Consider the following 72089-nt stretch of genomic DNA (forward strand, 5'->3'; position numbering starts at 1 on the left):
TGAGGATTGACAGGTGACCAATAATGACAATTATGTCTATTGAGTTTACCGTCACTTTTGAAGGTAGCTTCATCGCTAAAACAAACATTCCAAAAGAAATTGGGATCCTCGTCCAGTTGATTAAGAGCCCACCTACAGTAATTCATTCTGAGTAAATAATCATTTTCATTGAGTTCTTGGTGCAGGATGATGTGGTATGGATGGTAACCCACGGATCTTAACATCCGATGAGCAGTAGTACGAGGTACGCCCAACCGACGTTCGATTTCTCTTGTACTGATGTGAGGATTCACATGAACCATTGCTAACACAGCAAGAAGTCTTGGATCATTGTTGTTCACATTTCTGTTTCCATCTCTCTGTCGATGAAGATCATTCATACGGCTTTCGATATTTCTGATTTGCCTGTCATTAGGATGGCGCTGGTTCGGAAAACGTTCAGCATAGAGCCGAGCAGCAGCTCGGTAGTTCCGGCGACATTCACCAAGTACTAACAATACTTCAACGACTTCATTTCCTGAATAATTGGTCATTCTGTGAAGAAATATCAAAGACGTAATGTATATTTGAAAGATAACACTAACCACAAGAGTGGTAATAATTTGTTAATACTTACATGAAAAACGCTCAACGACTTTTTCAACAGTTGTTAAAAAAATGCTTACTATTAATAATCACTCATCTCAACACTAAATTCGTCACTCCGTTCAAAACAAAAATCGACGTTTTTATTCAAAAACTTACTTTTACCTCTAAATGAGCATAAAGAATTGAATACACGTTACATCTCGACGTTGACAGAACGGACAACCTTCCATACTTCCCGAATCCGGGGTCGAGAATAGCGATTCCTATGAAAAATAGTTAACCTTCACATGTTCTTGAGTGATCAACCACAAGTTACACCTTGCCTGAACGTAGAATTTTTTGTTGTTTCCGAATCCGTGATAAAAAAAGTAGGGTACTCCAGGAAAAAACAAAGTTGACCTTCAAATAACCTTGGCGGGTCTCCCGGACCTCACGCATGATAGGTTATCTAAACGTAGAATTTTCCGCTCTTTCCGAATCCGGGGTCGAAAATAGGGGTTCCTATTTGTAAAAACAAAGTTGACCTTCAAATGACCTTGGCGGATCTCCCGGACCCCACGCATGATAGGTCATCTAAACGTAGAATTTTCCGCTCTTTCCGAATCCGGGGTCGAAAATAGGGGTTCCTATTTGAAAAAACAAAGTTGACCTTCAAATGACCTTGGCGGATCTCCCGGACCCCACGTATGGTAGGTCATCTAAACGTAGGATTTTCCGCTCTTTCCGAATCCGGGGTCGAAAATAGGGGTTCCTATTTGAAAAAACAAAGTTGACCTTCAAATGACCTTGAAAACGACCCTCGAGGTCAAAGTCAAGGTCACCATAATATGTCCCCCTCGGAGACGAGTAACTTTTATTCGAAACATTTTTCGCTAGCTCTCATAGTTTTTGGGTTATCTTGGTGCGTAAGTTAAAATGGGACACCCTGTATAAGGCGCGTTTTCGCACATTTGCTACCTTCGATGGATAACCACGGACTAATCAAAAATCCAACTACATTTGTAAACACTCTGCTCGGTCGTGTTTATAGACTCATGCCAGTACATGTGATGTTATAATAGTACTATTGTAGTATAAGGTATTTATTACAGAATATATATATACATATATATAAATGAACATATACTCTCTAATAAGTATATTACATATTTTATATATATACATTTTATAGATGTATAAGAACTTACTATGAATTATTAACATAAATAAACTATTTTTTAAATAATTTTGAATGTTATTTCAAAGTATCAATTTTTTCAAGAATAAAAAAATGAAAAAAAAAAACGGCTAAGCGGATTTTTTAATTTCTTTCGGAAATAGGGTCTATACATGCTCTAGAATCAATTACAAGAAGAAAATTCAATGTGGTTTTCACCTCGTGTTTAACGACCGTTCAAGCGTACTGTGTACTGGTTCTTTCGGTAGCCTCTTTTTTAAAATTTTCAAACATATCCGTGTAAGGTACTTTGAGAAAGTTTATATAAGGTTTATTGGTGGCGAGTCTCGCTGTTTCGTCTGCACTTTCATTCCCTTAGATTCCTATATGAGCTGGGATCCAAAAGAATTTGACATTGAAGTCATTATTTCTACGTTTAAATAATTCATATTTTTGTTTTATATAAAAAATATGAGGATTTATAGAGGGACTGTCATCTTTCGATTGGAGGCTTTGGAGAGCACTCAGAGAATCGGTGAAAATGAAAATGTCTTGATTATCATATTGCAGAGCTATATCCATTGCTAGGTTCAAAGCTATGCATTCTCCTGTGTAGACGGAAGCGTTTTTATTTATACTTTTGTAAATTTTTATATCAAGGGTAGGTACCACGCAACTTGCCCCTACATGATTATTGTTTGCTATTTTACTACCATCTGCATATATGTTTAATGAGTTTACATCTTTTAAAAATCGGTGAAGCGCACTATTAGGATCTCTTTCATTCTTTAGCTGTTGCCCTAAATCTTTGTTAAATGGGATCGATATTGTGTTAGTGCTATACTCATGACAGTAGTTTACGCATGATTCTAGCTCTGCAATATGATCAGAGAAGGAAGATGCATTTTCTATATATTCTGTCAGTAATTTCTTTCTTTTTTTCTTAGATTCTTTTGAGTAAATTACTTGGCCATACATTATGTTGTTTTTTAGTGATAGAATCTTAGTTAAGTATTTAGAGCCTAAAAGTTTGGCACGATCTTGCATGTACGGTAGTTTTGATTCTGCAATTAAGACATTTGTTGGAGTACTCTTTCTATATCCCAGTGCGTGTCTTATAGCTGCATACTGTATTTGTTCTAGTTTTGTTTTGAGCTTTTTAAGAGTAGGGAAGTAGATGAAGCATCCGTATTCCATGATCGATCGTACAAAGCTTTTGTATAGCGTGATGAGGGTCGATGGGTCAGCCCCCCACCACGTGCTACATAAATACTTTATGATGTTTAAGGCTGAGTTGCATTTGGTAAGAACCATGTTGGTGTATGAAGTAAATGTCATTTTATAGTTAAATATAAGACTTAAGAACCGCACGGTTTCACTGGATGTAATTTCAGTGCCATTGGGTATCACTTTTGCTAATCCTGGTAATATTTTTTTATTATTAACGTGAACTAGAGTAGTTTTACTGGGAGCCAATTCTAGGCCGAGAGATAGAAGATTTGCATGCATTATATTTACCGATTCTTGTAAGATTCTGGTGCATTCTTTAGCCGAGTGACCTTTAGAGAACATGACTATGTCGTCTGCGAATTGTAGAACTGTTACTTCTTGTTTGATATTTTCGGTGATATTAGATACATAGATTAAGTATAGAAGGGGACTAAAAACCCCTCCCTGTGGGACGCCTTTGTTTGTGCGCATACATTCAAAACCCTCGATGTTAGTGTGTACATATCTTTCATACGTTAAAAATTTTACAAATTGTATTACTTGTTTTGAACATTTGAGCTTGGCGAGTTTGTCGAGTAAGCGATCGGATAGTACATTATTAAATGCGTCTGATACGTCAAGAAAAGCAGCGAGAACTTCCTTTTTTGCGAAAAGACTTCATCAATTTGCGATGTCAAGTAAGATAAGTTATCATAGGAAGATCTGCCCTTGCGGAACCCCGATTGACCTACAGGTAAATAGTTATTATATTCCAGCCACGACTCTAGCCTGTTTTTAACTTGTTTTTCAAAAATTTTGCATAAGCAAGATGTAAGTGCTATTGGTCTGACAGATTTGACATCGGGTTTGTTTATCATGTGGACATATGAATGTTGCCAATCGTCAGGAAATTCGCTTAATTGGTACATTTCATTAAAGATGTCAAGGATGTTTTAAGTTTATGTTTTAGCGGAATTTTTCGAATTATTTCATTATCAATGGCATCTAGTCCTGGTGAAGCTTTCATTTTGCACGAGTCTGCGACTTTATTAAATTCGGCGAAAGAAAAGTGATTGTCAAGAATGTCATTTCCATTACAAGACGGTATCCATTTTGAATCGGTGCTAACCCAGGGGGGGCACAATTTGTTTATGCACTGGACCGATTGTTCTTTGATTTTGTTAGGGTCTAGAGGGTTAGTTACTTTTATCCAACTCTTATTTAGAATTTTGCATTTATTCCAGACATATGTTCGGTTCGTTTGAAAGTTAATGATCTCCGCGAATAGTCGAAAGTAGTCTTTTTTTTCCTTTGAAGAACTTTTTAGCTATCGCACAATTTTTTTTGTATTCATTATAATCTGATAAATTCCGGGTAAACTCCCACTTTTTGTATGCAGCGTGCCTAAGGCGTTTGATTTTATTACACTCAGCGTCCCACCAAGGAGCTGGGTTCTTAATTTTCTTTTTATTATAGATTTTTTTTCGTGGAGTAGCTCTTTGGACTGCTTCTGTAACAGTTTTTACAAATAGTTCGTATTTCTGTGTCGGCGATAAGAGGTCATATTCCCAGGTCAAAAAGTTCTCAAGGTCACTGTTTAAATAATCCTCGAAAAGAGACCATTCAGTTTTTAGTGAAATGATTTTAAAAGTTTTCCGTTGATATTGTTGTTTCTTTGCATCTACATTAAGAAAAATATGAAAATGATCAGAACCGAATGGTTCATCATATACTTCGCAATTAATTTTATCTGATAAAGACATAGTACTCAGTACAAGGTCTATGTTAGTTTCGGTTTTATATTTCGAATTTATATGTGTGACTGTATTCGTATTATGTAGAAAATGGAGGCCTGCAATGGCTCGGTCGGTAGGGCGACGGACTCGCACCAGGTAGGCCCGGGTTCGATTTCCAGTTCCTGCTGATTGATACAAGCACCACTGAAAAAAGTTTCATGTGCTTTGTTCTCAAACACATTGCAAGCCTCCGTCGCTGATTAGCACTGATGGAGCATAAATAGAGCGACGTTAAATAAAAAAAAAAAAATGTAGAAACATGTCTTTAATTTCTATACTATGATCCATACGATCTCCATTGCCATCCGTATTTTTACAGTTCCATTTGATATTGTGAGCGTTAAAATCGCCAAGTAGAATTGTATTTTGATTTTGAGTGCCGAGGTCGATTATGTTATTCCAGTCCGTTTGTGTTAGTGTGTTTCCCGGGGGGATTCTATAACAGGCTATAACATTTATTGGAGGGTTCGCATTTTCAATTCGTATACCCACTATTTCTATTTCTGCTGTTGATTTACTAATGTGTTTTAATTCCGTAAATTGTAGGTTTTTTATTACCATAAAAAGAATGCCGCCACCCCTAGTGTGGTTTCTGTCTTGTCTAATCGTTACAAATCCTGTCATTTTAATTTGATCTTTCGGTTTTAGCCATGTTTCCACACACACAAATACATCTACATTTGCTAGCATATCGTGTAAGTCACTCTTGCGCTGCGTGATGCTACTTGCATTCCAATACAAGATCTTAATATTCGAGTTATCGTTACAGTTGTTTGAGTTGGGAATATTATTATTTATTTTTGTTTGCATATTTTTTTTTTTTGTAACAAAATATTAGATCGATACATATTATTTCTCGTTAACGTCAGAAGAACTGGAGTCTTCACTAGTGTCAATAAACTTTTTCGTGTTGGGTGCGTCTTCCGGACCATTTAAAATATTGCGAGTGCGGGTAAGGCGTGTCTTTGCGTTTCTTCCTTTCGCAAATTTATACACATCACCAAGCAAAGTCGAGAGCGTAGACAAATCAGCCGTATAGACTCTCGCTGCTTCAAAAACATTTGGGTTTTCATCTAAGCTTTTTAGAAATGCGATCAGCTGATCGTGATTGACCGGGTATTTGTTTTTCGGATCATCAACAGTTTTCTTTGCGCTTTCTAACTCGTTTTCAAAATCAATTTGTACCTTTGGTGCATATTTTTTCCTTTTCGTTTTTTTTTTAGTTGTTATTTTACCTGAATTTTCTTCTATGCTGGATGCAGTCGAGCCCACGCTGGGTGAGTGAGGTCTTTTGAAAGAGGGTGGTTTTCCCAGAGGCGGGAAGTCTTGTGGCTCTGCAGTTGTATCGATGATTGCGTTGTTATCCTCTTCTATCCCGTTATTCTCTTGAATCATTTCTATCTGCTCAGCATTTTCTTGACTGCTTGTGGTGTCGGTATTTGCAGGTACTGCGTATATGTTGTTGTCGTTGTCCGAGTTTCTACAGTGTTTAGCCATGTGTCCCTCTTGTTTACACTCAAAGCATATAAGCTTCCCAGTCGAGAAGTATATCCAAAAGTTGATGCCTTCGTGCGTGACGCGTAGATTGCTAGGAATTTTGGGAATGTCATCCGGATCTACATACATTTGTTTCCTGAAGCTTAACAAATGAGTTAGCGACTGGTGTTGTGTGCCTACTTTGACCGTGGTGATCTGTGAGACTGGAGTTACTCCAATTTTTTTCAGCTCTTCGATTATCAATGACTTGGGTACACAAGGTTGCACATTAGAGATTAAAACTCTTTTCGCTTTTGAGACAAGTGGCCTAATATTTAGTTTTTGCTGATCTATTACGAGAGGCGTACAAGATGTCTTTTGCATTTACGATTTTTGTTAATTCGAGAGCGTATGTTTCAACGGTGTTTCCTTCTATAGAGTCAACAATAATTGCTTGTTCTCTAGATAGAACTTTTTCATGTTTCGACGTTAACGACGCAGAGTACGATGTGTTTGGCTTATTCATATTTACGGTTTCATTCATTTTCTTGAGGTTGCACCCGCGCAGAGACTGAACGCGAGCACAAAAAGTATTTGGATGTTGTTTATTTGTAAGTTAATTTTTTTTTCTTCACTGCCCAAAGTTCCATCGTCACAAATTTACACGCGTTATTCAACACTAACTCACTTCACTTGGTAGGTCTGGAGCGCGTTTACAAACACGTCTACTCGGTACGACGGTCGGCGAGCCAATGTAATATTTAATTGGAAAACAAAGTTTTGTTCAGATTGGAAGTTGTCAAATACATTACACATTTTTAACGATTGATTGAAATGGCTCTTAAAAGATTTATGTTTCAATTCGAACTGACAGCGTTCGCTTTTGTTTCTCGATGGCGTGATACATGACGCATTGTCCAAAAGTGCACACAAGGTTCAAATAATAGATAATTAAAGGATAATGCATCATGAAATCGAACTTTGGCTTTAAAAACTTATAAAAATTTAAATACAGCTTATTCAACTGTTCGATCGAGCTGTTTAGGGTTATCAAATGAGCATTAGTGATCCTTGGTGACATAACAATATCAACTATTTTTCATAACTAAATGTACGTTTTCCAGTGCTCGTTGTCTCTAGGAACTTCATCAGCAATAATAACTCCCATATATCTCACCAAAAACATCATTTCATCGGCGGAATATTTAATATTCAATTTTTCCTTAAATCGACTTAACGTTATTGGAAGGGATGTATTTGTATCATCCGAGTATGTTCCAAATTCTTTAATTCTCAAATTAAGATATTCTAAAGTAAACAATTTTAATACAAATATCAAATGATATAATACAGCCCGAATCACATATACCGAAACCCCCTCTAAAATATCGTGCATCAGATCCACTCTTATTAATAGTAATATTGAAATAAAGCTTACTATCAAATATATAGGTCTCTTTCAATCCAGTTTCACTAGAATTTGCTTTTATTAAGTCTGAATGATAATTTTGTCGATTGCGTAATAAATTTGGATCCTCTGTGACTCATTCTGAACATTTAAATGAGTTAGTCCTACATATCCGGCAATATTTATTGGCTTTGAAAGAATATACCATGCCATATATCGTTAAGCCCAAATTGTCTTCCAGAATCAAAAATATTTGAAATTTGAAAATGATAGGAACGTTATTGACCACTATTCCGATACCATTTTTTAGCAAACCATTCAATTCGTCTATAAGTAATCTAAAAATGAGCTCTTTGAGCATTGTTTCATTTCTTCGCTTCTAACTATAGTAGAAAAAATAATACTTTCTAGTAAGAATGCCAAATGCGGTGGTAAGCACGCAATCAAAGCAAATACAGGATGTCCCATTTTAAAGGAACCACCCCGAAATTTTCTACGGTTGGTGTTCTACAAAAAAATTGTTCAGACAAAAGTTGTTTGGGACAATGAGGGATGCCTTTCCCAGAAATCGGATTTGACCTTGAGATATATTTTCAAGGTCATTTCAAGGTCAACTTTGTTTTTTTGAATAGGAACCCCTATTTTTGATACTGGATTCGGATAGAGCGGGAAATTCTACCATAAGATGACCTATTATACAAGGGGTCCGGGAGACCCCTCAAGGTCATTTCAAGGTCAACTTTGTTTTTTGAATAGGAATCCCTATTTTTGACACTAGATTCAGAACCTACGATTAATTCTACTTTCAAATGATGTATCATATGTGGGGTCCGGGAGACCCCCAAGGTCACTGAAAGGTCAACTTTGTTTTTTTTAAAGAACACCCACTTTTAATTGCGGATTCGGATAGTGTTGGCATTCTAAAATTAGATGAGGTTATTAGATGAGATTCTGAAGAATCGCTTCAACTTCTCAACGTAATGTACAAGTCAAAGTAGTTTCCCTCGTGAAAATCGTTCGATTCTCTAATCGGATAAAAATCTGCTGACTGCTCCGATTTCTTAAACGGAAAAAATTCTAGCTCGGTGACATTCTGAGAAAGCGATTTTTAAGGAGCCTGTGTAGGCATTAACAACTTATTCTACGTAGATTATCTATGACAACATCGCTTCTTTTTTTACCATATCATCGGAATCGAAATGATCCTATCTTTAAATTATGTTTGAATGACAATTTCATGGTGAATGAAATGATATGGACGTGAAAATAATAACAATAATAATAATAATAATGAAGGTGAGAGTGTGATAGTAGTATTTCGCGAACAAGGTGTAAATTAGTATCTTTGAACATTTTTGTTTCCTGTAAGTATAAAAAATTATTTATCTATTACATGTGGAGTTGAACCTTTTTTTCCCATAAGTATGAAAAATTATGTATAAATTAATGTAAACTTCTTATACTACCATTAAAATGCTGCGATTCGCATATTTTTTCTACAGAATAGCAAATTATTCAGCGGATGAAGTTGTTGAAATACTGTTAACACTTGGGGAATGTAATCGGAACTACAGAGCTGCTGCTCGGCTTTATGCTGAACGCTTTCCTAACCAGCGCCACCCAAGCCATAGACAAATATTGTAAGACGCTGTCGTCGGAATAATTTACATCGGCAGAGACGTCAAAACAGATATTTGAATAACAATGATGCAAGACTCATTGCGGTATTGGCAATGGTTCATTTAGACCCTCATGTCAGTACAAGAACAGTTCAACGCCAACTGGGAATTTCCAAATCTACTGCTCATCGCATGTTAAGATCGGTGCGTTATCACCCATATCACGTAACACTGCATCAAGAGTTAAATGAAAATGATTGACTACTCAGAATGAACTTCTGTTGGTGGGATCTGAATCAATTGGATCAGGATCCAGATTTTTTCTGGAACGTTTGTAATAGTGACGAAGCCACTTTCAAAAGTGATGGCAGGCTTAACAGACACAATAGTCATTATTGGTCCCCTGTTAATCCTCACTGGCATCGTCAAATTATCAATCAACATCGTTGGAGTGTTAATGTTTGGGCCGGAATTTTCAATGGGCACATAATTGGTCCACATTTTTTTGATGGTACAGTCAATGGTCCACGATATCTTGACTTTCTGGAAAATCATTTGACCGAATATTTAGAGAACATTCCATTGAATATTAGACAGCTTATGTGGTTCCAACAAGATGGTGCTCCAGCTCATTTTGCGGCCAATGTTAGGGCATTTTTGAATGATCGGTTTGGGAATCATTGGATAGGCCGTGGTGGACCAATCCAATGGCCACCAAGATCGCCTGATCTCAATCCATTAGATAGTTATTTTTAGGGATTTTGTAAAGATGCTGTTTATGGAGATGCACCCACTACTAGATTAGACATGATAGAAAGAATCAGGAGGACTTTTGCAGCAGTCACGCCAGAAGTACTCAGAGCTGTCATGAACAATTATCGCCGTAGATTGGAATTGTGTTTAGAAAATAATGGAGGACCAGTTGAACAATTGTTATAATCAATTTAAAATTATTTTTATTTGAAAATAAATAATGTTACTTGCTATGACGAGCTGTATCCCAAATAAGTTGCTAGCTGAAATCTGTTCATTCGTACATTAATAAATTGAATCTGAGCTGAAAACTACCTTTGCTTTTTTACTTACCTGAATTACAAATTTGAAATTCCATTTTTGACTTTCACATAACCTTCAGAGGTTGAAAGAATTATTGAGTGATAATTCAGTTACTCTCAAAATTCTCGCTCTATCCAAATAGGGGTTCCTATTCAAAAAAACAAAGTTGACCTTGAAATGACCTTGAGCGGTCTCCCGGACCCCATGTATAATAGGTTATCTTATGGTAGAATTTCCCGCTCTATCCGAATCCAGTGTCAAAAATAGGGGTTCCTATTCAAAAAAACAAAGTTGACCTTGAAATGACCTTGAAAATCACGTTCAAGGTCAAGTTTGAGGTTATCATAAGTTGACCCCCTCCAAACCATACAACTTTGGTTTGAAACATTTTTCGATTACCTTGCCCAGTTTTGAGATATCCTACTGGGCAAGTTAAAATGGAACACCCTGTATATCATTTTAAAAATTTTTTTATATTAAAAAATCTATGATTTAAATCATTATCTAAAGTATTTTGATAACGAGAGACCTACTTACATCATAATCTGTTATATAAAAATTATTTAGTAGTAAAAAATATTTTAATTTATAGATATTGTAACAGGCTGTCGCTTAGTCGATAATCTCTTGAAAGTGCCTTTATTACGACTAGACGAAGCCTTGTTATCTCTGTGCTCAAAGCACAGTAACCTACCTTGTCTCGGAGTGCGCCTGTGCAGAGTCTCCTTACTATTCCGAGTTGGGTTCCCCCAACTCACCGCTTGGCGGCGCTGTCGCCCCTTGCTAGTAGCGCTCGTGCGGCCGCCGCTGGAACCTAAGTTGTCGACTCGCGTCTATCGGTATTCGCACGATTCGTGCTACGCAACCGGCGAATTCGAATCCACTGTAAATAAACACTGACGCGACCTCCGGACAAAGGAAAGACACAATAACCGAAACTCGTTTAAATAAAAATAATGATTGATTTATTCAATTAAATCAATGACACGGGGAATCTGCCGAGAGTCTTGCGCACGCTCGCGTGAATGACAATACACGCTGAAAATGAGAGAGAGAGAAAACCACGGATGCCGCGAACTAACCGCTCGCGCGCAACAAACAAATTCTTCGCGCTCGCTGCGCGGGATCGCACGCAAATTATAATGACAAAAGGGGGAAAAGGTGCACCTACCGCAAGAACGATGAGGATACGGTGGCCAACCGTATCCGATTAACACGCTGTTAACAATCCGCTCCGCCACTTGCTGCAGCGCCTCGATTGCTGTTTCTGCTGTTGTTGTTGCTGCTGTCGCTAAATTGCTGTTGCTGCTAGGGCTGCCGCCGATATAGCTGCTGCTACCGCTGCTGCTGCTGCTAGTGCTGCTGCTCACCCACCCACACACTCAAGTTCGCAATGTCACTGGCAAAAACGAAAAACTCGGGAAAATGGAGGTTAGCGCGACGCTGACAGACTGAGTGGCACAGTCATACTGCCGGTCGGAGCCTCCCCTCCCGGTCATTGCCCCTACGCGCTCTCTCTCTCTCGCGAACCGAACGCGGCTCCTCTCGCTTAGCCGCTCGTTCACCTCGCGCGAGTCTAACGATTTTCGGTAATCGTTGCAATATATAAAGTGGCTGAAGGAATAGAATTCACAACAAATGATGAATTGGCAGAGATTGTTAATAAAGATCAAAATGTGTACCTTTTGTTTTAACAAATTTTCATCCTCAATTCATTTAATATTTTAAACGTATATATATATTTATATTTGAGTGAAATCATAGATTTTGTAGAAAACCTAATAGTTCCTGTGCAAGTAGGAGTGAAAAAAATGGTGGCTTTTTAAAGTTATTTTGAGCAACGGCAGCAAGAAAATTATGGTTTTGATATGGGGCAAGGAATTAATTGATTTGTACCAACCACAGTTAACAATCAATAGGGTGAGCATTCAAATTAATATATATATATATATATACATTGTGACGGTAATCGTCGTATTAGCGCTAATAGCCTAACTTAGTGGCTGCCTGCGGGGGCAGCACCTACCGGTAGACGAAAAATGTAATGAGGGAATTCGGCACGCGACGAGACGGAACGCGCGCGTTTGAATACGACCCATTGCAGGACTAACTACCGATACGAAGAGCCGCGAGTGGAGAATCAGCTACCGATACGTTAGGCGGAGAATCGAGGATCAGCATCCGATCGCTAAGCTGTGTGAAAGAGGTTGTCGTTATTCCCGAGCCATCCTGAGTGTCGAGATGAGCTGACCCGGACCTGCAGGAGCCGTGCTATAGCCTGAAGGAGCTGAGTGCGTGCGAGCATGCGAGTGTTCGAGTGAGGAGTTTCGCCATCGAGGGTGAAACCAAAACACGCGAGTTACCTCGACGCGATAAAGACAGACTTTGCCGCAACCGGAGTGCGAATTGGTTCTCCTGGTCTTCGTGCGACTGCTAAAAAGGTAAGCTGGCCAGCTTAATTTCACGATCGCGATATAATTGCTAAACAACTAATCCCTCGACTCGACAAAAAGCGTGCATGTAACATTTCGGCAAACAAAGAGCGGCGAGCGATCCGACACTGCGTGTTGTTGTCGTGCGCGCGGCATGTAAACGCGGACCGAATTCAATGTAACATTAAGAGGTAATAAAAGTTCTCGTAAGAGATATTAACAGTACTTTCGAAGTGTTTATTTCGTATTAATAGATAGTTGGTTGACTGACATCCGTTCCCTCCTGCTCTCCGATTTTCGTATTTAACATAGGTAATTACGTGCGCTCTTCGATAGGATTACGCGGATAAATTAATTAAACGAAATACCCACCCCGTTACAACATATGTATCCATATTTATTATTAACATAATATAATTCTCTTTATAGATTGTGCACTTAGAAAAAGCAACCTTTAAATTGTCCAATACGAATTATCACAAAGATGAATCATTGATTGAGTATGAATTAATCATTGGAAAAGCAACAATAGTCAAGTTTTTAGTCACTCACGGTTAAGTTGATAGAGTTAGTGTTACTCCAAAGATCACTGATTTTCCAGGCAATGTTGGTTTGATTGGGCCAATTAGTAAGTAAAAAAAATTCATTTTTTTTTCATGAAAAAACATTGTTCTTTTTTTTCATAAAAGAAAATAACTATATATTTATTTTTCAGTTATTATTGGCTGGTTAAAAACTGAATTATCTCTTATCACTAATCAAAATAATACACCCAGTTGGGGCAGTGGCGCAATCACCGACAAGATTTATAAAATAAATGTGCAGATTGCTCAATTTGTTAACTCAAATATTAAAAAAGGAGTAAAAATTCAACTCGAAGGGGAGATCAAGACAACTGGTTTTTTTTTAAATTTTAATAATAACTTAAAATGTAAATAATAACATTACTAATTTTTATTTCTCCACGAAGACCTTTGGAGGACAAAACCAATGCTTCTGAAAAGTCTCCGAAAAAGAAAAACCCAATAAAAATGGATTTAGAAGATAAGAATGATCTTTGAGTGATTCTTTTCAAATGTTGTTTTCTCATATTTTTAAAAGTTAACCTAACTCAAAATCATCATTTTAAATACTCTTTGAATTCAAATTAACGTAAAGTCTTTTACTTCATTTAATATCATTATTATGATTCCTTTGTTTAATTTGAAAATATCTTTGATAATTTATTAAAAAAGAATATAAATAAATATTGTGTTATGCTGACTGCAATTTTTATATTATGCTACTTAAAATTAAGTATATATTTATTATATGAGTTCTATTCTAATAATAATTATTTAATATTTAGTAATAATATTAATCTATTAATAATAATTTAATATTTAGTTCATAATTCATTATTTATGTGTACTTTCATAATGCAATGACTCTTAGTTTTTACATTGTAAAGATTATTAAGATGAAAATTTTTTCAATATGTAACAATTTGACTGATTTAATCGGGATAGTCACTAATGATAAAATAAAAATAGTATTAATACTTATACGTGTAGATGTATGAATAACCATTGAAAACATTTTCATCTACATAATCTTTTAAAATGTAATATATGTTGTAATGAGTGTCACTCGTTAAAGGTGTAACCTAAGCGCCCCTATCGCGTGGAGTTGCGTAAAAGCCGGTCCGCAGAAACAAACCCGAGGAGGAGAAGCGCCCACGAGACGAACGAGCGAAGAAGCGAGAGAGAGAAGAGGGATTAGGGCACCGACCAGCGCGAGTCAGGCGCGCGTACCGCGGGACATTAGGAATGATGGGAAGGGGGAAGAGAGCGATCAGGCCGCCGGCCGGCGCGCGCGCGTTGGCGGAAGGAGGAATGGGGAGAGTCAGTCAAGTCCGGACCTGCGGGTAAGAAGAACGCAAGTGACAAGTAATAGAGTCAGAGAAATTCGAGGGGCAACCAGGACGGTAGCACACGAAGACCCGGTAGCCCAGAAGTCGCTAGGAAGTCGCCACTCGAAGAAAGGTCGTTCGCTGCCCATTATTATCGGTTGCCCAGAGCGATCTGAGGCAACAGCCAAGGATCGCGGGCAACTGCAGACTCGGGCAGCGAAAACCCAGACCGAGAGGTTTGTCGCCAAGAAGGGTCAGAGACCAACGCGACCTGTGCACAACACCGGAGCTGCTTGATCAACAGTGACTCGTCCCCGTAGCGTAAGTCCCTGACTTTGAATGTAATTGCGTGCGACCGTAAAGCGTAGTTAGATAGTGCGTTTTCTTTCTCTCTCTCATCGCGAGCGCGGGACACTCGACAAAGTCTCTCGGCCACAACAGTACTGTTGTATGATTGAAGCGATAGACGTGAATAAAGATATCAATTCTCTCGACAACCGGCTGAGAGTTCTTCTTCCGAATCCCATCTGGTTTTCCTCTCCTGACGCCCACGACAGAACCTGCCCGACCTTGAGTCACTGGGCACCCCGGATCGCCACACGTGTTCTCCACGTGTGAGTTTTCACGGGCTCTAGGGCGGAAAGTCTGAAGATCGACGCTGTTCGAACGAGCTGATCGAGGCGGCGGTTAGCCTCGCGACGCTGGGAACATCCTTTCTTGAACGGGTAAGATTCCCATTCGCGCCCCAAATGATATTTCCCGTTACAATGTAATACCTCATGAATGTATTTGTGAAACAATAAAAATAAAACAATCTTTCCCAATAATTACATAATAAAAAAAATTTACAAACGAATTTCTTTTTTTTCTTCTCTTCTTTTTGATATAATTACAAAAAATATGAATTTACTGAATATAGATTTCAATTTAGTAAAATGAATAATATTATGATTATTTAAAAACATGTTTTATTATCACAAATACTGCGTTTGCAATTTTTAAATTCATAATTTTCTTTCGCTATTAACATGTTCGAAGAAAACCGTACATGGTAAATAATTTTTAATTTACAAAACTTATTATAATTATAACGAATTTGGATTTCAGTAACGACCTATATATATACACTATGTTCTGTAATTTGTGTATATTGTAAAAGCTATATTTTATTAATCAATCGATTAATTTGCGCATGAGCATTTTCACCATTTCTATAGTAATGACCACGTTTCTTTTATCATACCAAAACAATTAAACACTATTCAGTTGAATTTGTGCTATAAATTAATAAATAATTATTGTCGAGAATCGCCAGGGATCAAGAATCTTATTCAGCCGTGATCATTGCCGCTCAATTTACAGCATTATTTATTGATGTAAGTATAATATATTTAATTACTGAATAGATTTTCAATAAATTATTTTATAACCTTAAAGTTAATATTACTACCATTCTAATTAATTTATTTTCAATTCAATTTATTCTCATGAATTTCTATTTCAATTCAATTCAATTTATTTTCATCAATTGTGACATAGTCGTAATTAAATATACTAAAACTAAAATTTAATTTATAATATGTGATATTTATACTTTCATTATATTTAAATCATCAACTGTTTTTGGCTAAGATAAATGAATTATATATAATTTGAGTCTATGCACTGTAACGGGGTGGATATTCTGTTTAATTAATTTATTCGCGCGATCGTACTGAAAGGCGCGCGTAATTACCTATGTCAGACACGAAAATCGGAGAGCAGGAGGGAACGGGTGTCAGTCAACCAACTATCTACAATCACGGAAAGAACACTTCGAAAATACTGTTAATATCACATACGAGAACTTTTATTATCTCATAATATTACATCGCATTTGGCCCGCGTGTTTATGTTTATATGCCGCGCGCACGACAACAACATGCAGTGTCGGATCGCTCGCCGCTCTTTGTTTGCCGAGATGTTACAAGCACGCTTTTTCTCGAGTCGAGGGATTATTGTTTAGCAGTTATATTGCGGTCGCGAAATTAAGCTGGCCAGCTTACCTTTTTATTTCAGCTCTCGCACGGATTGCAAGGGAGAAGAGGGGACCTCGTACATCACGCTACATTGAGAGAAATTGCTAGTAAAAATTGTCAGAATTCTAGCAAAATTTACAAAAAAATATTATAAAGTAGTGACATCCTTGCTATACAGGTAAAATTACTATATGTTTAGCAAAATTTAAAAATACAAATTTTACTAAAAAGTATAGTAAAATTTTGTATCCACGTAGAAAATTTTACTAAAAAGTATAGTAAAATTTAGTATCCACGTAGAAAATTTTACTAAAAAGTATAGTAAAATTTAGTATCCACATAAGAAATATTACTATAAATTTTATGAAAATTTCTTCTCACATATACTATTTTTTATTGGTATGGATTTTAAATAAAAAAAGGACTGGTGAATTCTTCCTATGTAGATTTCCGGAGATACTTCTGAAACATTTGAACTACGATGTTAATTTTGTAACTTACATGAATATCGAAGAACGCTTTATTTAACCTACAATTCTCGCTTTCAGACTAAGAACGCTTTATTATCTAACCTGCAATTCCCTTTTGGACCTTATTAATATAAATGTATCGAATCGCACGCACGCATTTTACACATATATGCATGTTAGAAAACCAGGTTCTTATATAGTAAGCGTCCACGTTTTCAGCCGCTTACGAGTTTCCTAACGCCATCTACCTATATGATTTTGTACAAAGTTGCATTTAAATCGGATTCCAATACAATATTGGAGATAAATATTGTTATTGATCGGGAAGTTAATGAAAATAATAATTTACAAATGAGTTTCTATTTTATTATATCCAATTTTTATTTACATAATAAAATCCATCATTTAATAAGTTTATGTATGTTATAAAACAATCGTGAAGTTCGTCCTCTCTAACTTTTTCCCAAGAAAAACATTCTAAATCAAATACTTTAAATGCGTTTAAATGTTCATCGAAATAAACATCTTTCAAGTTTTTAGTAATAAAAATATGTGCTTGTTTGAATATTATTTCGTGAACAATTCTAAAAATAGGACCTGACGAGAAAGGCGACACAAGAACTGTATTTTTCTTTATCGTTTTATCATAAAACGAAACAGATTTGACACGAATTATTTTGCAACTATTAATTAGTGACGCATATTTATTATAATCCGTTAAAATTTTTGACGATATCAACTTACGACTTTTTGATTCAACGATTGGTTCACAAGATTTTTTTGACATAAACCGATAATTTAAATCTAACTGGTGTTTGATAGCTATGGTTCTATTAATATTTATTCGACTCGTAGTGCTTTTAGCTACGCTCTTACCTTCTTGATTTTTGGATTCGAACCTTAGGCAACATATTTTACCTAAAGGACCGAACTATCTCATAATGCGAGGATAATGTACTAAAAAGTGATGTTTTGGCCTAAATTTATTCGGAAAATGAGTCGCAAGAAGCGACAAGTATTCAAAAACGATTGTTTCTAAATACTGGTATGTCAATGGATGGAGCTTACTCTCGAATACAACAACTATCAATTCTCGAAGAGTCAAGTACATCTGCCATTTCTCGCAATCGGCAGGTACTAATGGCCCTATGATTAAATTTATAATTAAAACTAAGTTTAACATCTCAGCCGACGATAAAATGATGCATCCATTTTTAATAGATTTTTCTGATATCTCTGTGGTTTTATTAACATTGTAACCTGGGCCATAATCAAAGCCACGCACTTTAGAATTAAAATCATCCAGAGACAGGTATTCTTTTTCGAAAATGAAGTAGTTGAGTAATAGCGCAATGTCATATCGGCAAATTCCATCGAGAAGGTCGTGCATGGCATCAACCGCAATATTTTTTGACGAGTGAAAGTGACGGATGTTGTGTAAAACACACTCTTCAACGATACCAGATTTTTTCGAATCTTTCAAATGTAATAGATAATTATAATTGGCAACCGTTCGGAGAGTACATTGTTTTTCCAAAAAAATTTTATCGATTTCTTCTTTTTTTATAAAACAGTGATGACAAAAAACAGTAGAATTGAAAGATTCGGTTAATCCCAGAAGAGTATGCAGCCCAAGATTATCTCCAATAAATAACGAAAGCTCAAAATAAATTGTTTTACGCCCCTCTGGCAATTCAATTTCGATTCCGCACTCGTTTAAAAAATTCAGTTCGTCTATTGCTTTACTTAAAATTATCGGATTTTTAAAAACTTTCCTGTCAAGCGTGTTGAACAATAAAAATAAAAAAATGTTGCGTATTTTAGCTTGGTATTTTAAAGGTAAACCTGGTATGCTTATGTCTACAGCACCGGATTTTGATAATCCTTTATGCGTTCCTAGTGGATTATTGTTTTCGTAATCATCATAATACATTATCAAAGGAAAAACAATTTTATCTCCAAACGTTCGCATACGCTCTCTCCAGAAGTCTCCTTGAACGAAATTCGTTATTATTTTATCATTTAATTGCATATACTGTAAATACTCCATAGTTTCTTTGAATACTAGTGGTAATTCAAAAAACTGTTTTAACACAAATCTCAAAGGAATGAATTGTGCGTTTACAGGTACATGAACCAGCATTTGTACATTTCTGATTTTTTTGTATTCGACCCTTTCACCTACTGGAACGTTAATTGGCGCAATGTATGTACGTAATTTTTTGTATTGAACAAGTCGCTTATGTTCCGTGTCTACAGTATTTAAACACTTAGAAAAGTCATCTATTATTTTACTAATATTTTCTAAACATTGTCTACTAACATTTAAATTTGCGCTAACCAATTCATTTGTAATTTCTGTTTTCAAAAGGTCTGTAACATTGCATACAAATTTATTTGTCATGAGTATCATCTCATTGACATGTTTTCTTGGTAGCTTTTTGAAAGATGAGAGATTAGCGCTGAATTCTAAAGCAATGTTATTGAGAGGTTTCGCGTATAGAGGCGGCGATTTGTCCTCGTGATCAATGTTTGGCTCTTCACAGGAATCGTACAAAACTGATTCGCCTGAATCACTCTCTTCTAAATCAATGAGAGGATTTTTTACATGTGTATTTTCAATCTGAGGTCTATCAATTTCTTCAAGAGCTACAAGAGGTATAATATTAGTAGTAATTTCTTTGTGCTTATTATAAAAATGCTTTTTAAAGCAATCAATAGATGAGTATGACCTTTTACAATCTTGTACGAAACAATGCAAGTTACTTGAATTAGCATGGTCTTGAGTGATATGTTTAAATAAAGCCTTATAACTATCAACAGAAAGCTCGCAATGTGAACAAACTGCAGTATCCATTGCAACAGCAAACGCAAGATCACTATCAATTAATAATACTCAATATTCACACAAAGAAATCACACTTTGTGCTTATTTTTACAGAACTGTGCTAATCTTCATGAGAATAAATTATGAAAACTCATAATAGCAACGTCAAATATAAAGCTACTCCGCTTCCGCATCCGCTTCAATTTGCTTAATATGCCTAATATGCCCTATCAGCGCATTGCCATCCACGGTGACTTCGTCTCCAGGAAGATCTATGTCTAGCAGAATTCTATGTCTGCAAAAAAGTCTAAATAGTTTTTGTGTATTTGGGATAGTTGCATCGAGAGAAAAAAAAATTTTCAACGCCAGCTCAACAGCTTTAAGTGCTGTCTCGACATCATACAGCTGCTCATTGATGATCACGTGGTATCTCTCGATTCGATTTGCTAAGCCTACTGCTATAATAATTGGTTAAAAGGTCTCTTTATCTTCTTGATATTTTTCTTTCAACTCTCGAATTCTTGGTTCAATATTTTCCGCAGACTGTGTTAAAAAAAAATGATTTTAGTAAGATATTTTAGACACAAGTTTTTGATACCTTTTGATATTTACTTCAACGCGGAGTGTAAATGATTCTTGTCGTTCTTGAATGGACAGCTTTGTGGCATTTCCAGGATTATTCTCATTACGCTTTCTTTTCCCACTTCTTTTTGGTTTGATGAAATAGCACAGTAAATAAAAAAGTAAAAAGTCTTCTTTTTTCTGAAAAAATAAATAAAAAGTAAAAGGTTACCCTGAATATACAAATGAATCACACATTTAATATAATAAAATGAACTCACCACTCGACAGATCACCAGTCGACAAAAGGCCAAGCAATACAGAATCTTGAGGATTTGTGATTTTGCATTCTGGTTGCTGTAACGATGAAATCAGTGCTGCTTTTATTTTTTTCCACTGATTTTCATCTACAAAATAGCGATCATGATATTTTTGCTCATAATCGAGGTGAAACTGAAATAATAAATTAAGTAAGAAATAATTAAATTATGTGTGTAACTGAAAATAATAACGAAATAATCATACCAATTCTTTAGCTTCTTGATTTTTCAGGCAAGGAAAAATGTTCATATACTCAAAAATAGATAGACCAGATTCGGTCAGCATACGTCTTCTTGTTGGATAACTATAGATCCATTTCCTAATCAGCTCATCTCTCGGAACTAGAAGAAGTTTCAGCCACTGAATATATTCATTTTCTAAAAAAAAAAGTTATAATATTTAAATACGTCATTTTTGTGACAGTTTGAGTAATATTCATACCATCAATTTCCATAGCTAATTCATCGAGATTCATCTCATTTCTAGGTCTCTCAGTGGGCTGTCCACGAAGCAGTAAATCTTCTCGTAGTTTTTTCTTGGTGTAGTTGTAATGGTTCCATAATTTCCCTGATGCAAAGACGCTGATTCTATCTGGACCATTTTTGGTACACTCATATGCTTTGAAATAGGTCACTGCTATTTCACCTTCAAATATTTGTGATATCTCAGTTGCTAACAACTCGAATCTAGCCCTCGAGATACTGGAATAAATTAAATTTATTTAGAACCTTAGAAGGAAGAGATAAGAATATATATTTTACGAAAAAAAAACTCGACTCACACAAAGCTATCCAGTTGTTTGTTTTCATCAATATCCTTCAATAGGTGGTCTTTCTCTCGACCAATAACTAATCGACTCAGTCTATTTCAGATAGTTCTCTTTAATGGAACTTTTTTCTTTTTAGCCACCTGGTACTGTTTCAGAATAGATTTTCCTTCCGATTTTTTTTGCATGTACGCTAACAGGCCCTAAAAATAATAAAATTTGAATTGTAAAATGTAATTTCGTTCAATGTTATATACAGTGATTTTAAATATCTTACTGTGTTAACTTCATTCACACCACCTTGCTGAACCACAGGGAGTTGGTTGTTTATATCTCGTAGAGCTCTCTCATTACCACCTGCTTGCTGTACTGCACCCTGAACATTATCCTCCCCATCAACTAGCTAATCTACTCCATCCTCGTCAGAAAGTGCTTCATTCACTTCCTGTTGTAAAAATATACATGTTTTGAAAATAAATCAAAGCACTCAACATTAGCTTTCAAATAAAAAGTATCAACAGAAACTACATGGTACCTTAATTTCTTCATCAGTCATAATTAATAGAAATTCAAAGCCCAGCCCAAAACCAATTTAAAAAATAGCACGCAAAAAATTACAGATGTGATGAAAGTCCTAGTATATACATGAAAAGGGTGAATGTGAGGTTAGAAAAATATACATGCAAAGTACTGTGAAAATAAATGATAATATGTATCAAGGTTGAATGCATGCTGAAATTTTTGAAACCGACTACTATTTTACTGTATAAGAAACTGAAATCACGTTGTACTTACGACTATCACAAATTTTCTGCAACGAAACCGGCAATCACATTAGCACATACTCGAAGCACGTGGCACATTGCATGTTGCACGCTTTGTACTTTACTATATGACCATAGTAAAATGAGCTACAATATAGTAAAATGAACTACAATATGTTGCTTTGTTTTACTACAATTTTGAGTAAATTTTGCAATCGTGAATTTTATGTGATCTTTACTATAAAGTTTAGTAATTTTGATTCGACAATATAGTAATTTTTATAAACTTTTAGCAATTTCACCTCAACAATATAGTAATTTTTATAAAGTAACATAGCGAAAGATTTAACTTGATATGTAAAATTACTTATGCTTTATTACGTTGAAATTTTATTATGAACTATAGTAATATTCACTATGGATTATAATAATTTTTATAAGCAACTTATAATAAATCTTATTATACTAATTGAAATATTTGATATAATTATATCAAAATTCGCCAAACTGCAAGAATGTCACTCTTTTATAATATTTTTTAGTAATATTTGATAGAATTCTAATAAATTTTGTAAGGTTATTTCTCTCAGTGTATGTCTTTGTGCACTCTCGTTTGTCGTTTGCGATGCCTCTCGCACGCAGTTTCGCCCTCGATGGCGAAACTCACCCCTCACGCACCCACTTGCACACACTTAATTCCGTCAAACTATCTCTCCTTGGTTCTGCGTGGTTGATCCGCCTTCACGCTCCCAGGAAACCTCGGAACAACGTCAGAAGGTTATGCGGCACGGCTCTGCGATCGGTAGCTAATCCTTATCCTTTTGACTAAGCGTGATGATGGCTAATCCTTCACTTGCCGCTCCTCGTATCGGTCGTTAGGCCTGCACTCGATCAGCTCGTCTCGGCACTCGGGAAAGCTCGGGAACTATCAACTATCCCACCTTGCTCAGCTCAGCGACCGGATGCTAATCTTCGACTCCTCTCGGCGATATCGATAGCTGATCCTCGACTGCCTCATTTTCATACGCGCGCGTTCCGTCCCGTCGCGTGCCGAATTACCTCGTCACATTTTCCCCAACCGGTAGGTGCTGCCCTCGCGGGCAGCCGCACGGTTGAGCCGTTAGCGCTAATAAAACGTTTACCGTTACAGTACATTTTCCAGTGAAAAAAAAAATTTCAGTATTTCATAGTTCTTCCAATTGCCAATCCATTGAGCGAAATTTATTGTTTTTTTTAATGGAAAAATTGATGTGTATACCTATAATTAGCATAGTAATTAATCATTTAACAATTTTCTTTATTAGAATAGAAATATTTTTATAAGGGATTTTTTATTTTTTATTGTTATCTCAATATATAATACTTGATCATGAAACTAAGCAAATTGTTAAATTGTTATGGGCATACTCATGATAAATAAACTTATTTTTCATAAAACATATTTTTATTACACGAATATCTCATGTAATATACACTGGGATATATTATTATTCTTTTGTATTTTTCTCTACATACTAAAGAATATTTTTTATTTTTACAGATTAAAAATTCAATAAGACAATCCATTTGTGATGAACTTAGGATCCCAATTGGATAACATTGTGAGAATAAACTCAATCATTAATTTCCACAGGTACTTTTTATACACTTGATACAAAAACTTTAGTAATATACTTTCAAATATTATCAAAGTTATTTTTTTACAATTTTGTGACCTATACATTAAAACATTTTAGTATATACGAAATAAATAAATGTTAAATATTGTAATACTAATTTTATGGAAACATTTTTTTACGTAATAATAAATACAGTTACAATATAAATAAACATTGTATTCAGAAGTGAAATTAATTGCTTCAATTACAAAAGCATTTTAATTACGTATTTATTAACTACATCTCTTTCTTTTTCAGGATTACCTGGAACGCTGCTTACATTTACTTTACTTTTACAACATTACTTTACTTTTACAAAAACTTACTTTTACAAAATTACTTTATTTTTACAAAAACTTACTAAAAATAACTAAAGCAACAGCAAAATCAATAACAAAAAAAATAAATTTACAAACATATGCCAACAAAAAAAGTATTTTTTAATCAAACGATATATAAAAATTATCACAACTTGAAAAATAAAAAATTTTTTTAACTGCAATAACCATTATAATCATTGACTTTTAACATTTTCTCTACACATTAAACATTGATATTATATGTAATATATTATAACGGGGTTTTAGCTCGTGCTTTTTTCGGGCTAAATCAGTTATATAATAAATAGTTCTCGCGGATTAATATTTTAACAAAGCGAAGTGCGCTATCCAAGACAACCCTGTGCGCCAGTGCGAACAGTGCTTGGGTCCAGCCGCATCAGCTTGCCTCCTTCCTTACGTAGAAATTCGGCCCGCGGAGAGTGTCGTGAGCCACAGGTTACTTGGTGAGGGACAACCTAAAGAGTCTCGCGGCAAAGTAGTTATACAATAGAGCAAGTGTATCGGAATAAGATGCTGCGGATTTTGGTAGAAACGAATCGTGTATTTCAGGCACTTACGAATACATACAAGCGCGCGTGGTGGCGAGATGTGAGCGGCAGCGAACAAGGCGACGACGCAACGCAGCACGCCGATCTTGTCGGCGACCGAACAAGATCGGACAACGAATTCGCTTAAAGCGGCTCGAGGCAAGACGCAATGCCGAGCAAAATGACAGATTGCGTAAGTCGAGCGAAAAACTGAAGTGACGAATGCAGTTAGCAAGCAATATGAGAGAGAGAGAGCCTAAGAGAGAGAGAGAGAGAATCGAGTAGGTACTTACAGTAGTTGTCGTCGGTTATTAGAACGGCAGCAACGCACGAACAGTAGATTGCGACCACGCTTACTCCTGTCCTACACTCACGCGGGCGTTCTCGTTTCCTAGCCTTATAACTGACGGAATTCCCGTCAACATCAGCTATGCGCCTTCGCTTATCGCTGGCGATCTTTGGACTCGTATAATCGCCACTGCGTACTCGCTTACTCCTTCGAGATCTCTAGTAACGCAAAAGAAAAGATGTTACTGCCAAACTATGCTAGCGTCCGTACTTGTCTCTGCTCGCATGCCAACTGGCTCATTGCGCGCTCTCCTTCTCTCTCCCCTTCGCGATCGCGGTCTCTCCGCGACATCCGCTCTACGGACTATCGATAGTATAGATCGTAGGACTCGACTCTTACCTTGTTCGCTGACATTTCAACTGCGCTACAAATTACAAATTATTATAATGCATGGTAAAGTATAAATATGATTAATAAACAAACTGGCTGCAGGGAGAGAGAGACATAACGAGAATGCGACTCGTTATATGCCCCTCCCCCAGACGCTGGTTGCCAGGGGGGTACCAGCTCGAAACCTGGTCTCTCTCTTTAGGCGCATCCTTTTTCCAGGGAAAACTCATGCATCCACAAAAGAAAAGTAAGGCAATCTGTCGTTATAATAAGGAAGCATAATGGGAAGATATGTGGAACGACAAAGAACTCTCTTTCTCCCCTTACAATTTTATTCCTTATACAGTAACAAAAAAATTACAATATTTTTTTTTTCTTTGATTTGAGGCGTTGCCTCTTTACTAGGGATTACGCACGCTTGCGTAGCAATCTCGGTAACGGTAACTAGATAGGTGAATGGGAACAGGAAGAGCGAAATCACACAAACGCGTTGTCGCTTAAGCGTGTTCACTTATCGTGATCCTCTACGGGCGCGGAGCTCGGCATCCGTGTAGGCATAAGCCTCAAGCTGTCCCGATAGCCATCTTGGATGGATCTGAAAATTGGGGCAGTCGGTAGACCTTGAGACGCCGGTGAGGTGGCACAGGTTGCAGAAACGCGTGCCCACCAGGTCTCGTCGTGGCCCGTTCCACTTTCCACACGGCTCCGTGCGGTTGGTGTGTGCTGCAGAGCAAGGTATCCGGGTGGCCGTCTCGGCCCCTCAGCGAAATCGCTTGGCCTAGACCTTGGTCTGGATGGGTGCGGGGCGAATCACCATCGGAGAAGGCGAGCGCGGTCGAGGCGGTGACGTGGAAGCAGTGGACTCCTTATCCCACTGGTAACCGGTTCCTTGGAGTCGGGGTACCCAGTGGTAGGGGTCATCGGCCGAGCGTTCCAGCATCCTCATCTGAGCCCTCAGGTTCTCTACCTCTCGCAGTCTAGTGTCAACCGCCTCCGCCAGCACGCGTTTCTCCTCCTCGATGAGGCGGCGCCTGAGCCAATCGGTTCGTTGGCGAGCGAGGTACGCCTTTAGGTCTAGCTTACGCTGAATTTTATCGGCGTAGTCTCCTGCCAAGCGTTTCCCTTCGGCGCCTGCGGCCTGGATGAATTTCATAGCCTCGCCGAAGGTCGCTGTCTCTTCGGCGTTTGCCACCATCCGGGTCGTGCGAGCGGTCTTGACACGCTGCAGGATCTCCTTCCAGGCGTCTCCTAGCGCTAATGGCCCATAAACCTCGCCTGAGGGTAGCTCGTCGTGATCTCTGGAGTCGCCGGGTGATGTCGCTGAAGCGCTGTCGCTGATGGTCGGCTCCGTCCCTTCCTGAGGAGTAACGGAGGGCTCCTCCGCTTCCTGCTCTGGTTCCTCGGTATTGGGAGTCTCCACGTCCAGTGGGGCTGCCGCTTGAAGTGGTTCTTCAACGCTGGCCGCTTCCGGTTCCTCGGGTTGAGTATCTGCTGGGACCGCCTCGTCTGCCATCGTAGCGACGGTGTGCGCGTGGAGCTCCTGGAACTCCTCTTGGCTTTTCACCGCTGAAGCGTCCGACGTAGCGTCCATCTGTAGGAGTCAATATAAGTAAGAAGATGGTTTTTTTTTTTCTTATTTGCTGGCATTCAGTCCGGGAATAATACATAAGCGTAGGAAGGTTAGCAGTAGATTAGTTAGGAGGCAGCTAAAAGCGTAGAAGCAGAGAGCGGGGTAGCAACGCAAAGGTTAGTGTTGTCTTGAGCGAAGCCGCCTTGGCGACGGTGGGACCGTCGGTAGAGAAAGTTTCTTTTTCCCCTTTGGTCGGCCACGCCTTCTTTTTGTTAAGGGTTCTGAACCGGAGGTTAGTTCGCTATCGGCCAACTCCTTTTCATTTTGCTCGTTGCTCTCGTCGCTTTTAGGGATTCGTGCGAACAAATTATCGAGGTCCAAGCCTTCCACGTTAGACTCGCATTCCTCCGTCTCGTCAGTTTTTGGACATTGCTCTTCGTCGTGACAAGGGCGTAAATCGCAAACGGCTACCTTGCCTATGTCAGTACCTTCTTCGGTGCTAAGCTGGTAAGAGTTCATTCCTACGCGAGCCGTAATGACAAAAGGTCCTGCGAATTTCGGGCTTAGTTTTGCAGCGATTTTCATTGCGGCCGAGGAAAGCAGGCGGTTTTTGGCCCATACTTTGTCTCCGACGCGATATTCCACATCCCTTCGCTTGACGTTGTAATATTTTTCTTGGCGGTCTTGCGCCATTCGCGTATTTTCAAGTGCTACCGCGCGAAAGTCTCCTAGTTTTTCCATCCTCGCGTGCCAATTCTCTATGGCGGTGGCTTCGAGGTTTCGGATCATGTCTCTAGCTTCCGCTCTCTTCTTAGAGTGAGGAGGGTCGGGATGCCGTCCGTAATTGAGAAAAGCCGGGCTAGCGCGCGTCGCTTCGTGAATAGCTGTGTTATACGCAAAGGCGAATTCCGTGATGTGAGCATCCCAAGTAGCATGATTTTCTTGGATGAACGCGCTGATCATGGTTTTTATCGTGCGGTTCACTCTCTCGGTTGGGTTGCTCTTCGGCGAGTACGGCGCACACGTGCCGTGGATAACGCCGAACGAGTCCAAGAACTCGTCTACCAATTTGTTTTTGAATGGAGTCCCATTGTCCGATAAAAACTTATCGGGCACTCCAAATCGTAGAAATACTCGCTCCTTCAACTCGCGTCTAATCGCCCTCCCGTTGGCTTTGCGTAGCGGGATACACTCAATCCAGCGAGTGAAGAGGTCGATGAAGATTAATAGATGTTCATAGCCTTGCGCTGACTCAGGTAAAGGGCCCATAGTGTCGCCCGCCACGATTTCCCATGGCCGTGTGACTAGGTGCCGTCCCATCAGTCCTGCTGGAGCAACTTGCTCCACTTTAGTCTGTTGGCAAACGAGGCAGTTACGAACGTAGTGTGCCACATCTCTGTGTATGCCAGGCCAATAATATTTAAGCGCGGCTCGCTTTTGCGTGTTATAGTGCCCTAGATGTCCTGCGGTAAGACTATCATGACACTCTGATAAGACTTGAGCTCTCTGTTCTTGTGGAAGTACTAGCTTCCAAGCCTCTTCATCTGTACCCATCAAATCGTCCACGATAACGTCTGGTTTATAAATATATAACTTGTCTCCTATATACTTCTAATATGGGTGTTTAGTGGGGTTTTCTTGAAGTTTTTGCACCCATTTCAAGTACCACGGGTCCTTGACTCGCGGAGGCGCTTTAAGCGAAGCTAAGCAAGCGATAGTAGTTTCTTCATCCTCTTCGTACATTCGCGACAAGGCGTCTGGAACTACGTTGTATTTTCCTCTTCTATGTATGATGTCGAAGCTGTAGGATTGTAGGCTCAGCGACCATCGTTTGCCTAGAGACCTAGCTTGCCGTTTGGATGTTTTAGGTTCCGCAACCATTTTAGACTATGATGATCAGTTATAACTGTAAAGTGATAGCCTTCTATATACGGTCTGAACTTTTCGACTGCCCATATTACAGCAAGGCACTCCCTTTCTGTGACCGAAAGCCTTCGCTCGGTGGTACTGAGTGCTCGACTGGCGTAACAAAGTACTCTGTCTTCGCCTCCGACGTGCTGCAAGAGTACACTGCCTAATCCGGTATCGCTGGCGTCACATTCTATAATAAATGGAGCCGTAAAGTCTGGCCTAGCCAAGACGGGGGCAGTAGCGATCAGGCTTTTTATGCGCTCGAAAGCGTCTTGCTGCGTCTCTGTCCATTCGTATTTAGTGTCTTTCTTAGTTAAAGTGGTAAGCGGGTCCGCTATGCTCGCAAAGTCGGGCAGGAACTTCCGATACCATGACGCCATTCCTAAAAACCGACGCAGTTGCTTGAGATTCTTCGGCGGCGGATAGTCAATAATGGGCCGGACCCTTTCAGGATCAGGACGAGTCCCGTCCCTGTTGACTAGGATACCTAAATATCGGACTTCAGTCATACAAATGCGTGATTTCTTTCGGTTGATGGTTAGCCCTACTTCTTTAATCCTCTCAAGGATATGCGTTAGCCATTTCAAATGATCTGCATAGGTTTCGGTCGCTATAATCAGGTCATCGATATAGGCGAAGGCATAAGGCTCCATCTCGGGCGTAATTAGCATGTCCGCTAACATTTGAAAGGTTGCTGGTCCTCCTGCAACTCCATGGGGCATTCTTACGAATTCGTATAGCCCTAGGCCAGGGACCGTAAAAGCGGTAATCGGTATCGATCGCTCCGTAAGAGGGATCTGATGGAAAGCTCCCGAGCAGTCCAGTGCGCTAATATACGAGGTGTGTTCAAAAAGTAACGAGAATTTTTAAATTTCGCGGGTTTGGAGAGTCCGCTTGTATAAAATTTTTTTTTATTATGTTGGTACACATGCCCCTGAAGTACGATAAAATTTTCAGCAATATTGATTGCTTACTTTTTAAGTGGCAGCCGCTAACGTTAGACGTGTTTTTCGAGCTCGGCGATTTTCGTTTGTGAAAAAAAATGGATCAAAGAATTTGTGTTAAATTTTGCGTAAAAAATGAAATAAAGTGTAGTAAAGTTTGTCAAATGTTAACAAAGGCATATAGTGAGTCTGCTATGAGTAAAGCAAGGATTTATGAGTGGTATAAGCGTTTCCAAGATGGCCACGAAAACGTTGAAGATGACGAACGACCCGGACGCCCAAGCACATCAACAACCGATGAAAACGTGAAAAAAGTGAAAGAAATGGTTATGAACGATCGCCGAATCACAATCAGAGAAGTCGCTGATGATGTTGGCATATCAGTTGGCTCATGCCATCAAATTTTTTCGAATGTTTTGGGTATGAAACGTGTGGCAGCAAAATTCGTTCCAAAATTGTTGAATTTCTAACAAAAACAGCGGCGAATGGAAGTTGCTCAGGAGTCGCTAAATGAAGTCAATAACGATGCAGAACTACTAAAACGTGTTATAACAGGTGACGAAACATGGGTTTACGGATATGATGTCGAAACTAAGGCTCAATTGTCCCAGTGGAGGCATTCTGGATCGCCAAGACCGAAAAAGGCTCGACAAGTGCGGTCGAATGTGAAGGTTATGCTCACTGTGTTCTTCGATTTTAATGGCATAGTGCATTATGAATTCTTGCCACAAGGTCAAACAATCAATAAGCAGTACTACCTACAAGTTCAACGTCGTTTGCGTGAAGCAATCCAAAAAAAACGCCCGGATTTGTGGCAAAACAATTCTTGGCTTTTGCACCACGATAATGCGCCTGCTCACACTTCATTGCTTGTTCGTGAATTTTTGGCCAAAAACGAAACTGTAACGATGCCTCAGCCTCCATATTCGCCAGATATGGCTCCATGTGACTTTTTTCTATTTCCAAAAATAAAGAGAATATTAAAAGGCCGTCGTTTTACAAGCATAGATGACATTAAAAGCGAATCGCTGAAAGAGCTAAAAGCTATTACCAAGATCGAGTTTCAAAAGTGTTTCGAGGATTGGAAAAAGCGTTGGCATAAGTGTATTGTATCCGAAGGGGACTACTTTGAAGGCGACAACATTAATGTAGATGAATAAATAAATATTTTTTTCATAAAACGAAAATTCTCGTTATTTTTTGAACACACCTCGTACTTAGCGTGCTGTAACTTTCTCAAGATTACGTCCATATAGGGAAGCGGGTAAGCGCTCACCTTTGATACTGCATTGACCTTTCGATAACCAACGCAAAAGCGGTACGATCCGTCGGGTTTTCGAACCATGACGACCGGACTCGACCATTCGCTTTTCGAGCGTCGTATTATGTTTGCTTCTAGCATCTTGAATACTTGCGCATGCATTTCCATCTCGATAATATGAGAAACTGGATAATATTTTTGTTTGATAGGCTGGGCTTCTCCGACATTTATGTCGTTTTTGATCCATGACGTACATCCAATGTGGTTATGAAGGGTTTCAGGTAAAACTTCTTCTACAATTCGGTCGATTTCTGCGCGTTGCTCCTGGTTAATCTCCTCTATGCCTAAAGAGGACAGGGCAAGCGACTGATCTACCCTCAGAGACGAGAGAATGAGTGGTACCCGTCGGTTACATCCTTTTACCCGTAAGGTATTAGTCTCTGGGTCGAGGCAAGCGGAAAACGCTCGAATGAAATCTCCCCCTAGAGTACATTCTGTTTCGGTTTCGCTAAGAATTAGGGCGTCTATCATATGGGAGACCCCTCCGACCGAGAATGGTAGCTGTACGCTGCCAATGATGGGCACGTAATGTCCATCTATAGCGCGAGCTCCCGGGCCGTTGTACATAGCTATATGACAGTTAAGGGCCGCGGCTATTTGAAGGCCAATAGGACTTAACATGGTTCTTGAAGCACCAGTATCATATAACGCTTTGAAAGCAAAGTGGCCTACCTGTAAAGTTAGCCACCATCGAGGGTATTCTTCGACTAAAGCGCACGTCGCAGTACTTTGGTTTGGCTTCAGCGTACTCGCTTCAACATTCCGCGCCGGCGTGTGGATAGCTGTTGCGGAGCACTGAGCCTGACGGTCTCCTTAGTCGGCGTTAGCTGATGAGGCCCGGAGTAAGTGGAGCGATAGGGACCTCGTCTACTCGCTCCTGTCGGCGTTTTTTGGTTGTTCTGTTTTAGAGCAATCCGGGCAGGTAGCTTTTGTGTAGCCGGGCCAACTACACTCCCAACAGAGCAGTTTATCTGCGTCTGGGCCAGGTGGTTTGTCTTTGTTTCGATCCGAGCGCGGTGTTATTACCTTTGCTTGGCTCTCCGATCGTCGCTCGCCTCCTCGTCCGCCTCTAGGGCTCCATCGTCCTTTACCTCGGCCTCCTCGACCTCGATAGTTCTAGCCTCTTCCTGAGTGATTGGTTGACGCAGCGCTCTTCGTAGAGATAGGGCTAGCGTCAATACTCGCGACGGGTGAACTTTGGGGCGTAGTAGTAGCAAACTCTAAGCATTTCTTATTAAAGAAGTTTTGAAAGGATTTTTCTAAGTCAACCTCCGAGATGACGTTGTTCTCGTTAATGGAAGCGATATTCACTTTTGAACGCGCTGTCGCTTTCGTTTTAGGCTTGTATGCCGCTTCTGGTAACAAGCTCTGGTCTGGAGACGGCGGATGCTTCCAGTGTTCGTCTGACTCGGCCATTTCCACTTCTTGGGCTTGGTTAAAAAGCTATAGCAATGACGTGATGCTTTGCTGGTCCTTCTTCATTTCTTCCTTTAGCTTGGGGATCATGTTATCAATAGCCAAATTGATCTGATCTGGAATGCTCCACGGTCGCTCAAAGCGGCTAAATATGGTGTTCATTGCAGATAAATAATCCCTAACTGTTTCATCAGGTCCTTGCGTCCTCAGGTGGGCTTCCACTGAAATGTTACGATGATAGCGATGCACCTTACTGTAAGCTGTCAATGCTGCCTCTCGAAACTCCTTGTACGTGTTCCACGTTGGTCTCAAGAATCGGTACCATTGTAGCGCTTGATCTCTAAAAAGTGTAGACAGTGAATCAAGAATCTCGTCTTCCGTAATGCGGTCCAAACAGCAATTTTCGTCTACTCGTGCAAGAAATTCCTCAATACTCGTGCTTGTGTCGCCCGAGAAATGTACCTTCCAGTCTCGCACCGTTTTTCCTAAGTTCCTTGTTTGAACTCTAGTACTGTCCAAATGGTTTCCACTAGTCCTTCAACTTGGAAGTCCGTGGATCAAAGTAGCTACTAGAGGACACTGGTTTATTGAGTAAACAATATAAAGGTTTATTTGATGTTTTAGCTGACTGATCTCACATTTATTTAATATTTTTTAAAATTTTGTTTTGATGTATAATGATGCTTAATGTACCGGTTTTCTTGGCATAGGAGAGGGGATACATTTGATTGTGTGTCTACCTGTGATTTGTTTTGGTATAAAAGGTAGCAGACACTGTTTGATTTGCATTATTTCATAGTCGTTGTCTGATTTGAATTTTGAGTATTTGAACGAATGTTAAGTTATAAGATGAGTTTAACAATGTATTTTTGACTTTATTGTGATATTTGATTTGATTGTGACTTGCGAATTGAGGTAAATGTTTTGTTAGCGTGATTTTTATTTGTTTTGGTTTATATCTGTAACTATTTTCTCGTTTTGTTTTTTAATAAAGATCTAATGAGGTTGGATATTTACCAACGAAACACACGTGTGTAACCACCTGAGATGATTGTTTGATTATTTTTTTACAACGGGTTGGCTCTAAAATTGGATTAACAAATTTTTTGCTGAACTATTGATGTCTGTTATCATTTTTATTTGATTATTTAGACTGTAAACTGTGTTTTGCAGTTTAGCGTTTTCGCTTTTGAGTCTTGATAAGTTTTCCTCTAGTTCGTCGACCTTCTCTTTTAACGTTTTTGTTGCAATTAAAGCTCCTTTCAGCTCTTTTGCCGTTGATTCTGGTATGTGTTGTGCCTTCCCTGAGGGTAGCTTACACCAAATCATTTTCTCTGGCGTCTGCAGCATATGTGGCATAGCATTCGTCTTATTCTCTGTTGTCGACATCTTGGGCTGCGTATTGATGAAACTAGTCGTTGTCATAGTTTGAGCCATATTTGTTGTCGTTGGAATTGTTACATTCGTCACAGATTCTCTTATTATTATTTCTGACGTATTCGAAGTTGGTGTTAACGACATGTCTTGTTGTTGTGTATCTTGTTCGTTGTTTGTTTCTTCTGTTTTGTCCAATTCTTCGTTGATTTCTTGCTGTATTATCTCTATAAAATCGTCGCGTATCGATTTTGGGATGACGTTTGATTGTATTAATGTCATACATAAATTATCGCGTCTTTCTTTCGCTTGAAGCGACAAATTATCGATTGTCTCAACAAAATCTTGCGCGGTATAATCGCCTTGTAACCGTCTATATAATTGATTAGCACGTTCGTACATTGAGCCATCGTTGTTGAGCTCAAGGTCGTTTAAGATTGAATTTAATGTATCACTAGGTAGTGTTTTAATCCATTCTTTTATTCTATTATTTACTTCTGTTTTAAAAATAGTTAAATTAGTTATGTCTGACATCTTGTTTTTATTTATTATTATTTATATTCAGTTTTATATTCTACTATTTGTACTTGATAATTTTTTTTTTTTTTTTTTTTTTTAAGATTATTATTTTATTTATCTTAATATATTACTATTATATTTTAGTTTGGCGTTGTACGGCAGTATCAGTATAGAATAATATATAATAGAAGAAAATGTTATTAAATAATAAGGCGTTTCGTAAAATGTATAAATATATAGATAGGTTATGCTACTATCGAAATCAATTTATCGGGAATTGATATTCATACATAAATAGTCGTTTTGTGATTTTCGCTTATGCGTGAGATGTATATACGTAAACGCTTGTATTCGCTAGTGTTTAGGCTGTTTCTTATCGCAGTAAATACACGTGAGTTAGCGTCGTTCGCTTAGCCCACGCTATTCCGATAGAGTATGTCTGTGCGACGTAAACACTCTATGTTTTCCGGCACGAGTGTTCGTATCTCAAGCAAAAGTGTCTTGCTTGTTTCCTTACTTGTGTTTACATTCGCTGGCTTGGTGAGTCTCTTTTTTCTTTTTCCGCGAAGGTTATCTTTGCATCAAGTTTCCTGAGAATTCGATATGCACGTTGGGCGCTATAATATAACGGGGTTTTAGCTCGTGCTCTTTTCGGGCTAAATCAGTTATATAATAAATAGTTCTCGTGGATTAATATTTTAACAAAGCGAAGTGCGCTATCCAAGGCAACCCTGTGCACCAGTGCGAACAGTGCTTGGGTCCAGCCGCATCAGCTTGCCTCCTTCCTTACGTAGAAATTCGGCCCGCGGAGAGTGTCGTGAGCCACAGGTTACTTGGTGAGGGACAACCTAAAGAGTCTCACGGCGAAGTAGTTATACAATAGGGCAGGTGTATCGGAATAAGTTGCTGCGGATTTTGGTAGAAACGAATCGTGTATTTCAGGCACTTACGAATACATACAAGCGCGCGTGGTGGCGAGATGTGAGCGGCAGCGAACAAGGCGATGACGCAACGCAGCACGCCGATCTTGTCGGCGACCGAACAAGATCGGACAACGAATTCGCTTAAAGCGGCTCGAGGCAAGGCGCAATGCCGAGCAAAATGACAGATTGCGTAAGTCGGGCGAAAAACTAAAGTGACGAATGCAGTTAGCAAGCAATAGGAGAGAGAGAGAGAGCCTAAGAGAGAGAGAGAATCGAGTAGGTACTTACAGTAGTTGTCGTCGGTTATTAGAACGGCAGCAACGCACGAACAGTAGATCGCGACCACGCTTACTCCTGTCCTACACTCACGCGGGCGTTCTCGCTTCCTAGCCTTATAACTGACGGAATTCCTGTCAACATCAGCTATGCGCCTTCGCTTATCGCTGGCGATCTTTGGACTCGTATAATCGCCACTGCGTACTCGCTTACTCCTTCGAGATCTCTCGTAACGCAAAAGAAAAGATGTTACTGCCAAACTATGCTAGCGTCCGTACTTGTCTCTGCTCGCATGCCAACTGGCTTATTACGCGCTCTCCTTCTCTCTCCCCTTCGCGATCGCGGTCTCTCCGCGATATCCGCGCTAGGGACTATCGATAGTATAGATCGTAGGACTCGACTCTTACCTTGTTCGCTGACATTTCAACTGCGCTACAAATTACAAATTATTATAATGCATGGTAAAGTATAAATATAATTAATAAACAAACTGGCTGCAGGGAGAGAGAGACATAACGAGAATGCGACTCGTTATAATATATAATATAATATTAATTTTATATCATATTTACACATCAACAGTTATTTGTTTTTCTGTTTTAAAAAATCATCTATATTGTAACGGGGGAGGTTATCTGAAAAATGAGAAATTTATTTAAGAACAAACTCCCACGATGCAGAGTAAACCGCCGCTCCGTTAAACACGTATGAGTAAACGTTTATTGGCCTTTACGTTTGATACTTTCGTTCCTAGGTCTTCTTTCCAACCGAGTTGAACTCACCTTTAGTCACGTGTCATGTGACACTCGATAAGTTTTAAGTGTGAGTGACTTTACTCCTAATCTTCTTAATCCCCTAAAGTTAATCAGATTAAAACCTAAGCCTTTTCCAATTACTTAAACTACTAGGAAAATTAAATGAAGAAAACGGCGAATAAATTTAACAAACTTTAATTAATAAAAATCACTACAGTCTTTGAAGTGTCGAAAGACTAACGCTCGCGAATAGGATTTTACAATTAAGTATTTTCAGTGAGAAAGAGAGACAGAAAAGATTCGAATTATACCGCGAACTAACGCTCGACGCGAATACAAAAATTAACGCTAACACGATTAAACAAAATACCGAATGTATTTTGTATCGCATATAATGACGGAAGGTGCACCTACCATGCGGTGCAATTACGGTGATCAGCCGTAATTGTTGTTGCAAAAAAATCTCAACTGCCGCTGCCCCTCGATTATCAGCTGCGCTGCCTCGATCTGCCTCAATATAACTTTGTTGCTGCTTCTGTACTGCTGCTATTATCTGTCACGGAAATGCCATTGCACTCACGCACGTAATTGACCCAAAGAAAACTTTACTTTTTGCGAAACAAAGTGCAAAACACAAATCGGCGGTAAACTCTCGTGAACAGCTGAGGCGAAACTGCCTATTCAAAAGATCGCGTGCCCCCTCTCTCTCTCTTAACTGTTAGAACTAACGCGCGAGAAGCAGAATCGCGAACGGTTCGATTAATTAAATCGACTACCGTTGCAATATATTCAATACTAATTTTAATCTAAATTCTATTAAATATTACAAATTATTTTAAGATAAATGAGTTTAGCATATTTTTAATTTGGAAGTTTGTTTCTATATACATTACTCTCCATAAAAAATTCAGATTTCATACAAATTAACATTATTTTTTAATATAATTTTTCCTGTAATTTCAATCATACATCTGCAAATTTCTATTATTATCATCACTTTCTATAATCATTATGCCTGCTAGAGCAGTTAGACGAACACCCGAAGAACAACGAATTTTTCAAGAAGCTAAACGACTTCGAGATAAAGAAAATTTACGTCACAGACGTCAAGCAGCTCGAAACCGATTGAGGGTACGAGCTACAGGAATAGACGAAGATTACTTAGGACCAATGAATGTACTATGTTCACATTGCAATGTTAAACATTTTCAAGATGAAAAGATTTCTAATAAAGGTTTATCATTCAGTAACTGTTGTAGCCATGGTTCTGCTTTATTAGATCCTTTACCTACATTTCCTTCCGAACTTCAATCACTATTCACAGACAACAATCCAAAATCAAACTTATTTATAAAAGACATTAGATCCTACAACAATTCATCAGCTTTTGCTTCTTTAAATGCCAACTTATTTAATTTTACACCTAATCGTCCTGGACCTTTTTGTTTCAAAATACAAGGTCAAATTTATTACCAGATAAATACAGCATTGTACCCGAATGAAGGAGAAAATCCATCGTTTGGACAACTTTTTATAGCCGATCAATTAGAAGCATTAAATTATCGTTTGAGTAACAATTCTACATTAGATTTTGAACTTTTAAAATCTTTGGATACAATTATACGTGAAAATAATATTTTTACTCAATCTTATGAAATAATGAGAGTTGAAATTGAAAGACAACAAGTATTACAAGGTAATAATAATCTTACTGAGGCTGAATTGCAGCTGTTATTTACTTTACAACCAAATGTCGATAAAAGAAGATACAATTTCCAACGCGTTAACGAAGTTGCTGCTGTATTTTCAACAACAGCAGACGGAGAAATTCCAGAATCGTATGTAACGATTAGAAACAAACGTACAAAAGATTTAAAATTTGTCAGCACAATGAATCCAAATGTTGAACCTTAGATATATCCGTTATTTTACCCATATGGTACTCAAGAATGGCATAAAGATATATTGCGCGTTAATAGTGACAAACGTGTCTCCAGAATGGCATATTATAGGCATCGAATGGCCATAAGACCAGATGAATTTAATCCTTTCATTATGGGTGGTAGATTATTTCAACAATGGGTAGTTGATAGTTACGTTAAAGTTGAAAAAGACCGAATCCAATATTGTAAAGATCATCAAAAAGAATTGAAAGCTGATACTTACAAAGGACTCAGTGATTACATGCAAAATATAGCTGAAGAAGTTGGCGGACAAGTAGGTAAAACCATTATTCTTCCATCGTCGTTTACTGGATCACCACGTTATATGCAGCAATGTTATCAAGATGCTATGGCCTTGGTAAATGAAAAAGGTAAACCGGATATTTTTCTTACAATGACATGTAATTCAAATTGGTCTGAAATTAAAGAAAATCTTTTACGTGGTCAACAAACTTCTGATAGACCAGATATTGTAGCACGAATATTTCACTTAAAGAAAGAACGAATAATTGATTTAATTGTTAAAAAAAAATTTTTTGGTGAAATGGCTGCTTATGTTTATGTAATAGAATTCCAAAAACGAGGTTTACCATACATGCATTTATTGATAACATTAGCAAATGGTTATAAGTGGACCACTCCTGAAATTGTTGATAAATTTATATCCGCTGAATTTCCAATTAAAGAAAATAATCCACACTTATATGATATTATTCTAAAATACATGGTCCATGGTCCATGTGGTGATTGGTGTATGGAAAACGACAAATGTTCTAAGAATTTTCCAAAATTTTTCAAGATGAAACTACTATGGATGAAAATGGTTTTCCTAATTATCGTCGAAGAAACACAGGCTCTACACATCAATGATCTAATGGTCATCAAGTTGATAACAGGTGGATAGTACCTCATTGTCCGCATTTATCAGAATTGTTTGATTGCCACATAAATGTTGAAGCAGTATCGAGTATTATGGCTGTAAAATATTTATATAAATACATATACAAAGGTCATGATGTTGCAACAGTTGTTATTCAAGATTCTGAAAATAGTGTATCGATTTAGCACGATGAGATTTACCGATTTTCTGAATACTCGATATGTTGGTCCTGAATCAGTTTATCGTTTATTAAGTAAAACATTACAAGATAAAAGCCATACTATTATAAGATTACCTATACATATACCCAATCATCAATCCATCATTATTTCAAATAACCCTGTAACATTAGAAACCCTAAATAGTGCAAGTAGTATGTTGTTAGATTACTTCAAACTAAATCTCGAAAATGAAATTGCAAGACAATATTACTATTCCGAAATTCTACAACATTTTACAAGTGTAAAGAAAAAAAATGGCAATATAAGTAAATGGAGTACTAGAAAGAAACACTTTAATGTCATTGGGCGCATATATTCCATCAGTCCAACCCAATTAGAATTATTTCATTGAAGAATACTATTATTGCATGTAAAGGGAGCTGTAAGTTTTGAAAGCTTGAGAACCGTTGATAACACAGTACACCCCACTTTCGTCGCAGCTTGCCTAGCGTTAGGACTGATCGAAAATGACGAAGAATGGAAACTAGCACTAGAAGAAGGAACTAAATGGATGATGCCACAAAGACTGCGTCATTTATTTGTCCGAATTCTCATACATTGCCAACCACTTAATCCAGAAGAGCTGTGGAATCATTTCAAAAATCCAATGTCATAAGATTTTTCTCGTCACCACAAAGAAAGTATAAGTTACAGATTAGCCTACTCTCACATCAATACCTTACTTAACAACGAAAGTCGTAGTTTAGCTGATTTTCCTACAATGGACCAAACAGTCGATATCGAATTTTTGATTCCAGATCAATCGAACGAAAACTATCCATTATATGTTAACAGAACTGACATATCTTTAGAACAAATGGCAAATATAGGACAGCAACGTTATAATGCATTAAATCCTCAACAAAAACAAATAGTCGACATAGTTTTCGAAGCGGCTCATAATTTACATTATACAGGTCCTAGGTGCATTTACATGGATGGTCCAGGAGGATCGGGAAAAACGTACGTTTATGAAACTATATATTATAAATTAACTTCAGAGAACATTAAAATATGTTCAATGGCATTTACCGGCATTGCAGCTACATTACTTCTAAATGGAAAGACTGTACATAAAACTTTTGGCTTACCAGTAGCTCTGTTTGAAGATTCTTCTTCTAATATCAAAGCACAATCTCAAGAAGCTTAAATATTAAGAGAAACTGATGTATTTATTTGGGATGAAATTTCAATGGCTCCGAGATACGCATTAGAAATCGTAAATAAAACTACAAAATTTTACGGACAATAATTTGCCATTTGGAGGAAAAATTATAATAGTAGGAGGAGATTTAAAGCAACTGTTGCCAATTAAAGTTCGAGGAACTCGAAGTGAAATATTAAGCCTTTGCGTTGTATACAGTAAAGTTTGGAAATATTTCACCAAATTTTCACTAACTGCAAACATAAGAGTTTTACCAAATGAAATAGAATTTTCCACATTTTTATTAGATATTGGCAATGGAACATTGAATGATCAAAATTATTGTGTAAATCTTCCTGAACATTGTATACTTCCACCAACTTCTAATATAATTGATGATATATTTGGTATATTAATGAAAGAAAACAAGTTCCAAGATATGTGTAAATGCGCTATATTATCGGCTAGAAATGTTGACGTATATGACATTAATAAACAAATTACTAACTTATTAAATAAAGATTCTGAACGTATATACACTGCCATCGATGTCGTTGTTAATAACAATGGTGAATTAGACGATCTTATTTTACCAGAACATTTGCATAATTTAAATCCAACAAGTTTACCTCATGAATTACGCTTAAAAAAATTGTATTATAATGCAGAAAGAAAAGAGAAAGCTCCTCTTATGCGTTTTCCATTGAGTGTTCATTTTCCGTTTAGCTTAGTCATCCAAAGTTAGAAAATTATTTTATTCTATTGAGTAATTTGTGCAGTTAGATAAATTAAGTCGTACGATTTACCATTTAAGCTACGTTTTATTTAAGCTCCATTTTATATTTAAAGATGTAAATAAATAACATTTGAGAATTAAATATAACTCTCAGATTGTTATTTTTATATATATTTAATGACTTATAATAGATAATAATTAAGTATGTTAAGTCCTTGCACGTTAAAAATTTAAAATAGTACTTTTATACGCGATTTGGCATGAGTAACTCTATCTGTCTTAAAGAAACTGTACGTTTCCCTATTGCGGAAAAATTTCCACCAATCAGTTTTGAAGTTTTCATGCCCAAATCCTTCAGAGCCCCTTACGGCCTTATTTTGAAAGAGAGCACAACCCGAGGGAATGTGCTAAGTAAGGCGAGAACTGTACGCCACCGCTACGCCACCCGCAGCAAGAAAAGCCACGCTCAAAGGATACACTCTCTCTCAAGAATCCCAAGAATTCTATTTTTGAAAATTATCAAACTTCACAATTATCTTTCAAAGGACTCTACAAAAAAATATATAAAAGTAAGTTTTATTTCAAATATTAATTTTTTTTTACATTTCTTCACCTTCACCATCCATTTTTCCCAATTCCGTATCGCTCGCTCCTCTCGTTGAAAAACGAGTTGAATAGACTTGATACAATATTTTAACGCTCAGAACTTGGATCATTAGGATCTTTATAGGTCTGAGTGGAATCTATAATTGATAATTCTCTGTGCCTTCTGAAAAGATTGGCGCTAGAATAATCGATTTAGATTCAGGGATTAGAATAGCATCCGCGCCATGCGCATCAAACTTTTCGGTATTTGTAATCAACGTCAATCTTTCCTTACCCGGGTAAAATGAGAAATCACAGCCCGAAAAGGATTAGAAATTCCCGCCTCACGAAAAAGTGAGACGTAACATTGGAGGCCCCGTTGGGGATAGTTGTTGGTTGAAAATACTCTTTATAAATCCTGCTATCTGTATAAAATCTTTTCATTATATGAATTTTGTTACTAGCTTTACTTTGAAATTTTGAAAATCTTTTTAAGAGAGAAAACAAATTCATATCCTATTTTGTATTGTAAAAGGAAAGAATATTTTTTGTATTATTCAAAAATTAAACATAACTACAGAGTCTTGTTAATTGTAATATCTATCAGTGAAAAATATTTAGAAGAAGAAAAAAAAAATCACTTGATTAGAATATTTTGTAGCGTGAAAAATATTTAATAAAAAGCAAAGAAAAAAAATCACACTACAATTTTCTGTAGAAAAAAAAAGCTCTGTTTGTAATTGAAAAGAAAAAATAATTGGAATTAGTTTTGTATAAAAGTTAAAAAAAAATTTTATACAAAACTAAAAGTTAAGAAAATTAAGTTTTATTGTGGATATTCAAAGTTTCAAATAAATTACGAGAAATAATTTTTGTTTTTTTTTATTATTAACTAATGAAAGTATGGTCTTTGAAATATAGAAAAAAAATTGAGAAATTATAAAAAAAAATTTGGTTAAAAAAAAAAAGCTAAAAAGAGACTTTTTTTTTGTTTTTCTCCGTCTATTAGGGTATTGTAAGTATAAGAACAAACTAAATACTAAATCAATATTCAAAAATAATTGTCATTTATTTGATATAAGTTTTGATATAAATTTCCTTTTCTCTGGCAATCTAGTAAATTAAATTATCAATTTCGATTATTGATGTCGGATAACAAACGACCTTTTACAAGAAGTCTAGGTACAATTTCTGGGAATCCGTGGGACGACGATCTTGCCTTTAAAAAAAGCGGTTTACTACGTACTCCCAAGAAAGAAAAACCAGATACTTTGTATCCGGACTTAAAGCTAATAAATTTAGAAGACAAACCATTAGAAACTCAGAAAGATGCCGAACTAGAAAGCGTTAGTTCAAATAGTTCAATTGACTTAGAAAATACTATTATTGACAGTAAACGTAGTAGTTGAAATAAATCAGAAAGTAATATTTATTAGCGAAGTCTTTAGACTTATCTAATAAAATGTCGAACCACGAAGATGATATAGCTGTCGCTACTGCAGGTCTTATAAATAGAACTACTTTTCGTGATGTGCTATCAATAATTCCAAAATTTGATGGAAAAACTGAAAATCTTACAACATTTGCCGAAGCTTGCAGGGAAGCGAGATCCATGTTAGATGGAGTCAGTGAGCCTCATCTCACCAAATTGATTAAGTTTAAGTTGGAAGGCGAAGCTCAGGCATCAGCTATTGGCATTAAATTTGACTCTATAGATGAATTAATAAAACACTTAACGGATATTTTTGGTTCTGCGCAAACACTTAATCAACTGCTCGGTGAATTTGGTAACGAGTTTCAGCGAAAAGATGAAAAGGTTATTGTTTTTTCAAATCGCCTAAGACAGTTAACCACTAAAATTCTTGAAGCAAAGAAATTAGAAGGCGGCACATCAGCCGTTACTAAAGAATTTAAAGATATTATAAAAGAAAACGTATTTGATTGCTTCAAGAAAGGTTTAAAATCCGAAATTAAAGTAAACTTAGCGGTCGAAATGAATTCTGATACAGCTGTAAAGAATGCCATTAAAGTGGAAAAAGATCTTGAATTGTTATCCAAATTAAAAACTAACCTTAGTAAAAAGATTACTCAAGCCGCCCCAAAGAAGATTGCAAATACGTGTCAGATTTGTGATATTGTAGGGCATACAGCTTTGATGTGCAATTCAGTTTCTAATCAGAACCAACCGTGCAATTATTGCAAAAAAACTGGTCATTCTGAAGATCGTTGTTTTAAAAAAAATAAAAGATCAAAGCACCTGTCAAATTTGTAATCGCTCTGGTCACATAGCACGCGATTGTCGGTCAGGAACAATTTGTCAACTATGCGATCGAACTAGTCACACGGCTAAGGATTGCCGCACCAGACGAGATAATCCTGATAATGACAGTATCTGCCAAATATGTAACTGTCGCGGACATAATGCAAAAAATTGTAAGAGCAACCTTGAATGTTTTTACTGCAAAAAGAAATGTCATTTAAAATCCGAATGTTACAAATTGAAAACTAAAAATTCGGGAAACGGGAACTCGACCTCTCAACAGGGCGCGACACAGAGGTCGAACAATCCAACACAGCGTCAATTGGAGGAAGTAGAAGAAGCTTTTCTTCGTTTAATGCCTTAAGAGTTTTTGCTCGAGTACCTGTTATAAGTGCTAATCTTTCGGAAAATAAAAAATTCACTATTATGCTCGATTACTTTAGAACTTTTTGTTAATGGTAATTTTCCGATGACTACTGATGCTGTTCTTGGTTCGAATTATTTCAGTGAAAACAAAGCTATTATCGATTTTGATGAAAGAAAATGTAAAGTTAGTCGGTATTCTATTGCCTTTAAAAATTTTGATGATTATCAATTTTGTGCAACAAAAATAAAAAGAATCAATAATTTTAACACACTCGAAAGACGTCCTAGTCAAATTTTGCCAATTGTACAGTTTCATAATATTTATACGGGAACAAAAGATTATTTTCTTATTGATACTGGTTCTGAGTGTAATTTAATTAGAAAAGGTAGTTTATCTCTAATGGTTCAAATTGATGAAAAAACAATAATACAATTGAAAGGTATTGATCTCAATGCACAAACAACGATTGGTATCACTATAATAACTATTCTTGGCTTAGATGTTGTATTTCATGTTGTTACTGATGATTTTGAATTACCTAATGAAGGTGTACTAGGTGCATCATTTTTGGAAGAGAGTAAAGCAATAATTGATTTTAGAAACCAAATCTTTATAGCCAATGGCAATCTTATGCCACTTATTTTACAAAATAACGATGAAAAATTGCCACTCAGTTTTGCCTCTCTAAGAGTTGATTCTCTTAAAGAGAAAGCTGATTCAATTGAATTAAATGCATTTGAAACTATATTTGCTGAACGTGAGACTTCTAGTCTCGCAAAAAGACATTTTTAGTATTTCGCAAAATGAAATTTTTGATGATCTTAATGTACAAAATTTTATTGAAGATGAAGATAGTTTAGGTATTGCAGACTTGTTAGTTGAAGAAAATAAAGATAATTATGATAATCAAAAAATTGAAGAGTATGTAAATCTAGAGCACATGAATGATGAAGAAAGAAATTACACAATTAAGCTAATTAACGAAGTACGAGACGTTTTTTATCCACCCGGTGACGAATTGCCCGGTACTGATTTAGTCATGCATGAGATCCATACAGCCGATGAACATCCTGTTAATTGCAGACAATACTAATTTCCTCATGCGATGAAACCTAAATTGAATCATCATATTGACAAATTATTAAAAGCTGGTCTAATACGCGAATCTGAATCTTCTTACAATGTACCAGTCTGGATAGTCCTAAAAACAACCGGTAAAAACGGACGCATGGTTATGGACATGCGGGAATTAAATGAGAAAACTCTTGCTGATTCATACCCTATTTCTAATATCACTCAAATTTTTGACCAAGTTGGTGGTGCCAAGTTTTATACAATTTTAGATTTAGCCATGGGATTTTATCAGATTAAAATGCATCCTGATCATGCTCATAAAACTGCATTTAGCACACCCTTTGGTCACTATGAATTCGTACGTATGCCTTTTGGTCTCAAACATGCACCTGCTACTTTTCAAAGATTAATGGATATGTTGTTAAGAGGTTTACAGGGACTAGAACTTTTTGTTTATTTAGACGACATTGTTATTTATGCTAATGCCATCGAAGAGCACGATCGAAAATTTAGATTGCTTGTAGAAAGATTACGAAAAGCTGGAGTAAAGTTACAAATTAGTAAGTGCAAATTTTTAATGCGACGTGTAAATTATTTTGGACATGTCATCAGTGAGAACGGTCTTGATCCAAAAAAGATTGAAGCCGTGCAAAAGTTTTCTAAACCAAAAAATGTCAAAAGCGTCCGACAATTTCTAGGTTTATGTGGATATTATCGCCGATTTATAAAGTACTTTGCCAAAATCGCTAAACCTTTGACTAAATTATTGCGAAAGGACATAACTTTTCAATGGAATACAAAAGGTAACGAAGCTTTTCATACACTGAAAAAGGCATTGTGTGAAGCCCCAGTTTTTACAATTTCCGGATTTAACTAAGGGCTATAATATACGAACTGATGCATCTGGTTATGCTGTAGCTGGTATACTCTCACAAGGTCCTATTGGAAGTGACAGACCAATTGATTATACTTCACAAGTTTTACGCGGAGCTGAACTAAGTTACGAAGTCTACGAGAAAGAAGCACTCGCAATTATATACAGCGTTAAATCCTTCAAATCATATGTTTACGGATAATTTATAACAATAATAACTGATCATCAACCTTTGGTTTGGTTCAAAACTGCAGACTTAAACACTCGAGTATTGAAATGGAGATTCCAGCTCTCCGATGATGACTATAAAATTGTTTATATACCAGGAAAATCTAATGCTTCAGCTGATGCTTTATCAAGAAATCCAGTAGAATCAGTTGAAACAAATACAGTTGCCGAACTACATTTTATCTCAAAAGCTCAAAGTTCCGTCATAAATTTAGTTTTTTCTCCTGAATTTGGAGATACAGATGTCGATATAAAGTTTTTAATAGATTACTCTTCCATTATTAATGTTATTAAAAGAAGCTCAGTACCACAAAACCTAATGTTTCATCTTAAAAAGGGCATTATTTTACAAGGATTATTGACGGAGAATATCGAAGTAGTTTGTAGTGTTGAATTATTACTTTTAGACCAAGTTGCCGAGTTTTATATAATAGATGATGATTATAATTTACCTTATGATGGAATTATCGGCTTAAAATTTTGGAACTACACCAAAAGTAGAATTGATTTTGAAAAGTCGATTTTAATTAATTCTGAAGTAAATACACCTTTGAAACAATTAATAAGTCAAAGACCTAATAACAGATACGAGGTCTGTCCGGAAAGTATCAGGCCTACGTTTATATCTTCGCGCCATAGTGTTCGAGCGACCTCTACCGGACAGAAACGTCAACAGTAAAGCCTCACGAATCTATTGGTTACTTACTGACACCTACCGGACGTATAGTTCGTACGCAACGTGTCTTTGTTTACAGTGCCTTTTTCGCGTTCGTCGGATTTTGATATTGTCAAAAATGACTGAAAAACAAGATCAACGAATTTGCATCAAATTTTGCTTTCAACTCGGAAAAACGAGTTCGGAAACTATTGAAATGATGCAAAAGGCCTTCGGAAGCGAGTGTATGAGCAAAACACGAATAAAAGAGTGGTATAAACGGTTCAAGGATGGTCGCACTTCTGTCGATAGTGATGCTCGGTCCGGCCGACCTTCGACGACAAAAACCGCAGATAATATTGAGCGGGTGCGACTTGCAATCGAACAAGATCGTCGTATGACTCTGCTAGAACTAGAAGAAGATCTTGGGATACCAAAAACTATTATTTCAGAAATTTTAACCGAAAATTTAGGAATGAAAGGCGTGTGTGCGAAATTCATCCCAAAATTACTCACAGCAGAGCAGAAGAACATTCGCTTAGAAATCGCTCTGGACAATCTGGAAATGGTCAATAATGATGATAATGTGCTTAGAAAAGTTATTACAGGTGATGAATCATGGGTTTATTGTTATGATCCTGAAACAAAACAACAATCTTCACAGTGGAAGCATTCTGAATCGCCAAGCCCAAAAAAAGCACATCAAAGTCAGAGCAATGTTAAGTCCATGTTGATTGTTTTTTTCGATTGTGAAGGTGTTGTACATCACGAATATACACCAACAGGTCAGACAATCAATAAAGAATATTACGTTCAAATTTTGAAACGTTTGCGTGATGCAGTAAGAACAAAACGGCCGCACTTTTGGGAAAGTGGTGACTGGCTTCTCCATCACGATAATGCGCCAGCCCATTGATCCAATCTTGTGCAGCAGTTTTTGAGCAAATACAATATCGCATTGCTTCGACAAGCTCCATACAGTCCTGACATAGCCCCTTGTGACTTTTGGCTGTATCCAAAACTAAAAAAACCACTCAAAGGACACCGATTTGATGACAAAACAACGGTTGAAAACAATGCGACGAGTGTACTTAAGGCTATCCCTAAAAGCGCTTTCCAGGACTGTTTTGAATAGTGGAAACATTGATGGAACCGTGTTATTCAATCAAGTGGGGATTACTTTGAAGGATACCACCCACCAGATGATAAAGAATAACGCTAGCACGAAAATATAAAGGTAGGCCCGATACTTTCCGGACAGACCTCGTATATGTATACGATTGATACTCGCATTATTAACAATAGAATTCCTTTATTAGAAACATATAATTTAAAATCTGAATGCAATATGTTATTTATTATCAGCATAGTCTCAGAACAAAGTGTTATAAAAGAATGTTTTGTAAATAATATTAATGAATTAGAAAAAATAATCTTAAAAGATATCGGTGATCATTCATATGTAACTCTCGGCTCGACTTTAATGAAATTGTTTGGTAAACAAATAAAATTACAAGTAGTATCTAATGATTTTCCCATAAAATAATGAAGGATTATTAGGTATTGATTTTCTAAATGATAATAAAGCTGTACTTGATTTCAAAACTAAAGCAATTCGGATTGATAATTTTGTTACTTCTTTTAAATGCTCAGTTAAAAATATTGATGAATTTTTAGAAAAATGAATTGTTGGTAATGATTTACCTAAAGATAATGATTTATCCAACACGTTATCAACCAATTTAAGTAAAAATCTTTTTATTATGACTAGAAAACAAAAACAACTTGCTAATCAACCTGTTTGTTCTACTTAACCACCTCAAGCCGTTGTTATAGACACTAATAAACCAGAAAAACGATCTCGTGGTCGACCTAAGAAACAAGTCCCGGTAAATATAGAAAATTCCATGCCTGACCCGTCCACCAAACGTAAGCCAGGTAGACCTAAAAAGATATCTACTCCTACAAATCATGATCTTCCACATCAATCTATTGATTTACCTTTGCTTCCTAATAATGAAACTAGATACCCGAAGAGAAACCAAAAACAAAATCATGAATACAATGAAAGTGATTCTGAAGAATCTCAGGATAAAATCCAAGGTATATCTAAAGCTCCTGTACAACGTAAAAAATCTTCTTTAGCGAGAAATTAATCAGATGACTCTGATCATGGGAATAATTCCGATGATGAAACTGTCCATAGTAATGACTCGGATGATTCAATAAAATTCTTTGATAACCACCTAAACAATTTGATTGAAATTAAAGAATCCCTTTACATGAGATCAGATAACGTAATCTATTTTATTAGTACCAATGGTGAACCTTGTGATGAAGGTGCTCGAAAATTGATCGAACACGGCAAAATTTTAAGTAAGCAAATTTTAAGGATTGGAGAAGTATCAAAAGATAAGAAATCAAAGAACTATTATCAATTTGGCTTATGCATTCGTGGTGAAAATTCCGAATCCATAAGTATTATCAAGTCGCATTTTAGATACTTTATACGTACTTCGCGATTTACTTGTTCATTTGAATCAAACTAGTTTTTGTGTGTCAAAAAGTAAAAATATCGAAAATTTAGACTGGTATGAAGTTAAAACTCTGTTAGACATAGTATTTCGAGATAGTAGAATAAAAATTTTGGTTTGTACTGACGCACTTGAATCCGTTCCTCCTGAACTTCGAGATGCCATATTTTATGAAATACATAAATTGCCAATTGGTGGACACCGAGGAGTTTCCAAAAAATTCTATAGAATTCGTTAAAATTATTACTGGGAAAATTTAAAAGACATACAACGAAGAATTCAACAATGTTTAGAATGCCAATTAAAAAAGCTTACCAGATTACAAACAAAACAACCCATGATAATTACCGATACTTGTGCTACGGTTTTTGAAAAAATTGCCATTTATATTGTAGGCCCTGTAAAGAAAACTGCTGGTGGAAATGAATATATCTTAACTATGCAAGACCAATTAAGCAAATTCTGTTTAGCTGTCCCATTAAGAAACACATTTTCCTCTACAATAGCTGATGCTTTTATTAAAAAATTCATCTGCATTTTTGGTTGCCCTAAGCTTGTTTTTACTGATCAAGAGAAAAATTTCTTATATAAATAGCTAAAAGATTTCAAATTAAAAAGCTAAGAACGACTGCTTTTAGACCACAGTCCAATGGTTCCTTAGAACGTTCACATCACGTTTTAGCCGAATTCCTTAAACAATATACTGAGGCTGATAATGAATGGGATCACTGGCTCTATCTTGCAATGCTCAATTATAATACATGTATACATGAAAGCACCAAGCTTACTCCATACGAATTAGTGTTTAGCTCGTTTACCATTAAGCAATCCACTAAGAGTAGGAGATATGTTGCCCATATACAAGGGTTATATAACAGATCTTGTGACTCGATTGATTAAGATTCAAAAGTTGGCTTACGACAATTTAATAAGACCCAAAGAAAAACGAAAAAGACTTTATGATAAACACATTAATCCTAAAAACTTCAAACTAGGAGATGATGTATTTTTAAAATCTGGTCCTAAACCCGGTAAACTTGATAATCATTATTCTGGACCGCTCAAAATAATTGTTATTCTATTGTTAAAGATGGAATGAATGAATACACGATTGAATTAAATGAAAAACGTTGTATAGATCTTTTCCACACCGGTACTTTGTATTTCGATGATCTCCACGTACTTAGAGACATAAGAGTTAATCAAACCACTATAAGACCGATTCTTTTGGCCGGTACTCTGACAAATGATGGAGCCTGCACTGGCTCTGACTATTCCGATGCATATGGAACTTGGTCAAATGTTGTTGTCCAAGGTTTAATTTAAATTACAGTACAAGACTACATTGCCTCTGTAGAATTAAATAATAATAAAGTCAGGCTTCGTTCAGGAGTCAGATGTACTTTAAACGATGAATCTTACGTTGACACTGATGGTGGCAACACTTTTTGGAAAAGTCTTTCAAGAGACATTTGTCAATTCAGCAACTATGGAATTCTTTATGAAGGTATGGCTAATAAAATCACTGACAATCACAATATCGTTTATTCGTTAACCACTCAGGAAATTACATTTGCACTTATGCAAAAATCAAAAAAATCGGTTTGTGAATATGAAATTATCGTAACTGAACATCCCAAATTGTTTATTTTCGAGACTACTAAAAATAATGTTTTTACTATAACGAAAAAACTTTCTATAAACAATTTGGATATATTCGCTTACGTTAATTCCAAATTTGTTTTCGTCGAAAAATATATTCGAAGTCAAATTACAAGTTTGTACAGAGATATGGTTTTGCAACGCTGCAAACTAGAGCGAGAAATACTTAAAAACGCTTTAGCAATTGCTAATAAGTCACCAGGCCGATTCGCTTATAATCTAATGAAGGGCCCTGGTTATATGGCGGTTGCTGCAGGTGAAGTTGTTCATATTGTAAAATGCATTCCAAGTGATGTCAAGGTCTTGCCCAGAGACGAATGTTACGCTGAGCTTAAAGTTAGCCATAATAACGTAACTAGGTTCATGACACCAAAAACTCACATCTTAAAGAGTCATGGAACTCTGGTTAATTGTAACTCTCTGTTACCAACCTTTTACTACTTTAATAACAATCGGTTTAAGTTTATACCTCGGCCAATTGATGCAAGAGATCCGGAAGTACGCAAACCTTTCACTGAAATGACGTGGAAATACCAAGACATCCCAACGTTAGCAACAAGCGGAATCTACAGCGAACAAGATCTGGAAGAACTATTAAACCGAATCATGTATCTGTTGGAACAACACGCTGTAATTAATGATGTTACAAGAGAAATTTTGACCACACTCTTCGTGATCACGATGGCACCATTAATAAACTGCTCAACGAGAAAGTATTAGAGAAATTGGTCACTAGAACTTGGGAGCGTATGTGGGGAAAATTTCTGACTTTTGGCACTGTAAGTGCTGGAATAATGGCTATTCTAGTCATCGTTCAAGGAGTCAAGATGTTAGCTGATATTTTGATCAACGGAATGGCGCTTCATCGCATATACGGATAGTCGTACCATTTGCTAGCAGCAATTTGGAACAGCTTAACGACCTTCTTATTACATTTAGCACCAACCAGTACGACTACTACTATTAATCAAGATATTGAAGCACAACAACTTCAGCCCTCACACAGCTACCCACCGAAAGAAAATCCATATGTTCCATTATCAACTGAAGAACAACAAAGATTAAAACCTTTGCCTGTACAACCTGTCAAAAATATCTTGGGATTCCTCCCCTAATTAGGTTGTGAGCAGATTATAACGAATTCTGTATTCTGTTTTACTATTCATCATTTTTTTTGTATGTTTGCAAGTTCCAAAACTAATCTCTAGATATAACGATTACTTTTCCTCGTTATACTCCTCAAGTAACCGTTTTATTTTATTTTTTATTTTTTTTTTTTTGTATTACAACGTCAATGCATCAAACTGCACAATTTTGAGAAGCGAAAATACGTTGGAAAGTTTCTCTTCTTAAGGTTTCTTCAAATTCCAAGAGAAGACAAGCTGACCAAGTAGTTTGCGATTAGAAAATAGGTATAAAAAGTTTTACGATTTTGTTATGTGCGTCCATATGCTTAGGATGTCCTTGTACAAACAACATGGTCTGCCGACGCCCAAACCCTATATGGAATGCAGAAAAAAAAAAGAGAAAGCTCCTCTTATGCGTTTTCCACCGAGTTTTCATTTTCCGTTTAGCTTAGTCATCCAAAATCAGAAAATTATTTTAGGGCAATTCTTGGCTATTTCAAACAGTTTAAAACTTCAAATCACCAATTTTGTTCAAAGTTGGTAGACTTGTTATCTATACAGAGGTCAACATCTGTGCAGAGTTTTAGATCAAAATATTGATAAGGGGCCGACTTATCAACTGTTGAAAAAATATTGGACTTTTTTTTATTAATTCGATTTCTCGGAGACTAATAAAGATATGGACATGATTCTTTTTGTAAAAGACGCGGAAAGAGTTTCACTTTTAAAATGTAAATAATAAAATACCAAATCATTTATTTATGCCATTGTTATAAACAATTTTTTCACAAAATCGACGATATCTCAAAAAACGATATTTTTTTTTTTTTAATTTTTGCACCATCGTGTTCCTTGTCATTTTTTACATAAGAAACCGGTGAGAAAATCGAGTGCCCGCTATTAGGATTAAGATAGCACTAAAATGAAACGAACCGCGCGCTAGCCGCTCGGCCATCTGCTACTCGTGCGGTTCCAACGTTGCTTCCTGCAATTGCCTTCTTTAAAGAATAAATAATTTCATATTCTAACAGTTTATATGTATTTATTTAAATAATATATAGATTAATTAATTAAATAAGTAATTAAATTTAAATTAAATTTTGATGACTTATTTACTTAATATAACGTTATATAAAGTAATATAAGTAAAGTAATATAAGTAATATAAATCTGAAACAACATTGAATGAAACATTTGCTCTGTGCGTTAGATCGGGCGTGAGAATGACGTATATGCAAAAATATATGGTAGAAAATATAAACACCAATTTGTAATAGCTTCTAGAAGTCTTTAAAAGTCTTTGAATTTCTTACGAAAAAGAATTTATGCTAAATATCAAAAAAATTTAATTGAATTCGTCAAAAATACATTTCAAAATACTGTAAAAAAAATTATTTATGTTAGTGATGGTGCCGGAAGCCAATATAAAAATAGAATGAATTTTCTAAACTTAGTTCGATATTACGGCATTTATTCTATTTAGAGCAGAGTGGCATTTTTTTGCAAGTTATCATGTTAAAAGTCCACGTGATGGAATTGGTGGAGGTATAAAAAGATTAGCTCGACGAGAAAGCTTGCTCGGTAAAATCATAAGTAATTCTGCAGAATTTTACAAATGGGCGAAGCAAGTTATGCCTAAAATAACGTTTATTTACTGTAGTCAAGAAGAATATGAAATTTTTGAAAGTAGCATGTATAGTCAATTAAAAGATGCTCTTACTATACAAGGAACACAATCACTGCATGCATTCATTCCAGTTAGTGATGACAATACAACGGAAATTAAAGTAAAAAAACTTCATACTCTTCTCAATTTGAAATAAGACGCATAATTTAAAGGGTTTTTTTTGTAAAATTACTTGTAAATTACTTATTAAGAGTATTATGGTGTAGGTCCGATAAAAAAACATTTTTAATGCGGCCGCATCCTAAATATGCGTCGGTCTCAAGCCCGCTCAAACGCAGAGAGCGAATGTTTAATTTCAATATTATATCAGGTGGTATAAAAAAATAGTTCATTTACATTACTTACTTAATTAATACATCTATATATTATTTAAATAAATACATATAGACTGTTAGAATATGAAATTATTTATTCTTTAAAGAAGGCAATTGCAGCAAGCAACGTTGGAACCGCACGAGTAGCAGACGGCCGAGCGGCCGAGCGGCTAGCGCGTGGTTCGTTTCATTTTAGTGCTATCTTAATCCTAATAGCGGGCACTCGATTTTCTCAACGGTTTCTTGTGTAAAAAATGACAAGGAACACGATGGTACGAAAATTAAAAAAAAAAAATATCGTTTTTTGAGATATCGTCGATTTTTTGAAAAAATTGTTTATAACAGTGGCATAAATAAATGATTTGGTATTTTATTATTTACATTTTAAAAGTGAAACTCTTTCCGCGTCTTTTCAAAAAAGAATCATGTCCATATCTTTATTAGTCTTCGAGAAATCGAATTAATAAAAAAAAGTCCAATATTTTTTCAACAGTTGATTAGTCGGCCCCTTATCAATATTTTGATCTAAAACTGCACAGATGTTGACCTCTGTATAGGTAACAAGTCTACCAACTTTGAACAAAATTGGTGATTTGAAGTTTTAAACTGTTTGAAATAGCCAAGAATTGCCCTTTATTCTATTGAGTAGTTTGTGCAGTTAGATAAATTAAGTCGTACGATTTACCATTTAAGCTACGATTTAGTTAAGCTCCATTTTATATTTAAAGATGTAAATAAATAACATTTGAGAATTAAATATAACTCTTAGATTGTTATTTTTGTATATATTTAATGACTTATAATAGATAATAATTAAGTATGTTAAGTCCTTGCACGTTAAAATTTAAAAATAGTACTTTTATACACGATTTGGCATGAGTAACTCCATCTGTCTTAAAGAAACTATACGTTTCCCTATTGCGGGAAAATTTCCACCAATCAGTTTTGAAGTTTTCATGCCCAAATCTTTCAGAGCCCCTTGCGGCCTTATTTTGAAAGAGAGCACATCCCGAGGGAATGTGCTAAGTAAGGCGAGAACTGTTCGCCACCGCTACGCCACCCGCAGCAAGAAAAGCCACGCTCAAAGGATACACTCTCTCTCAAGAATCCCAAGAATTCTATTTTTGAAAATTATCAAACTTCACAATTATCTTTCAAAGGACTCTACAAAAAATATATAAAAGTAAGTTTTATTTCAAATATTAATTTTTTTTTACATTTCTTCACCTTCCACCATCCATTTTTCCCAATTCCGTATCGCTCGCTCCTCTCGTTGAAAAACGAGTTGGATAGACTTGATACAATATTTTAACGCTCAGAACTTGGATCATTAGGATCTTTATAGGTCTGAGTGGAATCTATAATTGATAATTCTCTGTGCCTTCTGAAAAGATTGGCGCTAGAATAATCGATTTAGATTCAGGGATTAGAAAAGCATCCGCGCCGTGCGCATCAAACTTTTCGGTATTTGTAACCAACATCAATCTTTCCTTACCCGGCTAAAGTGAGAAATCACAGCCCAAAAAGGATTAGAAATTCCCGCCTCACGAAAAAGTAAGACGTAACGCCCGCAATACGGGACGCTCTTCTCTTTGTCGCGGTCATGCCGATATTACGCAGAATGATCGTAAAGTTTTTTTTTGACTAGGTTTAGATGTTGCGTAAGGAGGCTACGGAATTTTATATACATCCTGCTTCACGATTTTCTTAACCGATTTCAGCTTTTTAGAACCTCAAAATATTAACATCAAAAAATTTATTACAAAATTTGATGATATCAAGAAGAAAAATATGCGAAAATATACACGAAAATTTTAACTTTCGAAAAACTCCCACGTTTTTTTTCTTTAAAATGATAGTTTTAGCGTAAATTATGAAAATAATTACGAATTTAAAAAATTTTTTTATCAGATAAGATGGCTAAATCAGTAAATAAAAGGAATATTCTTGTCTGAAATATATGTGCCATATATGTGCGCATTGTGCGATATCAAATTGAGGTGAATGTTCTATAATTTACATTAGTTTTATTGAATAAATTAGCATAAATAAATAAATCAAGTTTATATGACAATAAATTATTATATGGTGCTTTTTTAAAAGTTCATTGTGTAAAATTTGCCCTGAACGAAAAATACAAAATACGATCATTAACAATAATTTAATTAAACGCTGTACCTCGCTAGATATTAAGTTGAAATTGAATAAATATCAACATCTATGTAAATGGTTTTGGCACAAACTATAATGTTAATGAACTCAATTAATTTACAAAATTAACGACAAAAAATGTTAATTGAAACTGTAATTATTAAATAACAAGTCAAGAAAACATAGATTTTGAAATTTATTTATAGATATTAATTAAAAATAATAAAAGAAATAATCTTGTTACTTAAACCATAAAAATTTTATGTAATTAAGAAAGTGAATATTAATTTAGAATATAGAGGAAAAAATGATACTTATAGATTATTATAGCACCTTCCCTCGCTTCTAGCTCATCAAGGAGCTGCCGCAGATAAAGGTCAAGTACTCTTCTAGATTCTCTCTCTCTCTCTCTCTCTCTCTCTCTCTCTCTCTCTCTCTCTCTCTCTCTCTCTCTCTCTCTCTCTCAGACGTGGCGATCGCCCTTGCCCGTTATAGATGCTGCAATAATAGTTGGCGTTCATCCGCCAACTATCGTGACGATCCGCGTCATTGCCACGGCGATATCTCGCCAGGCAACGAGCTGACTGATTGTCGGGCTTCGTTGTACAGTATATTAAATTGTTGTGAGAATATAGAATAAGATTTGATATTTCGAGTTCTTTACCGCTTTAATTATCTTTTCTCTTATCTCTAATCCTCTCTCAATTACTCAAAGCACTATTCCCCGCCTCAAATAATTGGTGACGAGCCGTATGTCTCGTTACATTATTATAAAAATTTTAATTATACAATTTTAATGATGAAAATTTTAATTTTTTTTATGTCACATGGCTTGGTAGGTCGCGTTGGCCTTCGAATAAAACATAAATAAATTCTTGTATCACTTATATTGTTTACTTTCTTTACCCTTGGCGTCACTTTTAGCATGCTGGAGGTAGTAGTAATGACGGTGCTGGTGGTGGTAGCGGTAGTGGTGGTGGTAGTGATCGTGCTGGTGGTGGCAGCGGTCGCGGTGGTGGCAATGAAAGCGGTGTTTGATTTTGGAAAGGTGCTCATTGGTTGTCTAGCTGTATTATTTATCTGAAAATAATAATAATAATTTTAGTTATATTATAAAATCAAATTTATGCACGCGCGCGTATTATTACTTACCTTCATAAATTTCTTTTTTAGCGGTAAATTCGCAAACGCTTCTAATCGCATAGCGTTTGTTTTTCTCTTTCTCGTCGTTTTGGCCGCAGCCCTTTAGACTGCTATCCGCTGCCTCGCTGAACGCTCAGCGTATTCCAAGTTCCGCTGTAACTGAAAACAAACCAATAAAACAACATATAAATATGTATATATATACAACAAGAAAATTATATATACCAGAATTATCATTTGTAGCAAGTGGTCCACGCACCGCTTTTGGGAAGGCTCGATCATAGTCATATGAAGCTGAAAAATTAATAAAATAAGATTATATTATAATAATAAATAAATTAAATAAATATATATGATTGAAACACTTACTACATGCAATATTATCTGCAATAAATTATAAAACACTGCTGTAGAAATTCCTGCCAGCAGACCTTGAGAAGTCTAAAAAATAAAGCATATATTATTACTTATATTGAACATGAATATAATGACGTTCATGTTTCCATTATGTGTGCTGTATCCATATTTAGTTTTTTTTCTAACAATTTACTAACTTACTCACTCAATAAACACACAATTAAAATACACTTTTTTTAACTAACGAAAACAAAATCACTTGATAATACAAAAAGAAAGAAACTTTGGTCGAAGTGTTCTCTTTCAGGACTTGTATAGTATTGAAAATTTTTTGAAAATCAGGTTTTTTTTTGTTTCTCCCACAAGTTTCCTACTCTCGAAACTCCTCCCGTAATTGCGAACAAATCTTCAACGGAAAAGGTACATCGATTTCGCTTTAGACGCTCAGCATGTGATATATTGTTAGCGAAACTCAAGATGAGGCTATCTTGGAAAACCTGTCACTTAATTCTAAGAAAAAGAAAAAAGGCATTAAAATAACTAAGGGATTATGTACATAGATTTAGTTTCAGTTCCTTAGCATGCAATTCGTCATTATCGCATAGCGCAGTCCCAAAATATCGTATATATCTATACATTAGGAAAAGCATGCGGCCTTGAAAAGAGAGCGCACATTGCTAGAACACATACTTCCTCTACTATATACAGCTACAGAGTGTTAAGAAAAAGCGGAAATCGCACTCTACTAGAACACGTTAAATGGGCCTAGTGACAGAGAGATGTCGCGTTATCGCGATAAAGGGTAAGTTACGTAGTTTTCTTTACCGCAATAATTGCTGGTCCTGATTTACGCAAACCAAAAATTGTAACCCTGAAATAGTTCCTTCTCTATATACCTGAAATGGTTCCGGACGCCACAAGTTATGAAAAATCACTTGAAATTTATAAGTTATAATTTATGGCTTATAATTATTATCTTCTGAAATTTGATATTGTTAAACAAAGTAATAAATGTAAAAAAGTTAGCATTTTCATTCTAAATATAATAGTAGTTTTTTTTATCTGGTTTCTCATTTTTAGAAAAACGATAATCAATGAGAATGATGAGAAAATGTGATCGAAAATCGAAGTAACTATTAATCGTCAAAACACCTTTGACCAATCTGAAATTACTATAATATAGCGAGTTAATAATTAATTAACGTTATTTTAATTATCGAAATAAGCTAAGTAGCGGAAGTTTTGTAATCAGATCACTGTTGTTCTGTACATATTTATTTCTAAATTTTATATACATTTATTTTGTTTCTATATGTATAAATTTGTTGAATATAATTATAATTATGGAATAATGATAAGTAATCTTCAATGATAAATTTTGTAATAATGGAATTTTCTAATATGATACGTAATCTTACTTTAAGTAGAGTAATGTAATACGATCAATTTTGTAAAAACGTGGAATATTTTATATGTTAACATCAAAAATTTATTTAATTGAAAATTAACAATATTTGAAAGTCTATCTAAATCAGGTAACATAATCAAATAACTTACATGGATCGGCATTGCTTTTGTAAATTTGAAAGGCCTATATTTGTATTGTGACTCTGGATAAGAGTATATGTTTGAGTAGTTCTGAATTTATCATTATTACATCCAAAATTAGCTATTCCACGACTGCATATTTGACACTGCTGAGTTTTCATAGCTATTTTTTGAGAGAAAACACAGTTTATTAATAGTGCTTGAATTTCAGAAAACGTGTTATCAGTTATCTTTTTAAGAATAGTATATATTTATATTATTGTTGCAAATTTAAATGGTCTAATCATTATTCATTTTGAGTCAATGTTCATATATCTTACACTGCAAACGTAAACAAAAGTAAGATTAGTAGGAATACTCGTACAAAAACTAATATCTGCTCACTATATTTAACGAAGGCTATGTCAGTTGGCATGGTAACATAACAAGAATATTTAGTCTTTATAGAAGTACGATTAATTCGATCAGTTTAACAAATTTCATTAAAGCAATTTAGAATTAAATTTGTTAAACGAAGAGATTTCATCGCAAAATAATGTAATCATGATTAGATTTATTATTGAATATATCAACTAAAAATAAAAATAATCTACATTTCTACAAAAGTTATTATTATTTAAGAAGAATCAGACAGAGGTATTCCTCGCTTTTTAATAAAAAATATAGATACATGTTTTTTATATATAAATGTCATTGAATATATAAAAGTTAATTTCAATAGTTCTCCTATTGGGTTATAATAGTATATATTTTAATAGCTTTGTTGATTCTAAAATTTGTTTATTAATTAACGTATTCAGAAAAGAGAATTTACGAGTGAGTTTCATTCGTTTTCTGACACCAAGCCTTAATTATTGCTATAATTAATATATTAGTTTATGCATTCTGTAATGTATGATTCTTTAATTAATTCTAACTAGTTGAATAGCGCTTATCATGAATGTAGCGTTAGTCAGTCGATTACCAACCCTCTTCCTTTTATGTGATACTTCTTACTTTATACAATAAATCATAATTAAATTACAAGCTTGATTATTGATTTATTGAATATACAACACATTCTGCGACGGTATTTTAAACATGATTATTATAAAGAATCTTAGCAACAGAGATTGATATTTATAAATAAATAAATAAATTTTTGTTTTGAATTCCACCGCAGTTGCGTCATAGAGACTTTGAACGATAAACTAAATATATTTCTGGGCGATTCAATCTTTTCAAATAAAATGGCAACTGTGCAAAATTACCGGTATATCTCACTGAGCTCTAAAATACGTGTCTTTTCCACCGATTTTCGTTACAGCTTTGCTCATTGGTCTAAATGAACTGCTAATGATGCAATTGCTGCGCAAGATCTGAAGCTTCAACACTATGTAAGTTTCATTTTCGTGCGATTTTTTTTTAAATACATGCTGTAAAGGCAATGTGTCTTTTTTTAATTGATAGTAATTAAGTAGAAATTTAATCGATAGTAATGCGGACTTAAGTGGTTCATGTTTGTACCGTCGGTACAACACGTGCTAGCGTCTATACGGTGCCAATCTCACAGTGCAAAACCGACCTATCTTAGCAACGTTTTTGCTGTAAAAGTTACTTCCTAGAGCCCTTAATAATTATTTTACTATAACTATGGTTTATTTTGCATTCCTAGTTCAATACCTATATTTTCAAAGTATATCGTCTGCTATATCCAATAACAAAATTTTAGACTAATGAATGAATACATAAATTGCAAACTCAGATCAAAAATTAATTATAAAAGAATAATGAACAAAATATTAAATTAAAGTAATATTAAAATTAAAGTAAAAGATAAGTACACTGTCAATCACGTACTTCTACCCCCCCCCCCCGCCCTTCACGAGCAAAATTGGTTAAACTTTAAAGTTTTATATCTAGTGAAAAGTAATCTACTGGCCAAAGCGCATAAGAAAGGTCATTCTAAGAGCTTTCAAATGGTATGGATAACAAATGCAATAAAATATTTTTTGTAATTTTTTCAAACGAAAATTCAAAATTGTAAAATCTAAAATATTATTGTTACGTCTCGTGCATCAACTATGAATAGCTAATGAATGAGACGTTCCAATATGTTGACTAGTGGTTGGATATGTCTCACTTATAATTGTGACGAGAGCAGGTCGCTGCCGGTCTCTCGTCCGCGTTTCTCCCTCCCCCACTCGGCTAGGCGTGGTGGCCAACGTTGGGCGCATTAAACTATGCGTCTAACACTTGGCCTTTTTGTTTCAGCGCCAAGGACGGGCCAGCGCAGGTTGAGCGCATTCGGAAGTTGAGGAGCGCGGAGAGAGAGAGAGAGAGAGAGTACTAGGCCCACGCAGGTATAGGCAGGCGTGCGACGCGTGACCGATAAGCGGCGCGTCGCGTGCCGCCTAACTAATAGGTCTAAGTAGGGAGAAGAGCGAGCGCCGCTGAGCGGCTGCAGAGAGAGCGCAAGAAAAAGTGCGTAGAGAGAGAGTCGTCGCTAAGACAGGTCAGAGTGCGGAAGTCGTTAGCAGTCTAGTTCCGCAGCCTGCTAGAGAGTGCGAGCAGATAGCGAGAGGAAGATTGTCTCCATTCAACGCCCTTGCCGACGGCTGCAGCCTGCCAACCAGTAGGAGGGTCGACGTCGCCCACAGTCACCCGGTCGGCGACAATAGCCAGCGACCACCCACGACCTGGTCAGCGACGGCGCCCGATACTCTCAGTGGCGGCGCATCACCCAGGGTTCACGGCGTGATCAGAACAGGGAAACAAAGGTCAAGCCTTCCATCCTCTCTTTCTTTTTACTCTCTCTCTCTGTCGGTGCGACGGCCGGTACGCGTTTAATGAGATAGCCTGGCGCTCACGTGCCGGCTATCTAAAGGTTTGCGTTAGCCTGATTTTTAGTTGTCTAAGTAGCGACCGGTAAATTGTCTAGGCGCTCATGCGCCGGGCAGCTTACCCGGTATTTGTTCATGTAATTCGAATAAGTCGTAATAGGTTAGTTACACGATTAGTATTAAGGAAGAGCGCAGAATAATTATATGTAAGTTTAAGTAGTTCATTGTTCTTTTGTAGCGGATAGATTGTTAGATTAAGTTACGTCATGCGCGCATATGTTATGAGTTATTATTATTATGAATAATTATAGATAAGTGAAAATTGATTCTTGTCTTTTGAGATTCATTTATCGACCTTCCCTCATCTGTTTCCTCAATTGTCTTGAGCGAAAGCGCCTCACTGACCCCCGCAAATAACTGGTAACGCGTAGTATCGTTACATGGCATCCCTTGTGGGTCTGGCAATTGGGAAATGGATAAGGGAAATGGTTTAGTAGTGAATTTTTTCTTTTGAAATAACGGTTAACTAATTTTCTTTGTGAACTAAGGGCAAAGAGTGCGCGTAAAAGAATTTCGAGTTTTCGGTATTTTGAATTCTTGTTAGTGCTTGCCAGTGACCTTTCTTAATAGCGGTGTCGGATGACAACGGTGCGTCATTGAGTCGCTTTGACGCTAGACGATTGCGTTCTTTCTTCGCTTTAGTTTTTCTTTGTTTTAAGAATCTTACTAAACTGCCTATTCAAAAATTACGGTAAGTAAATTTTGATAAATTGTAACTTCTTTCTATAAACGTAAGCAAGGCGATTTCTTGCCGGCTTATAGTTCGGAAAGAAATTAGTTAGTAGGTATCAGGTTACACGGACCGGTCGAGACTTGCTTAGCCCCATAAACTCGCGTCGTAGTCAAGTTACGGATTTTCACTTTTAGAAATAACAATGTCGCTAGCGTGTAGAGATAAAATAGTCTTGCGTAAAATATTACGCGATGCGCATGCAAAAAAATTAAAACGCAAAATTGATTCCACAGAACCGGCTGTTCTGTTGGAATTAATGCGCTATCGCGAACTTAGTCTACACGGTGATTTTGAGGAATTACAAACTCGGTATTTTCGATATATGCTGTTAAGAGAGCGGCCAGATTTGCAGCCACCGTTGCGCTCGAGCGATTTTGCGTCGGGCCGAATCCCGGAAAAGCTGTATGACGAACAGCAAGAAACAACGGTAAGCAGTGCGCGGAACGCGAACCTGGACGATGAGTTCGCGGTAGCTGCAGCACCTTTGGCGGCCGAATTATCATGTGAGCAAGAGCAGGCGACACAGGCAAGAGCAAGTGTTGCCGCTCCTTGCGAACAAGTTCGACCGCCGGGCGAAAATGCAGTCGCGCTCGGTGATAACGACGTATTACCGATGGCGGCTCGCTCGCCGTCGGACAATAGGATCGAACGCGCACGCGAACAAGTAGCGCAAAACCAAGACGAGCGTAGCACTAGCGCGATAAGCCAAATTTGGGGGGCCCTCACAGCAGTACCGCGATGGATATATAGACGAGAAGTGCGACAAGGTGTTACAGACGGCGCGAATACAGTTTTTAGAGTTGAAAGAGAAGCGATGCACAGTAGAGCGGCTCAGGCCGAACAGCAGGCTTCATTGCCGCCTCAGGCCAAGCCGCTCGGCGATCGCGAGGCGCTGAACGCGCCAGCGATTGCGACTGAGTCATCGGTCCACGCGAACGCACCAAACAATAGAGCAGGTAGTACATCCCTCTATGCCGATTCAAATAGATCGGCGAGCACGAAATATCACGCGCCTAGAGTAAGTTCATGGGTTGAAGACTGGGAGCGCGAGGTACGAGTAGCTACTAGAGAGGAAATGAAAATACCAGCTCCATTAGGTGAAGGTTCGATTATTAGCGAGAAAAGCGTAATAAGCATAAGGCGACCTAAACAAAAGCAAGTGAGACAGGTAGAAAATATCAGTGAAAGCGACACTAGCCCGAATCTATCGGATACTGATAGTTGCAACACTTATAAAATTAAATCGCCGCGGAAAACTAAGCAAGTAAGAGCGGAAAGATCAAGCAAAAAGAGTGCTCCTCCAAGAATCAAGTATATAAATGGTATACCTGCGGATGGAGTAAGCGCGCTAAATGCCTGGTCTCTCCGTTTTTCCGGTAAGGATAGTACAAACGCACTAAGTTTTTTATCAGGTTTGAGTGATTGCCAGCGCTATTATGGCATCTCGGACGAAGAGATGCTGATAGCAATAGGCACCGCATTCCGCGATAAGGCGCGTCCGTGGTACGAGGTTAATCGCGGTATGTGGAGGACGCTGAAAGACTTTAAAAAGAGTTTTTCTAGCGAATTCTGTCGACGACTGAACAGAGAACAACTGTACGGCGAATTGCGTCAAAGAACACAGGGCGAGAATGAGAACATTACGGACTATGTCGCGGCTTTTCAGACGATTTTACGCCGTTTTGATCCGCCCGTTTCGGTAAGACGCCAGTTAGCTATGATCATAGAGGGCCTACATCCAAGATACAAGCGATATCTTGAAACTAAGACTTTCTCAGATTTAAATAGTTTTAAAGAAGCGGGTATGGCGCTCGAAGATCGCATGGCCGGTTGGAAAAGGTGGCAAAAGCCGCCCACGGCAGACGTAACGCTAATTCCGGAATCCGCGTACACAGAGACGAAGAAGTCACCCGGTAAACAAAAATCGGTCGAAACCATTGACGGTTTAAACGACGCGATGGACGAGGTCTTAATAATCGAATCTCCTAAAAAGAAAGCGCAGCAACAGAACAAAAAACTAGGTAAAAAGGGCAAGAAGCAGAACGGTGAAATTGCCGTGGCTATTGCCGACAGGCAACAGCCACAGGCAAGAAACCAACCTGCGAACGAAGCCGCGCCTGCTCACCAGAGCGCGCAGGCTTCGTTGGCCCCGGCTGCAGGCGTAGCCCCTAGTCTGGTTCCGCAGCAGCGCAATCAGGGAGGTAACAACTTAAATAGGCCATTCACGGGGGCTTGCTTCAATTGTAACGCGGTGGGACATAGAAGGGCGCAATGCCCGATAGCTCAGGTTAATCCGCGGGTAGTGTGTTATAAATGCCGACAACCGGGGCATTACGCTAATAACTGTCCAACGCGAACTTCAGAGCCGACATTATATTGTCAGGTTTGTGGGACAATCGGTTACGCGTTTAGAGAATGCCCTACTTGTAATCAAGTGAAGCAGGGAAACCTCAGCGCGGGAGCCGTCGACCGCTCGACGACTCCTGCCTAAGACGGATTGAGCGGGCTATCGAGGTAGAGAAAGTGCTTTGCGCAAGGAGCAAAGGCACCGTAGAAGTAGGGAACAGAGTTGAGGTAAAAAGGGAAGGCGAGAACAAGGCAGAAACCGCCAGTTCTGCGCCTCCTTTTATGAATTTAGTAAAAGAGGAAGGCGAGAACAAGGCGGGAACTGCCAGTTCTGCGCCACCTCTCTTAGACGAGGTAATAGGAGAATATTTGAAAGTCAAGGCTAAGGTCAGGCGTGCAGTATTTGTAGAATATGAGGATCCGGAAAAAGGGAATAAGGAAATCGTTGAGTTTAAAAACGTGTTTAAAAGTGAGTTTAGTCGTTCGACATTGAAGGAAGTTCAGGCGCAGAGTGACGAGGGCGTAAGTTTCCCTAGTAGGATCAGCAATGAACCCGAAGAGGCAAATAAACGTGACTCGTTACAGCAGGACGCGGAAAATCTTCAAAAAGATCGACACACAATCGCGCGAAAAACTTTGCCCGATAAGGATAGGCAAGATCCGATAGGGTTTAATAAATTTTGCGCGATAACTAGCTCACCTAAGAAGTGCCCAGCGAGGCAAAATGAGTTGCCATCGTCGCGCACGAACACGAATGAGGTAGGTTCAAGTATTTCGCCCACGGTTGGGCAGGCTTCGGAAAAGGCCGTTGCTTCAGGAAATCAGGATGAACCTGTGAAAGAATTTGTTGGTAAGGAAACGAGCTCAGGCGCTGCGCTCCTATCGGAGCGAGCTGCGACAAAGGTCATGGTCAGGCGCGATAGAAATGAGCTTGTTGATACTAGGGTTTTGTTGTTTGGACGTTCGGTCGTCGGTGCCGACGCACCTTCCGTTTTGGTGAGGGGAGGGTCTGAGTGGAACTCAGAAATCCCGAAGAAAACGGCAGATGAATCAGATGCAGCGTTAGTCGCAGTAGTAGAGAATAGGTTCTTTATTAAGGTCGACATAGGCGGGCAAGTCTATACAGCGCTGCTAGATTCAGGTGCTCAGGTATCGGTAGTAGGACCGAATCTTGGTTTACGTTTCAAGGACCGGTTAAAGCCGCCTACGATTTTTGTACAGGGCATCTCAGGCGAGAAGCCGCAAACGTGGGGCGACTTGAGGTTAAGTATTGAAATTGGCGGTAGGACGAATTGGTTAATTGCGACGGTAGTATCTACGCTTAAGCACGACTTGATTTTAGGAGCCGACTTTTGGATAGCGTGGAATATAAATATTAGCTACGGTAATCGCGCTTGGCGGGCAGGTGACCAAGGCGATTGGTATCCGTTAGCAGAACAGAATAGTAACGAGATAGTTGTTTTTGCGGAATGCGCAGGTTTAAGCAGCTACGAGGAGGCTCAACGAGAGACAATCTTGACGCTCGTTCGCCGGATTGTCCCGGAGCCTGGTGAATCTCCGGCGGTTACAAAAGTTATCGAGCACGTCATAGACGTAGGCGATGCGCGCCCGATAAAGACGCCGATGCGCCGAATGTCGCCTCCAATATTAGCATTCACGCAGGAAGAAACCATGCGGCTATGGAAGGCGAAAATAATTAGGCCATCGAACAGTCAGTGGAGTAGTGCGCCGGTAATCGTACGTAAGCAGGATGGCGGCTATAGGTTCTGTCTCGATTTTAGGCCGGTAAATAAGGTTACGAAAGTGGACGCGTATCCAATGCCTAGCATTGACGCTATTTTAGATAGGTTGCGCGGAGCAGTCTACCTGTCGAAAATAGATTTGCGAGCGGCGTTTTGGCAAATTCCGCTTTCAGAGAATAGCAAACAATACACGGCGTTTGCGGTCCCAGGTCTTGGTTTATGGGAGTTTGAGCGAATGCCGTTTGGTTTGGTAAACGCGCCGGCTACTTTCACGCGCCTCATGGACGCACTTTTCGGTCCAGAGTATGAGCCGCACGTTTTCTGGTATCTTGACGATTTGCTAGTAGTTAGCGCAGATTTTAACAGCCACGTGACCTGGCTAGAGAAAGTTTTGAAGCGTTTAGTAAGCGTTGGCTTAGAAATCAACTTAGAAAAGTCCGATTTCTTCTGTACCGAGGTAACTTACTTGGGGTACAGGTTAGATAGTGAGGGTCTGCGTCCGGACGACGACAAGGTGAAGCCGATAGTAGATTACCCTGCGCCGAATAACGTAGCTCAATTACGCCGATTCCTAGGTATGGTAGGATGGTATGCGCGTTTTATCGAACACGAGAGTGAGATAAAGGTCCCGTTGACCAAGCTCATCCGAAAGGACCAGCCATGGGAATGGAAGGAAGAACAGCAAGTTGCATTTGAGAAGCTAAAGCGCGCATTAACGGAGGCGCCGGTACTCGCGCGCCCTGATTTTACGCGCCCCTTTTACTTGCACTGCGATGGCTCTTCCTTCGCGGTTGGCGCGTGTTTGGTCCAGGTATTCGACGACGGCGAGCATCCCATATGCTACGCCAGTCGGATGCTGAATGCGCATGAGCGAAATTACACGGTGAGCGAAATCGAGTTTTTGGCAGTACTTTTTGCGGTAAAAAAGTTTAGACCTTATATAGAAGGCTCACACTTTGTCATCGTTACGGATCATAGCGCGCTAACTAGGATTCTTAATAAACGCGAACTTACAGGTAGATTGGAAAGATGGGTATTAGAATTTCAGCAGTTAGATTGCGAAATAATACATAGAAAGGGAGCGCTGCACCATGTGCCGGACGCACTTTCGCGAGAATTTGAGGACGAGCTCGAGGTTTACGCATTTGATAAGATACAGGATGCTTGGTATCTACAACGCGTGAAAGACGTTCTTCAAAGACCGAAGAAATTCGAGAATTGGAGAGTAGAGGGTAATGTCCTGTATCGGTTCATGCGCGATCACTTGCTCGATCCGATAACTAATCGCGAGGAATGTTGGCGCATGGTGGTGCCGCTGGAGTACCGAGAAAGGGTGTTGAGAGACGCTCATTGCGAGCCATTCGCTGGACATTTCGGCCGTGAAAAGACTTACGATCGAATTGCTCGTGAGTATTACTGGCCAGGAGTATGGTATGATGTGAGGACGTTCGTAAGTGAGTGCTCTCAATGTCAGAAGTATAAGGTAGTCCAGCAGGCACCCCAAGGTCTAATGGGTAAGCGCGTGGTAGAAAGACCATGGGCCGTAGTAGCGACTGATGTCGTAGAGCTGCCCCGTAGCAAAAATAGGTTTAAATACCTAGTGGTTTTTCAGGACTTATTTACTAAGTGGGTCGAGCTAAAACCGCTGCGATCGGCAGACGGCCCTGCCCTTGTTGCCGCGCTTGAGGAGTTAATCTTGTTCAGGTGGGAAACTCCAGAATACATCGTTAGTGATAATGCGAAGGCATATAGGAGCAAAGTATTTCAAGACAGGTTGCGAGAATATGGTATCGAACATGTATTTTGTCCTGCGTATCATCAGCAAAGTGACCCGGTTGAGCGCGTGAATCGAACGCTAAAGACGATGATAGCGATGTTTGTAGATGCCGATCACAGGAGCTGGGATAGGTATTTGCATGAATTTCGTCATGCTATCAATACGGCGACTCAGGCGTCTACAAAAGTATCGCCGGCGTTTCTAAACTTTGGTAGGGATCCGCGTCCGGTAAAGAGTTTGAGGCGCGAGATCGAGACAAAGGCCCCTATTGTTAAGATAGATACGAAGGCGTGGGAAGATAGGCTATCACGTTTAAATGCGTTACGTGACTTGGTAGCTAGGCACATTGATGAAGCTCAGGAAAAGCAAAAGAAACACTACGATAAGGGTAGGCGTCAGGTACTCTTTCAGGTAGGTGATTTGGTTTTGCGCAAAGTGCATACGCTCTCGAGTGCGGCGGATGGTAAAAACGCGAAACTCGATCCGAAATTTGATGGACCGTTTGAAATTATTTCGGTAATTTCGCCCGAAATCTACGAGCTAACGACAAACAGTAAACATCGTACGGCTAGGGTACACGTCTCGGAAATTAAGCGATATATACCACCGCGTAAGGTAAATAAGTAGTTCGCGAAGTAGGACAGGTGTAATAACTAAATTGTTTTGTTTTTAAAGGTACAAGAGGTTCATCGACGTCAGGTGATGATGGCTGAAACCGAGAAGTCGGGCCGCATCACTCAAGTCGCCGAGGCTCAAACACCTACAGGCGACGTGACCGCATCGGTAAACTCGGCGGGAATTGCTGAGGCTATGGAGGTAGACCGAGCGTCGGAGTCTGCCGCCCGGTTTTTAAGCCTTGGGCAGGCGGCCTCCTTTGACGTCGAGGTTGCCTCCTGTGCTTCACAGTTCGCACGGACGTCGGTCGGCGGAGGCGGTGACGGGCAGGCGAAGGGGTTCCCTTTGCCGCCGCCTTTGCCTTCGCCCCCGACGCCGTTCGTGAGCGACCGGCGAGGAGTCCGTCTTCTAACGGGAAATCGCCTAGCGGGTTCGATAATTCGTCTGGCTGCGCCCACGCGTACCTGGGACGAGGCGGTACGTCGTAGCGCAGCGTTTCGGCTCACGACGCTTTGCATACGCGAAGCGTCGGAGAAGTCGAGGGTTATCGCCGCAAAAGAGGGAATTGTCTTCTCGCAGGCGGGCACGAGTAGTCAAGGCGAGAAATCGCCGGGCTCTCGAGCTGCCGCGGGAGGATATCTCGCGGGTAGGGCGGCAAATCGGAGCCGTACCGCGAGGGCTCGCATTGGAAGGGGAAGCTGGAGTCCCACGAAGCAAGGCGCCACCAACGGTATACTGGAGGTGGTGCTGAGCTCGAGCGACTCCGAGGATGAGGCGATGCCGGTGCAGGAGCTGCCTCGAGTTGCTCCACAACCACACGTCCATCCTAATCTCCCTTTCAAACCGCTCGCGTTACAGAGGCTAGACCCCGCGTACCAATTCGTCCGCAGGGGCGGGCCCGCGCAATTCTACCCAGCGGGGTATATGGAGGACGAAAGAAGGAGGGAGGCTGAGGCTCGCCAGAACGCGGGTAGGAGGAAGCACAAGATGCGTTTCAACCTATCCGCGTGTAATTTTGAGAGGCCATCCTCCGGTTCGACGCCAACTCTACCCGAGATGGCGGAGGGAGCCGTTGTTGAGGCAACAGGCGCCCTCCAGCCACCGGTTTCGTTGGTTGTTGACGGAGGGAGAGCCTCGGGAGTTGGTGCGAGCACAGTCACCGAGAAGACGGGAAAGGCAGGCACAAGGATGGAAGTGGTGGTGCCGCCGACCCCACGAAGAGTGGAGCCGGTTGTGCCGGAGCGACCAACCCTTGGGCCGGTACGACCTGTCCCGACTCCTCAGGTAGCGAGCTCAGCCTCGTCCTCTGCGTCGCCGTGTTGGGTTGACGAGACCGGATTTCGGTTGGTGAGGGGTAGCTTCCTGCAAAACCTGGCTCCGGTTCCTTGGGATGAAGAATTGGACGTGCCCTCGTTCCGCTGCTTCAACTGTAGAACGGGGTCACATCCCAGGTCGGCCTGCAGGAACCCGCCTCTATCGCGTCCGGTTTGTAGAAACTGTGGGCGACTCGATGTACGCGTGCAGAACTGTCCGCGTTGCCGCGATGCCTTCGTGGCAGACCAGGCGCGCGCACGACCGGTGGAGGAGGTAAGGGTTCGGGCTCACCCGGCCGAACCAGTAGAGCTCCCGGCAGCGCAGCCAGAGACTGTGGAGCCGGAGCTCGAGGTTCCTAGGTCGGTGCCCGAGGTAGCCAGCCCTGAAACCTCCATCGGAGAGCCCAAAGCGAAAAAGCCCAGGTATCGATGTGGCAAGCGTTTCCGCGCTAAGCTCGCACGTAAGTCACAGAGGCTTGCTGCGGAGCAAGCTAGGGCTGAAGCCGGTACGACCGAAAACACGGGAGTGGAAGTCGCGCCGCGGACGGAGCAGGCGTCGGTCCCCGTGAGTGAGTCGAGCGATCGGAGCGCCCGGGTGATTGGGTCCGAGGCGACTGAT

At 38.2% G+C, this 72089-nt stretch overlaps 2 protein-coding genes across 2 annotated transcripts; both read left to right on the plus strand.

Moving 5' to 3' along the window:
- The first annotated feature begins 37583 nt into the window (after positions 1 to 37583).
- On the plus strand, positions 37584 to 38486 carry LOC131670145 (uncharacterized). Its single transcript, XM_058945529.1, has one exon. The coding sequence runs from the start codon at positions 37584 to 37586 to the stop codon at positions 38484 to 38486; it is 903 nt and encodes a 300-aa protein (XP_058801512.1).
- An 84-nt stretch (positions 38487 to 38570) lies between these two features.
- Positions 38571 to 39419, plus strand: LOC131670146 (uncharacterized). The gene has a single exon (XM_058945530.1). It carries the CDS (start codon positions 38571 to 38573, stop codon positions 39417 to 39419), a length of 849 nt encoding a protein of 282 aa, XP_058801513.1.
- The last annotated feature ends 32670 nt before the right edge of the window (positions 39420 to 72089 follow it).

This window comes from Phymastichus coffea, unplaced genomic scaffold (assembly GCF_024137745.1).
Source record: "Phymastichus coffea isolate CEN01 unplaced genomic scaffold, Cenicafe_Pcof_1.1 PCOF00101, whole genome shotgun sequence".
Classification (NCBI taxonomy): Eukaryota; Metazoa; Arthropoda; class Insecta; order Hymenoptera; family Eulophidae; genus Phymastichus; species Phymastichus coffea.

Coding starts and splice junctions, on each gene's coding strand:
- LOC131670145 (XM_058945529.1), top strand. CDS start 37,584: ATGCCTGCTAGAGCAGTTAGACGAACACCCGAAGAACAACGAATTTTT.
- LOC131670146 (XM_058945530.1), top strand. CDS start 38,571: ATGGCATATTATAGGCATCGAATGGCCATAAGACCAGATGAATTTAAT.